The sequence below is a fragment of the Adiantum capillus-veneris genome, chromosome 18 (assembly GCF_014529385.1).
Source record: "Adiantum capillus-veneris isolate H3 chromosome 18, ASM1452938v2, whole genome shotgun sequence".
NCBI lineage: Eukaryota > Viridiplantae > Streptophyta > Polypodiopsida > Polypodiales > Pteridaceae > Adiantum > Adiantum capillus-veneris.
Genome location: NC_140948.1, coordinates 135,076,085 through 135,148,173, shown reverse-complemented (window position 1 = coordinate 135,148,173; position 72,089 = coordinate 135,076,085). Strand labels below are relative to the sequence as shown.

The window sequence follows — 72,089 nt, the reverse complement described above, 5'->3', positions numbered from 1 at the left end:
GCAGCAAGAGAACCAGGTTGTCCTTAACTTCTTGGAATTTGTGCATGATTCCCCAACTCTCTTGTATGCTTTACCAGCAAGAGAGACAGAGTTGCCAAGATTTTTTCCAGCACTTTACCCTCAACATCTAGAACCAGTCAATCGGCTCACGTATTTCAAGATTATTGATGATCTGCAGGATTGGTATGAGCGATCGACTGTGGCATGGAAAACTTGGCAAACACTGTTCAACGACACTCTCCAACTGAATGATCTCCAGGAGCTGAAAGATGAGGTGCAGAGGATCAAACTGTGTATGGGCCAGTGGAAAATTTAGATCAAAGGCGTCACTAAGATCACCAACCAATTGCTGCAACTCACTGTGGAGTCCTCTAAACTGCCTGAAAAGGACATTACGGCTAAACCAGGCCTAGGACTACAGTACAGAGAGATGGCTGAGATTCTTTTTGAAGCTCGGATCAAAACCAATCAGCCTCTTCCAGAAGGATGGATCTATACAACCTTGCATTGTCACAAACTGGCCAGAACTCGGCTCACCAAAGGCAGACACATGCTCTATGATCCCGACACCAAAACTTATCATCCTCTCATGCCTTATGAGATTGAGATGACCACAGAAAGGCGGGATCAGCTTGAGCAAGAGGCCATTTACAGGCTCATTCAGAAGGAGAATGCTGGCACTGGGTCTTCTCAGACGCCATCCAGGCCAAAGGGTAAACGGGAGCGGGTTCAGTGGAAGGATACTGGGTGGTTCCATCTTAGAATTTGGTCAAGGATTTTTCCGTCGGTCTTTGAATCAGACGGTGGATTTTTTCAGCAGTTTTTGCAGCAGACGTTGGATTTTTCCACTCAGGGGTTGGTGTCATTTGGCTGACGGCCCTTGGAATTACAATTATAAGGGCGTCAAGCACTCAATGAGCAAAGTACCAAAAGAATCAGACGGTGGATTTTTTCAGTCCGAATTGGCTGGATGCCCATGGAATTACAACTATAGGGGTGTCAAGCACTCGATGAGCAACATTCCAGAGGAATCAGACGGTGGATTTTTTTTCAGAAATTTTGGAATCTTGCCAAAATTCAAGAAAGGAGGGAAGGATGTAGATGACTGAGACAGTCTCACTGGGTGGGAACCGGCTCCTGTGAGACGAACAGTGGATCAGTCAGTAATTACCACGGCAGTTACCACAGTAATTCCCAAAGTATATAAATAGGACCCATTACATTGTAATCGAGTTGGCATTAGTCGTGGGCATGAATCGGATCATTTGTCGGTTGTACTTCTGCTTAGCTTTTGATTCATAATCCTTAGTTCCCGAGCTGTTCTTGAGCTACGACATCTTCATCTATAATCCTAAATGCAGCAGTCCAGTATACTCCAGTCATACGTACTTTGTATTCATTCTCTCTGAGTCTGAATCTGAATCTGAATCTGAACATCATTCTCAGTACTTCAGTCTGTTTCTCATTCCAATAGATGTATTCCAGTTCAATTTCTATTTCCTTTTCCAGTCTATTGCTTGAACTGACACATCACTATAGCTGTAAACTTCTAACATTGGAATCAGCTATCTAAAGAGATCAGCTCCAATTCCAAAGACCAGTCTATACGAGGTATGGCTAGTATGAATGTTACATGTTGATAGCCTAGTTTGCAGCTTGAGTTGTGCAGGACATAAGATTCTTCTGAAGCGGTAGACCTAGAGCTTATGTGCTTATTGGACAAATCTTTGGAAGGATTCTCAATTACATATGCTAAGGGTACCGAGCAATCTAGTTTCATGTATGAGCTAGTATATCCAGATGTGGCTGATGTTGACCTTATGCAATCGCTCCATGAGGCTTTACTAGATTTTGAGCATGTGCAAAATAGGGAAATTATTCCTGATGGTTCTTGGGATTCAAATGAGGAGGGTTTTGCCAGGGAATTCATGCACACAAATATGCATGACCAAGATTCAAATGCTAGAGGGAGTGAAGTTGCATTACCAATGTTCCTACCCGTGATAGATGATCAATAATCAATTGAGCAGGTTTCACAAGGGATATGGAAATATCTCATGCTACTCAATATGCTGTAGGAAATTGAGTGCTATCTTTTGATCCGAGAGGATATCGTGGTGCTTATAATTTATGCCAGTGTTCCTATATGCCATTTGATTCGGGAGGAGATGGATATGTGCACAATCTTGGGCAATTAATTTATATGCCATATGATGTAGGTGGTGTTCACGATGGTTTACGGGTTAATGGATGCTTATGTTCTACTAATGAGAATTTTTTGTGTTTTGCCTATGATCCTGGAGGAGGGTATCCTCTCATGAAGCCCATATTGGGAGATTGTAGATGGTATGCTCATAGTGGGGTAGTGGTTATGTGTCTACAGCTTTTTTTTTTCACTTTTGGATAACGGTTGACACATACCGCAGGGAGCATGAAGAGAAATATTTTCAAGAGACCATGGTGCCCCCACTTGGCACTCTTCCCAGGGGGTTTGGTGCTGCTCAAAATGCCTTACTGCCATGCCATTACCGAGAGTCCCGCGGCGACATCGATAACCCTCATCATGAATGTGGTGGGAAGAAAAAGGGAAAGGGGAGCTATTTTTAGGGGAATTCTTGCATGAACAAGGGGGTAAAAAGAGATGTGGGTAGGGGGGTTATGGCATGAGGCAAACGGAAAGCTGAGGGGAGTGAACGTGTTGTGACTATCTGTCAAATAGATACTATCATAGATCTTATTCCAAAGGTAGTTTTGTGATCCCAATAGTGCTCCTTGGGTAGCCAAGGGTCCCCCAAGTCATGTAGAGCGAATGCTCAAGCTTTCTTATTAGCATGGTGGAGGAGCCAAAAATCACAAATTTTGAGGCTCTTCATAGTGACAATTTGTAATTGCTTCCTCTTTCCCTCAAGCCCACAACTTTATTTCATACCTTGGTTTTGGATTTGGACCTCATTTCCTTATGGGTTCAATCAATTTTTCTTGGAAGAAAATCTTTCTAAAAAATTATTAATGTGGTATTTAGTGTTTGTTTTTTGTGTATATGACCATATAGAAAGCACCATAGGAGGTAGATAAACTAACCGTTGAAATGTGGTGGCCCTTAGCTGGTGTACAAGATGGTGGAAAGACCAAGCTTCTGCTTCTCAAGGGAAAAAAGTTTTGGATTGTTGAGGAATTGACTACACATCAACTCAAGAATAAAGCAAGCGAGCTCAAGAAGATGCATGAAGCACGCAAGCAAGGTAAATGGGCATTCTACCAAGGTGGCAAAGCCATCATCCAGGAGTTTTGAACTCCCAAACCGGCTCTCCCCTTAGCTGACCCCCCTTTGTTCTTTCCTTTTCTATATGTTATCCTATCCTTGGATGGATGCTCAGTCCTTAACTGATATGTATCGACCATTCTCACTTGGAAGGAACTATTCTAATGTTTTGTTTTGGTCCCATGGGTCATATATGACCTCCGTGGATGATAAATCAATCTCTCTCTCTCTCTCTCTCTCTCTCTCTCTCTCTCTCTCTCTCTCTCTCTCTCTCTCTCTCTCTCTCTCTCTCTCTCTCTCTCACACACACACACACACACACACACACACACACACACACACACACACACACACACGCACTCACACACACAAAGCACATATGAGGGTAGAATTGGAAACTTAATAATCCATCTCCCTCGTAACCCACCTTTGTTAAGATGTGCAAACTGAACATTAAGTCCATTTACCACCCTCAAAACAATGGGATCTTATGTCTAGTTCAAGTGACAATTGAATGGCTATTTTTAACAAATTGTTAAAAATAGCATGTATATGAGGCTCTACTTACTGTGGTGCTTTTTAAACTATTTATACTCATGTTTCACACTCTGGTGAGTCTCTATAGTTTTTGCATATATACTATCAAGAAACTGGTAGAGGGGGTGGGGCAAAGTCCTAGGATACTACCGGCTAAGCGTACCACAAATAGGGTTCTTCTAAAGATAGGTCCATGCCGGGTGGCTGGGACAAGAAGAAGCACGAATGTACAACAATGGTAGAGAGCGTGGGACAAAGCACGCTTAGCTGACACAACAATAGTAGAGAGGGTGGGACAAAGCACGCTTAGCTAGTGTCAGCTAAGCGTGCTAAAAATAGGGTTCGTGCAAAGATAGAGCCATGAGACTTCTATAAAGAGGTGGTTGGGAGGAGAAGAAGCACAAAAGTCCCCTCTGCATTTCAATAGCACCAAAGCTTGATTGATTCTCCATCTTAGAGGTTCACTATAGAGGAAATCCCCCCTGTCGGTGCTGTTTTTAGCACCGCTGCTCTATTCTTGAGGGCATTGGACTATGTGAGTGGCCACTTAAGGTGGAGGGAGGGCATCCTTGACCTCCATAAAATCAAGTGGGACTTGCACTGATTTGGTGCACCGTATCCTATTGGTTGATTTTCATCATAACATGAGTGCCATCAAGCTTTCCATCGATGAGGACGACATCATCTTCTCCTCGCATGCTGTTTGGCGCCTTGCAAAAGCTAAGATTTATGGAGTTTTCACAAGGGATGCTTTAAATTTGGCATCTGGAACCACTAGAACTTATGCTTACCAACGTATGCGGTCCTATGCCAACCAAGTCTCTAGGGGGGCTAGCTATTTTGTGGCATCCATAGATGAATACTAGGAAGGTGTGGGTATATCCTTCGAAACATAAGGACAATGCTTTCTTTGTATTTCAGAAGTTTCTTGCGTTAATCAAGTATCAGTCATGCAAGAAGCTCAAGAGCGTAAAAATTGACAACGAGGAAGAATCTGCCTCCAAGGACTTTGCAAACTTTTGTTCTAGAAGATGAATTTGGTGGTAGTTTACTGCACCTTACACACCTACCCAAAGAAAACAATAGCAAAACTAATGAACCACACAATGCATGATAGGGTCATAACTATGCTTTCTATGGTAAACTTGACTCAAGGCTTTTGGAACAAGGTTGTTTTGACAACGATTCACATTGTAAACAGATCACCTAGTATGCAATTGAATTACCAAATTCTAGAGGAGTTGTGGCTAGGCAAGAAACCACACTATGATCATTTACGTGTCTTTGGTTGCGAGGCGTATGCACATAGGCCAAAAGAGCTTAGAAAGAAGCTTGAACCAAAGTCACACAAATGTATCTGCATTGGTTATGGTGTAGATGGAGAGAGAGGCTATCTTCTGTAGCACCAAAGATCTTGTAAGATCATTAAAAGTTTGGATTTTATATTCAATGAGTCCAAGATGCATAAGAAGCCTATCAAAGAGGTAGAGTACAGGAGAGTCACAATCAAGAATACTAACTCAAGTACAATCAAAACTTAGAAGTCTAGTGAATAGCCTTCTACTAGCAATGCTATAGAGAGAGTAGAGAGAAGTAGTCAAGGATTGAGATGCTCAAGTTTAGCCTCAAATCTACTTGAACCAAGTCTAGATTATCTTATACTGACTAATTGTGGGGAACCGTTTTGTTTCCAAGAAGCCATGCAAATCGATGATAAGCACAAGTAGGGGAGACGATGCAATGCTATTAGTAATGAGACTTGGAAATTGGTCAAAGTGCTTGAAGGAAAGATAACATTACCTCACAAATAGGTTTACAAGTAGAAGATATCCAAAGCCTAAGTACGAGGCTAAACTCGTAGCTAAGGTTTCAAGCAGCAAAAAGGTGTAAATTTTGATGAAATCTTCTCACTTGTGGTCAAGAACACTACTTTGAAAATGGTTATTGGATTAGTAGCTACAGAGGACTTGCAAATGGACTTGAAGATGGCTTTCCTTCACGAAAATCTCAGGGAAGACGTTGGAGAGGGGGAATGGGGAGCACATAAAAAACACACACACACTCTCTCTCTCTCTATAGCTCATGGCATTCACAACACCCTATCCTTTCAAAAACAACTTCAAACAACACACTTTTGGCTAGCAAACTATCGTTTGTACACAAACCAACGTGCATACACTATGACTAAGAGAAAACCCGCATTTGGTTGCACATCATGGACACCACTCATTCACGCTTGCCGAGGTCAATCACCCACACACTTTTCACATATCATTTCAATCCATAGACCGTTGCCACACACAGAACATCTCTTTCACTGTCTCTCTGCACACCAAAAAAAGGCTCGTGGGACACACTACACAAAATCAGAAGAAGTAGAGAAGCGGGATGGGAAAATGATGCTCAAGAAATGGCTATGGAAGATTGATCACACTCCAAAACCACCACACATATTCTCTTTTACAAACCGACGGCACACACACTTGGTGGCTGAGAAAAAATCTCTCTCTCCTTCAAGATCTACATGCACACATCTTTGCCAAAAAAGCCTCCCTGTATCTCCTTGGCTTTGCTTCCTTATGCCAAAAGCCCCTAGAATGGCACAAAAATTCCCCTTATAGGGGGTTTTAACAATTTTTGGAAACTTCCTTTCACAAGACATCTGTCTAGCTTGCCTTAGCATTTTTTGCTACTTTTGTTTTGTAGGGTGGTGCCAATTTTCCTCTCAATTTTCCATTTCTCTCTCTCCATTTTTCTGCAGCAGCATTTCTGAAGTGAACAGGTTCGGGGAAGTTGACTCTCATCTCTTATTTTACATACATTGTCTTATGGCACTCACAAGGGTTCTTCTTCTTAAACAAGGTCCACAACCATTGTAGAAAACGATCCAAAATCTCATAAGTGTGGAGATAGCAACACAACCACTCAACCAACGACATCGGAAACAATGATCATGGCATACTTGGTATCGTTGCAAGAGACCATAAACAAACAAGGTGAACACTTATGAGAACTTGCAATGGAGGATGGCACCCTAAGGGTTCTTGTGGTTGAGAATGAGAATCTCAAGAGGACACTTGAGATGCAAACAACACATTTGATGCAACTTGAAGAGGAAGTCATGGAATGTAAATGCTCTCTTGTAGATTTGAATGCTTTGAAGGAGCGCATCAACAAAGTAGAGAATGTCCATGTATTGAAAGAGGAAAAATTTGACACCATGAGTCGCGATGTATGTGACATGAAAAACGTATGCACAAACAAGTCTTTGGCTGATTTGTGTGATAGCAATGTGGTTTCTAATACCTCCCTCATGCAAGCTATGACTCAAACAAAGAATTTTGAGAATGTGGATCATACAATTCAAGGAAACCATGATTGATAGGTAAGCCATCTTCCATACATACCTTAGGCTCCTTAACTAGTCTTGCTTGGTGAGCCTTGCTATATAACCTCTATAGAATAATCATGCAGCTCATGTCATTTGCGATTGAATCCAACTTATTGAACTTAGGGTCTAGATTCTAGAAGCCACCACTGAAGGACATATATGTTACCTGCGTTTGTAATGTCCGTTTCGATGGCAAAGCGCCCAACAATAATACAGAAGTGAGGGCAGCAGAAGTGTCTATTTCATTTGTTTGTCGATCTCATTTTTATTGCTATATATGTGAGGTATGCTATCGTGCAGAAAGGACATATTTCTAGATTGTGAGCAAACATGTCACATTGCATGCTCCAATCTTTATACAATGCAATAATTTCAAACCATGACCTAGCATACGGACGATAAGCTAGTTTCAAGTTGGTTGTAGCTTGCCTCATAACTTATTGAGAACTTCATTAAGACACTTAGTACGAGAGAAACGAGGACATATATAGTATGTGATCAATTATTTAGACATCTAGTATGGTCTCAATTATTTAGAGCTAAAGTAAAGATGCGCAATGTGAATTCACTACTCTGATACATCATATGTGTTCACTACTTGTGTATTCACTATTGTAATACATCACATGCATTGTCTAGCAACCATATGCAAAGAGTTGTGTGCAACTAACATGTGCAGATGTTGATCGCTATCGAGTGTATACTTCTGCAAACGAGATCCAAATAAACCGAAGCAAGGGAAGTAATGCGGAAAATTCTAAAACAAGAAAGTAGATAAAGCATGAATGAGCCACAATAATAAATGAGGTACTTTATTGACTTGCAATGTTGTACTGCTGCTTTTCGATTGTCCAATCTATAGCCCGATATTTGAGTGAAGCTACAAAAAAGCAATGTGAATAGTTAAACATAACATCTTGCAATGAAAACGTCATAGATTGAAAGTGCAAAGTATACAATGCACGTCATACAGAGGTGCCATACAAAAGTATGGTGGAGAGCTGGTACTGTGGTCTCTCCAAAAAATTATAAGAAATGGAAGCCGTGCCCTGCCCCGTAGCATTTATGTGTTGCACCAAGCAAACGCATGCGCATGGGAAATTGGATGCAGAGTGTCGAGCTAGAGTCGCGCTTGTGCAATTGGAACATGCACTGTTGTGAATATATGTCCTTCCTGCCATACACAAAACATGCAAATGTAACTTTATGTTCTATGTCATGCTCGTTAAAATTCCCCCAATTGCTCGTTTGTTTTCCCTACAGCTTGCTCTTGCTTATTAAGGCTACCCCTTAAAACATTTGGTGCTCTTTTCTCTAGCCACCAGTGCTTCGGCTGCAAACCTTGTTGCTCAATGACCTCCTTTGTTGAAGCACTGCTTCCTCCAAAAGCCAACACTCCCCCATTAATTTCTCTACACTACTCATTAGTGGCTCCATTTCTTTGTAGTTGCACACTCTATTTAGCTTCTCTTGCCTCAACCACCTGCTTGTGCACCCTCTGTGAAATCTTGTTCATTTTCCCTTGGCTACTTGCCTTCTCCTTCTCTTTACGTTGGTTTATGACCTTACACCAGGTGACACCAACTTCCAAAATCTTCTTCACGCCCTCAACCTACAAATCCCCACCCGTTTCTATGCTTGCCAACACTTCTCCTTGTCCTCTCTGATCAACTCCTCTGCCTACACGGCTCGTAGACTTTTTCCCCATCAACTCGTCTCGTCCTCGATCTGTGAGGTGCTCCTGTTTGACTGTGTCAGTACTCGATCTGTGCCTGTTTGAATCTGTCAGCACTGTTCCCTTGAGAAACCACCAACTTTGGTTCTTTTTTGTGTCGAAAGCTAGCACCATCAACAATTAGCACCCTCCTATACTATGTTGTTTCTTGGCCTTCTTATATACCTACTGCTGTTCGAGCGAGATCGCAACGCAAGTTCACATCGCTTTTTTTTTTCTTTCTTTGATTGAGGTCGTAGGCCACTGGATTAAGATTCCGAGTCTATGCTAGGATTAAGCCGAGTGGCTCAATATGGTGGCCTTATTTGAAAGGAGTATCGGAGAGCTTGCATTACTTGTTATATTTTGCAGATCATCAACCTCGAAGGTACTTTGAATGCTTTCCGACTTGATGAGCACTTTCAAAGATCAGAAATTTGGTGTGAACAAGCCATGGCAGAGGTCTATTCTAGTGCTACTAAAACAGAAGATATCAGATTTCAATCGATGATCAGTTGGCATAATCCGGAGTCAAGTCACCAAACCTATTACTTCTGGGAACCTACAAACTGGAACAGCGAACTGCTTGTGGTGCCTGCAAATGCCTCCCAACTGCGCGAACTTCTCTGTCAGCTTGTGAACTTCTCTATCATCCTACGAACTGCACGAACTGCTCTATACTTGCGGCATTTTTTTTAACTTGTTACTTAGCTTTTTACTAGCATGAAAAGCTGCAACGAGAAGTAGCCACGTGGTGGCTTGTGCAACTAGATAGGGGGAAAAGAACCTTTAGCTCACCAAGTAACAAGAGGATCAAGCAAGACACCATCAATCATATTCACATGAGGCATATAAAGAGCATCTCCATCATTTTTCATATCTTCTAAAACCTCAATATTCTCTTTATTAATCAAAGTATGGCCACATAAATCAGTACAAATGCAATCACAAGAGTCATCATGGACAATCTCCTTATTATTAAGCTCCACAACATGCTCGATAGCATCATCATTTATTGGAAAAGACTCAACAATAGCATGCATTTATGAAAGCTCTTCATTCACATCATTCACTTCCATATAAGTATCCTCATTGACTTGCAAATAATTCTCAACTAATTAATATAAAGGAGAGGGATACTCAACATCCACTTTCACATCACACACAAGATCATCTTTCATCGCATATACATTGGACACATCAACAGTGGCATCTCCAACTTGATTCTCATCATGGTTATACTTTAAGACTTCACTAATAGCATCCTTTTCCTTCTCATGAACTTTCACATTGGTAGAAACATCATCTTTTGCATGTGAAACACCATTGAGTGGCATAAATAACAAGGATGGCATATTTTGTACATTCATATTAGTGTTTTTCTCCTCATTTTATGATTTCCACTCTTTCCTAGGAGAACCATCATGATACAATACTGCACTAGAGGCACTCTTTATACCTACATCAATGCATAAAGAAACCTTTGGCTCCACATCACCTTGCAATCGAAGCTGCCTTTGTCATGCTAATGGTAGGACCGGGCAAGGACAAGGATAAGGACAGACATGCAGTCAAGGGGCCCTATGTTTAGTAGGCCAAGGGCCTATATAGGGCATGTCTAGGTGGTGATGAGCATGCTCGAGTCTCCCAGTACTTACACTGATATCCATGCTAAACGAGTTATCACAAAAAAGATGTACCCAAACGAGTACATCTTTTCACTTTCCATGAAAGTAATTGGCTGATGTAACTTATCAACAAAATATAAGTCCTTGACTTGTTCTCAATTTTCATCAGTAAACAACCCACCATAACTAGTGTTCAAGGTTGAGAACTTTACTTAAATGTGAAGGGACTAAACTGAGTCACAAACATGCTTTACCTTGTTGTAAGCAAACTCCAATTAGAGTGATACATGCTTGCTAATTCGATTTATTGATGCTAACATATGTGCTTTGCATATCCTTTAGCACAAGATTACACTTGTAATCTGTCTATCCTCTTTGGATAACTGACAATATAGAAAACACAAAGGAAGAGATCGCAAAAAGCAACGAAGTCAAACCCAAGTTCAAAGACCGACATAGGGATTGGTGACGACCCCATATATATGAACGACGCTGAAGAGGATTCTGATTCAGGTGAAACCATGGAGACCAAAACAGCCACTAAGATAGAAACCAACAAGGAAGATCTTCATGAGCCACAATGGCAGGGATCCAAGAAGAAGATAGGAACTTATCCAAACCCTACAGAGGAGATTGAACGAGTTAAGCAATTAAGGAGTTTGGTAGAAGATACCCAAAGGGATCTAGAACCATCACCTAGGTAGATCCAGATTACAGATACCGTGTTCCCTACACAACAACAACCTCACCAAGTCCATGGACCCTTAGCCATACCTAGTGTCATCCAAGAAGAAAGTGACTTAAAGTCATGGGAAAGTGGGCGTACTCACTTCTTGATGGAAAGAATGTTTACAGAGGGACTACCTGATCCTATAGAAGAAATGGAGATCCCATCTTCCCCATGTCAAGGGACTGAAGCCCAAAAGGTGCCGTTAAACATTGCAAAATTGATGGATTTCATGTCTTCAGAAGTTAGAACCACCATCATGTCAAAACTATATAAAGACCCTGAGCTACTCTCAGCTCTTCGAGCTTTCCTCAATGGAGAACTAAAGTTTGGGCTACCACAATTTTCACAGATGGATGGAGCTGGGGAGATGCCAATAGAGGAGGAACACTTAGATCCACAACCCAACCTAGATGAGAACCTTGTTATAGAAAGACATGTTAACAAGGTGGGACAATACTTTGAGGGTGATGAATCCAATGCGACCATACCAATCACTACTAAGGGATTAACTGTGAAGGGAATCCTTGATGGTGACGTTGGGGTTAGCATTGTGACTAAAAATTGCTAGGAAATTATGGAAAGACCTCACCTTGCGACCACAACCATAGTAGTGAAGATGGCCAATGGGTCTATTGTTAAACCCATTGGGATGCTAGAAGATCTCAAGATCAACGTCTTTGGACATAAAATAAGAATTACCTTCATTGTTATGGATTTCTCGAAGCACACTATGGCATCGGAAATGATCTTAGGACGTCCTTTCATGAGGGAAGTAAAAATGGTGCATGATTGGTTTAAGAACCATGTCTACCTGCAGTTCCAAGATTCTGTCATTCGAGTGGATCTTGTAACTGGTCGAGCACATCCCCTAGGAAACAGTTATAATTGATCATAGATCTGACACCACAGGTCACTCGGCCCCATTGCATTATTGTTACACGTGTAAAGTGGACACTAATGTTGGGGAAGATTCTCCTTATATTGATGTACTACCTGGGATGACTGAGTCGGACAATGTGGATTGGATCCACCTAGCAGTAACCATAGACACTTGGGGAAATAGGGGGACGACGTGGGTAACACCTGAGGGGGATGAAATGCCTCCACTCGTACCCTTGAATATGCTAGAAGCAATGCAGCTTCTGATGACCTAGAAGATGAAGGTTGACTGGCATTGGAACCAGTAGCACCTCACAAGACTATAGCTCACATGATTTGGGGTCAGAATCATCAATTGAAATTGACTCTGAGGACGAAGAATATGAGTTAAATCTTAGTGCAAATGTGGGAACAAACCATTCAGGGCCCAGTGGTACCCCAGATGACAATCTATCTAAGGGAGCAGAAGACACAAGTAGCAATTCCTCTAGTGAATCTTCACTAGAGATCGGCCGTAATAAAAAATTAGACAAGAGGAGTAAGAGATATAAGAGGTGACGGTATCGAGAAAATGTGCATGCTAGAATAAATGAAGACAAATCTACCACAGAATGGCTTAGCTATATAGGGGCATGTGATGCTCATCGGAAGTTGGTAGATAGCTGGGGTGAATACCTTCAAAGCGTTATGTGGTGTGGTCCACAACCCATTGACATCGCACAACTAAAGGCTACAGAGAAGACAAAGTTGAGCCGTACCATAAGGAGACAACAAAATCGAGAGTTATCTCAACAACAAAAGGAATCGGAGGTGAAATCATAGTCCACAGAACAACAGGAACCCACAGACTTACACCCTGCACCTGAACATTTCAAATCCTACACCACAGAGGAATGCAAGGTTGTGTATACAAAGGCTCAAAGAAACCTATCGATGGAAGCAATGGAGTCTATGATGGTCCAGCGATAGTTAAGGAAATAGAGTTAGCAGACCTAGGAGAAGAGTCCAAACCTGTTTTCATTGCCCAAGATCTGACAGAGACTGAGGAGTGTGCACTTAAAGAACTTCTCAAGGAATTCAGGGATATATTTGCATGGACATATCATGATATGAAAGGTGTTCCACCTTCCGTGGTGCAACACACAATCCCCATGAATAGCATGGCTAAACCAGTTCAGCAAAGACCCTACCCAATGAATCCTAAATATGCAAAAATCATTCAAGAAGAGATTGAAAATTTTGTGAAATGTGGATTCATATACCCTATTGAGCACTCAGAATGGGTGTCTCCAATAGTAATTGTGCCAAAAAAGAATGGGAAACTCAGAGTGTGCATGAATCTCAAGAAGGTCAATGCCGCCACTAGGAGGGACCATTACCCCTTGCCATATTCAGAACATGTGCTTGAAAGAGTTGCAGGGAAGGAAGCTTATAGCTTTTTAGATGGGTACTTTGGCTACAATCAAATCACAATTGTGATGGAGGACCAAGCTAAAATAGCCTTTATAACCGAATTTGGAGTGTTCGTATTTCGTGTTATGGCTTTTGGCTTAACCAATGCCCGTGCTACTTTTCAAACATTAATAAACACTGCTTTTAGAGAATATTTAAGAGAGTTTTGCGAAGCTTTCTTAGATGACCTTTGTGTTTATTCCTCTTAGAAAGAACATCTATCATGCTTACAAAAAGTGTTTGAGAAGTGCAGATTGTATCGCATCTCCTTAAACCCTTTCAAATGCCAATTTTGGGTTAAACATGGAGTCATTTTAGGACATATAGTGTCAAAAAATGGGATTTTCACATATGAGAGCGAAATTAAAGCCATTGCTGAATTGCCACCTCCTACAAACTATAAAGGAGTTCAAAGGTTCATGGGCCATGTTGGTTATTACCGACGGTTTATTTTAAACTTTGCTAAGATAGCTCATCCTTTGTACAAGCTTCTAATTGAGTTCCGATGGACCGCGAAGTGTGACTGTTGGAATTAGGGTTGTAGAGAAACACACATAGCTTGGAGAAGATGAAGGAAGCTCAAGGCACACAATAGAGAGTGTGTTACTTAGTGTGCAATGGAAAGATAGATAGCCCTAGAGTGATGGGCGTATATACAATGCACGGGGGGAAAAACCTCCTAAAGAGGGAAAAAATGCCCCGGTGGTCCTAGTGTGTTCACACACATCACTACCACATGTATATGGTAACAAATCCCCCCTGGAGTGATGCGGTGAATGAGAGCTAGCACATGAGTAAAGGAAACTGCCATGCCCTAAGGATAGGATCAGTCCACAAAGGGGAGTAAGCCCAAAGCTTTGCGGAAAGCTTCAAGCTTCTCACGAGACAATGCCTTTGTGAAAAGATCTGCAAGGTTGTCCTGTGTTGGCACATAAGCCAAGCTAATCTCTCCTGCTGAGAGCCTCTCCCTGACATAGTGGTAATGCAACTCAATGTGCTTTGTGCAGCATGAAAAACTAGGTTCCTCGCAACTGCCAATGCGCTCTGCCTGTCAGTGTAGATAGTGTTTGCAGTGTCCTGTCCAACACCCAAATCAGCCATAAGGCGTCTGAGCCATACACACTCAACCGTAGCTGTGAAGACTGCCCTGTACTCAGCCTCAGAACTCGAAGTGGCCACAGTAGGTTGCTTCTTTCTCAACCATGATATACATGAACTGCCAAGCATGAAACAAAAACCACTTGTGGACACTCGCGTGTCAAAACAACCAGCCCAATCTGAGTCTGAAAAAGCATGTAAGTCTAGCGGCAATGATCCCCCCTTGGGATAAAACAAGCCAAGATGTAAAGTGACACTAAGGTAGCGGAAAATCCTCTTGACGACCGGCCAATGCTTAGACCCTGGGCTATGCATAAATCTGTTGACCTGTAAGACTGCAATCTGAATATTTGGCCTCGTGTTGCATACATAAATGAGGCAGCCAACAGCAGTTGGGTAAACAGTGACATCAACAGGATCCCCAGCATCATGTAGACTCAACTTCAAACCTGTTTCCATGGGAGTGGCAATAGGTTTGCAATCCTCAAGTCCAAACTTACATAGCAATGTCTCTATGTAGCTTTTCTGACACAAGGCAATACCACCATCACACTGCTTAAACTGTATACCCAAATAATGATGCAACAGCCCCAAATCTTTCATCTTGAAAGTAGCATTCAAATCAGCCTTAAATTCAGCAATATGTCTCTCATTTGGTCTAGTGATCAGCAAATCATCAACATAAAGAACCACGATGAGAAATACATCACCCTCACGCTTTACATACAATGTGCTTTCTGTTGGACTGTTATGAAAGCCTTGTTTGACCAAATGAGTGTCAGCTTTCTCATACCAAGCACGAGGAGATTGCTTCAACCTATACAAAGCCTTGTTACATTTGCACACTTTGTCCTCTTGTCCTTTTATGAAAAAACCGCGAGGCTGCGTTACATAAACTTCCTCAAATATGTCACCATTCAAGAAAGCAGTAACAATGTCTGATTGATGTACATCCCAACCAAAATGAGCTGCCAATGCACATAGAAAACGCACATTAGTCATACGACAAGTGGGAGCAAAAGCCTCTTCATAATCTATGCCTTTTTGTTGTGCATAACCCTTTGCAACAAGTCCACCTTATGGCAATCGATCTCACCATCCGGCTTGCATTTCAACTTGTAAACCCACTTCGTACCAATGGCCTTTTTTCTAGGAGGCAAATCACATAAAGTCCATGTGTCATTTTCTATAAGTGCATCATATTCTGATTGCATGGCAGCCATCCAATTTTCTGAATATTGTGCTTCATCAAAAGACAGAGGCTCCTCAACATCATGTAATCTAGACACAGCCAAAGCATAACAATCTGATGCATAAGATGCATGGCGAGAGCCTGAACGAGTACGACTAGACAAAGGTGCATCCTATTTACTGTCACGCAAAGTGTGCACCAGCCATTTTGGCATACCTCTAGCCTGCTCATTTTTAGCCCTTTCCTCATCATTTACATCATGTACATCTGCATCAGTAATAGGCTGATCTAAAACATTTTCAAAAACCCCCATAGGCTGTACATTTGCCTCATTGGAACTTACATTCGTATTTCCACAACTGAAAAGAGGCAACAAAGTGTCATAAATGTCCTGTGAGCTTACATTACTGTCTCTAGTACATGACAGCAAGGGCTGAACAGAATCTTCCACAAACACTACATCCCGAGAAACCAAAATACGTTTTGTTTGCGGATGATACAACCTGTAACCTTTGCTTTCAGCACTATAACCAACAAAAATACATTTGACAGCCTTATCATCCAATTTTCTGCGCTGCACTTGTGGCACCAAAGCATATGCCAAACAGCCAAAAACATGCATGTGCTCAATAGAAGGCTTTCTATCATGCCATGCTTCATATGGAGTAATAGACTGCAAAGCTTTCGTAGGACACCTATTAAGTACATAAGTGGCACACATGATGGCCTCAAGCAAAAAAGAATGCGGTAAAGCTTGACTTTTGACCATACATCGTGCCATTTCCGTCAGTGACCTGTTTTTCCTCTCAGCAACACCATTTTGTTGAGGCGTATAATGCACTGTACATTGGTGTTTTATCCCACGACTAGTCAGAAATACATTAAATTCATGAGACATATACTCCCCCCCTCGATCGGAACGGAGGGTGCCCATAGTACATTTCGAGACATTTTCAGCCATAGCCAGAAATTGTTTGAAGCACATAAAAACTTTGGACTTCGCTTTAAGCGGAAATACCCATGCATGCCTGGAGTAATCATCAATGAAAGTCACGAAGTACAGGTAATTGCCCAAGGACGGAGTTTGCATGGCCCCACAAACATCACTATGCACAAGCTGCAACCTGCATGTGGCCCGAACTGAACCATCCTTTGGAAATTTAGAACGCTGCATCTTACACAAAATACAGCCTTCACAAACATGTTTGACAGGTTCTTCAACAGGTTCTCCACACTTTTCATACAAAGTGAGCTTATATAGCCTACGGCACAAAAGGCCAGATGCAACAATTTCATCACCAAAACTGAGATCATGAACTGTACATCTGTCATCCACAAATTTAACTACAAGTCCAAGTCTAGCAAGTGCAGATACAGACAAGAGATTCTTCTTGATCCCAGATACATAAAGTGCATCAACAAGTGTAAAGGAACTGCCATTAGTAGCAGTGAGCACAATCTTTCCAACTCCCTGAACTGGATAAGAGGCGTTGTTGGCACAAGTGACTGAATTCCCATGAGGGACAGACTCGAGAGAGATAAACAATTCACGATGTGAGGTAATGTGCTTTGTAGCACCACTGTCGAAATACCACACATGTGAATCTGCAGCAACTGACAAGCATGCATCATGGACAGCAGGATTGTAAGTGCACTCTGCGCTAAAAGCCCATTCTGCATCAACATCAGCATTACAGTCTCCGTTCACAAAAGACTCAACAATGGCTGCATTTGTAGTGGAACCAGCATTTGCAGTGGAACCACCCTCTTTCTTCTTAGCCTCTTTGGCCTTCAACTTAGGACACGACTTGATCAAGTGATCATTGGCTTTACAATAATGGCAACGCATCTTCTTTTTGCCCTTATCACCAGAATTGCCACACGAAGTGCTGCCAGAAGAAGCATTAGGAACAGAATTTTTGCCACTCACAGCAGAACCGTAAGAAGTGGCTGCATTGCTATTACCACCCTTTCTTTGAGAAGCAATAAAAGCCTGTTCAACTGCACACTTCCTAGTCCTATTTTTTCTAGAAAGTTACTCTTGCAACAGCAATGTGCATAATGCATGAAACTTGACAACTTCAGGATTTCCTTGGGTCATCAGTCTCCAAGTACTAGCGAAAGTCTGGTAGAAATCTGGTAAGGCATCAAGAACAGTCTGCACAAGGGAACTGTCTGAAATAACTTCACCTGCAGAAATAAGCTGCTCATTGATATCCTTGACACTAGCAAGGAAAGTGTCCATATCATCTTCCTCATGCATAATCTTCGACTCCAGTTCTTTATGAAGCAAAGCAATTTTAGCCTCATTGCGGCTTGCATAAAGACCTGCTAGAATATCCCAAGCCTGTTTCGCAGATTTTGCTGAACGGATGTGAGGAACAATGGTGCGCTTCACAGACAATGCAATCAATGCATGAGCCTGCGCATCCTTAACATCCCAACGAGCTTGTTCTGTCGTAGGCAAAACAACTCTAACAGCTGCAATCCTTGCAGCAAGACCTGCAACATCGCCTACATCCTCAGAACCAAGACGTACATCAATGCCTTGCACAATGTTCCAAACACCCTTTGACACAAGAACATTTTGCATCATATAAGACCACATAGGGTAGTTGTTCCCATCCAACCTGTCCTCAGCAGCAAACATCTTGAACACATTTGTGTTGTTGTTGTCAGCCATGGTTAATGCTGCACCTGATGTGAAAACTGCCCGAAAATAGGAGAAACGGAGCGGGAACAACCTGTGCTATATAGCACAAACCATAGAAGACTATAAGTCACCTGTTATGCAAAAAACGACACTGACAGAAATTCTACACAAAATGACAAAATAGCCTGTGCAGTACTGCCTGTAGTGGAAACGGAGGCCGAAATGAGCCCAAATCAAAATTCTGAGTAGACGAAGCCCCTCGAGCTTTACCAAAATTTTGTCGACCTGCGAACGCTCGCCAAAGCTCACTGAAATCAGAGAAAGTGAGCAGGCGTGTGCTGGAGCAGCTGGCGACTAAGCCCGGGAGGACGTGACCTGCTCTGATACCAATTGTTGGAATTAGGGTTGCAGAGAAACACACAGCTTGGAGAAGACGAAGGAAGCTCAAGACACACAATAGAGAGTGTGTTACTTAGTGTGCAATGGAAAGATAGATAGCCCTAGAGTGATGGGCGTATATACAATGCACGGGGGAAAAAACCTCCTAAAGAGGGAAAAAATGTCCCGGCGGTCCTAGTGTGTTCACACACATCACTACCACATGTATATGGTAACAGTGACCATGCTTATGAGTCATTGGAAAAGACCTTGACTAGCACTTCTATTCACGAGTGCCCGATTGGAATGTAATTTTCCATGTGCATATTGATACATCGAACTTTGCTATTGGGTGAGTTCTAGCTCAACCAGGAGAACATAAACTGGACTACCCCATTAGCTTTTCAAATTGTCAATTGAATGATGCCGAGAGAAACTACACCACTACAGAGCGAGAAGGTTTAGGTATGATTTATGCAGTGAAGAAATTTTGCTACTACCTTCTGGCCAACAAGTTTGTTTTCTATGTTGATCATCAAGCCTTCTTGTATCTAGTAAATAAACCTTGTTCCACGGGAAGAATTACACGATGGTTGTTAATTCTCCTTGAGTTTTATTTTACCGTTGTGGTGAGACCTGGTAAAAGACATGTCATGGCGGATCATTTGTCTCGCATACTCAATGGTGAAGCCCCTACTGAGTTGCCCGATACTTCTCTACTCCTAGTCGAAACCATACCTAAATGGAGTGAGAAGATTGTGAACTTTCTAGTTAATGGTTTTCCACCCAAAGAGCTTCATAAGGACATAGCTCGAAAATTGTTAAAAGAATGTGAACCTTACTCTCTCATTGCAGGAACTCTCTACAGGCTAGGGAAGGATGATATTCTTAGACGTTGTGCCCGTGAGGATGAGTATTTATACATACTGCAAGAAGCCCACATGGGTATAGCCAGAGGACATTTCTCAGGTGAACTAACATCTAGAAAGGTGTTGCAATCAGGCAATTGGTGACCTACCTTATTCAAGGATGCATCACTTTTTGCAAAAGGATGTGATGAATGCCAACGTTACAAGATCACACAACGAAAGGATAAGATGTCCTTACATCCTGTTAAAGTGACTCAACCATTTGAAAAATGGGGTTTGGACTTTGTAGGCCCAATTAGTTTGGCAGCGCGTAGCACTCAATCTCGCTATATTATCGTTGCCATTGACTATGTGACAAAGTGGGCAGAAGCCAGGGCAACACGTAAGGCCGATGGGAGGTCAACTGCCAAGCTTCTCTTTGAGAACATTATTACAAGATTTGGTTATCCCTTTGTGGTTGTCCCTTTGAGATTGTGAGTGACAATGGTACTGATTTTATAAATGGAGTAATAAAAGAACTCACTACCAACTTTAGGATAGCTCACCATAAGTCCACACCTTATTATCCACAAGCAAATGGCCAAGCTGAGAGCACCAACAAGACCTTAATCTATATCTTAACCAAAACGGTGGAAACTCATCACACAGATTGGGATTTAAAGCTTACATCAGCTCTATGGGCTTATCGTACTGCATACAAAGTTTCCATTAACTGCACACCGTTTAAGATGGTGTATGGACAAGAAGCGGTTATGCCATGGGAGTTTGTTGTTCCTAGTCTTCGAGTAGCTTCTCAAGAGGTTGGGATGGTAACCCCTTAGTTGAGCGATTATATATCCTTGAAAGGCTAGATGAAGAGAGGCAATTAGCTGTGCAAAATGCACTTGTGGAGAAAGATAGGAGAAAGAAATGGTTTGACCGTCATCTAAAGAACAAAGATATCAATGTTGGTGATAAAGTCCTTATGTATGGAGTGCGTAACGAAAACAAAAAGTTGAAATATGCGGGAAAAGGACCATATAGAGTATGTGAGATCACCCCACAAGGAACCATTCGTGTGGAGACTCTTGATGGAGTTGAAACCATTGGATTCCTCAATGGGAGCAAATTTAAAAGATACTATGATCCTTTAAGCCAAGGGGGGCTATGTGCCATCCATACAAAAAAGACATCCAAGGCACAAACAGAATTGAAGAAGATACAAGCTCAAGCTGAGGCTAAGGAGCAACAACAATGCATAAGACGCCAACAAGAGGCTAACCTTGGAGTTACGCATGCATTCCACGTTGAAATCGGCGAGGATTGGTTGGACTCTGACACACCTCTACGATACCCTATTGATCTAAACAGCACCTATGGAAATGTGCTATATAACGCCTTATTGGACACGAGTGCTAAATATAATCTGCTATCATATGGGGTGTGGTGTCAGTTAGGGAAGCCACCTCTATCTGAGAGTATTATCCAAGTCAAGGGTGTCAACAAGAAAAAAACTGCGGTTTTTGAAATCTGGCACACTTCTATCAGTTATGACAATGGGGTTGTAGCTCAAGACTTTTTGGTCATGCATGTTGGAACTATGGAGAGTAATATAAACCTAGGATGCACATGGATGATAGCGACCAAATGCACTATTGATTCGGGGACAGAGGGTGTCACAACACAGAAACTAACTCTTAGCCCTGCCATTCAAGCCATAGTCCCTGAGATATTGCCTCTTAAGGAAATAAAACCCAAAACATTGCATGTCCAAGAGGTTGAACCATATGTCCCCATAGCCCAACTCTCTAGAGATTCAACTGATGTAGTTGAAATAAATCTTGAGACACACAAGACCCATCCCAATATAACAAAGAAAACATACAAGTGGGTCCCTAAAGCTTCTTTAGCAACCATAGCCAGTGCTAAAAGACAGGAGCCTGGTAAGAGATGTCCCATTCGCCCCAAGAAATGTAAAGAAACATTGCGTTGGATTCCTAAAAAAATATTGGAAGCCCAAAGCTACTATAAAGGAAATGATCAAATCTAGGTGCCAAAACGTAAATTGTGCTCTTACTTGTCACCGGGCCCATGTGAGCTCAATCCTGTGGCTCCAAAACAAATTGAAGATCGCGAAAAGAAAAAAATCACGGAATGCTACACACATGCTCCAAAGCTAGTTTGGGTACCGAAGAAAGGACGATTTGTTCCACTTAGCTCAGGAACAACGAAATCAAATGAAGCTTCTTGCTCTTTGTGTAGTTCCTATACGGAAATAGAAGCTTCGACACAACCTCCACCTACCATTATACATATCCATACAAGCAAGAAAGAGTTTGCACCTCCCGTTGTAAGTTCACCACCTACAACAATGTTGCAAATAAAATCATGGGAGAGTACCTTACCACACTTGCAACTAGATGAAACACATAGGGCTGTTGAAAACTATTGGTTAAAGCCTTCACCCATAACAACTTGGAACAATTGGTTTCAAAAGGTGACGACATCATTCCAAAAGGTATGATCTACCCAAAGAAGGGGGAAGTGTTTGCTAACATCCATCATTCACTTGCTTCCCTCTCAACCTTCCTTCCTGACCTCTCAATCTCCAGTCTTAGGGAATGTATATATAAAGCCTTATACTCACAAAAAACAAAAATAATAAAGAGCAAGAGCAATTAGCAAATGAGTATGCACAATAAAAGTCAAAACATTGACCCAGACCTACACATTCACATCCGGTACACTGAAACATAAACCTATGTCATAAAACACCTTTGATCCTCATCACTCGAGTGATGGAGGGTAGGTAGGATTAGTACAATAGGAGTGTTTCTGTTTTAGAGTTTAGTGATTAGCAAAGTTCTTTTTTCCCACTAATGTGCCTCCTAGAGGTATTCTTTGTGTTTCCTAGTGTGTACAGGAACGTGTTGCTGTTGTTAGGATTTAGACCTTCATGGAATCTTTCTCTCGTTCACACTTCAAATCAAGCGCGACCATCAACACAAATAGGTGTTTCTTGTCCATTAGCATTTTCCCTTATCTTTTTGCATCCATGTTTGTCTGCGTTAATTGTGATTGGTAGCATAATATTCAACACATTTTCTTAGTATCAAACACTAAATTCAATGTAATTTTTTGTCATAATCACTTGTCTAGGTTTAAATATCAAGCAGTCGGACTAAGCTAGTTTGACCAAGCTAGGTGTTAGAGATCTTCTCTTAATACCATTGGGAATGCCTTCCTAATAATCTATGGTTACTTAGGTTCTTAATCCGATTTAGGTAGCATTGTGTGCAATGTACCAGGGATTTCTAGTGGGCTTAGTCCCTATTGACCTTTAGCTTAAGTATTATAAAGAGAGTTTACTAGTGTGATGAACCTTGGTGACCCTCCAAAGTTACAAAATTAAAATGTTGAAAACGAACAAACAAAAAAAGCAAAGTGCCACAATGTAAAATTTAAAGCTGGAAGAAAAATATCAGCTTGATTTGGTACTTCACTCACATGTATCGCCTATGGTACTAGAGCCCTAGAGGTTCCCAATGTGGGCGCTTTTACTTGAAAAGCAGAAAACCCAAGGCATATAAAATAAGCACACACATCAAAATTGAAACAATGTGAAAAGACTTTGGGGGGTCAAAGAAAAGTAAATAAGTCAGACAATGATTTCATGAGAATTCCTTTTATCGTAGCTTAACTACGAGGTCTTCTAGGTATAGCCTCTAGTCAGCCCTCGGACATGAAATACTTGGCTCACGCAATTAAACAACTTAATTGACCAGAGAAAATTGAGAAGCTTGCCCATGGTATTAATTATCAATCTTTAGTGCCTTTCGACCGTTAAATTAGTGACCCCATACTTGTTTAATTTTTTACCTTTACAACTATTTATACATTGCAATTTAATGTTTATTGCTGACAAATGGTTTAAAATTTTGTTACCAATCAATTTGTCTGCCTACAACTGCATATGCTTTTAAAATGTATATGAGAATGCAATTATTGTGTCAATGTTGTTGATTTTGCAGTGACTGAAGAAGGCTAAGGACATTCATCTCAATTGCTCTTCCACCTCGACGAGCGAGCTTCAACTCAATAGCTTCCGAGGACGGAATCTACATCAGGAAGGGGGGCATGTTAACCCTCACGCACATTCCTATCACCTAAGACGGACACCGTATTATTTATTTGGTAGAGTCAGGTATCGGGCTTGTCGGTCCAATAGGAAAAGGGTAAGAGTGATTGCCGATGAGAGGCGCACTCTAACTAGAACATTCAAGGGATTAGTTGGCTAAGCATGGGCGCCCAAGTGTGAATGGGGTGAGCTCATATAAAAGTCAACTAAACCTAAAATTCACTCATTCTCTCATTTGTGCAATTGAAGAGTGCTCTTGCTCCCTCCATCTTCTTCTTCTTCATCTCCTTGTGTGTGTGTGTGTGTGTGTGTGTGTGTGTGTGTGTGTGTGTGTGTGTGTGTGTGTGTGTGTGTAAGTATACATAAATAAAAAAATGTTTTAAGATGTCAATAACTTACCTCGTCCTTGACAAAGTAGCTAGTGTGATAGCGGAAGCGTATACAATGATGGAGTGTCATACATCCATCGTACTACTACGTCGTGCATACATATAAAAAAAGGAATAATAAGTCCTTAGCTTCAATGACAGTCTCAGCCATGTGAGCCCTAGGTATATGTGCCTTGCACGATTACACTGGCATGGATACATCACAGTGCACCGTTGTGCTAAAGATGTGTGTCATTATCGTTGATCTAAAGTCAATCGATAACACCTTTGCACATAAGAGAAGCCTTGCTTCACATGAAATCTGGCAAAGCACTTTGCTTCGTACAACGGCGTCGTATGGAGTCTTCCCAAGCACTTTGCTTTACAACAGAGAGATATTTTTCAAAGTGAAAAGTAAAACATAGAGAAAAACAAACATAACTTGAAATTTACTAACCTTGTTGGCCACTTCTGGCCAGGTTTTTGGTAATTTTCTTGAATCCAGCTCATAGCCATAAGTACTGCTTGAGTGAGCTAGTGTATGTATCATATACACCCTCTTGTGATGTGAAGAACCTGCAGACATCTTGGCAAGTTTCCCTAAGTTTGTATGCTAATAGCATATTCGAAACATTGGAAACCGCTATGCCAAATGCTGAAAGAGAAGCCTTGCTTTACATAAATATTCATGGAATTTTGGTGCTCATAGCTAACAGATACTCTTGCCAATTTACAATGTCATAGCAAAAGAAAGTCGATCTTGTCGAGCATTCATAGATAATTGACCTTGTCGAATTGTACCACATTGGAGAGGGGGATGGGGGAACACACCCGACACAACAACAAAGACCTCTCTATAGCTCAAGGTATCCACAACACCCCTATCCTCTCAGAAAACACACTTTATGCTAGCAAACCTTCGCCTGCTCATTTTCCAATGCTTACACACTCCACAAAACCACCACACAACGCACACCTACTGCCACAGTATGTCTCTACCTTTACACACACACAGGGCCGTTCAATTTCACTCTCTCACACAAAACACCGTTGGTCCCGAGAGGCACACACATCCACACTGCCGGCACCGCAGGGAAACACAAGAGCAAAGAAAGAGAAGAGGGGCACGAAAAATAACAGCAAAACGGGATAAGTGGACTCTATTCCATTTAAAAAATTCCTTTACATGGGCACGAGCGCGAGGATATGGCCTGCTCGACGAACAACACACCATTCAAAACTTTGCTTCACAAAAGAAACAACAAGGATGAACCCTCATTGTTGGTTCCCACTGTACCATAGGCTTCCTCACACTTCTGACCCTACGGGCACACCCACCTGCCGAAAAACCTTAGAAAAAAACTCTCTATTGATCTCTCCAAAAAAAAGCCCACACAAGTCGTCCGAATAAGAGCCCCAAAAAAAAGTGGAAAATGCGTTTTTTATAAACCCTTTTTTAAACTTTTTTTTCAACCTTCTAAATATAGCCAAGCACAAGCAACGGCGACATCACTTGTGCTTCTTTGAGATTTCATTAACATTCTTTCTTTTCCTTCCCCTTTAGCTTTGAAGTTCATCCCTCTTTTTCCCAAGTCGATCCAACCTTTCTTTTGCTTTTACAAATAATAACCAAGGGGTTTTTAAACCCTTGTTCCCCATGTTGTTGGTGCTCTGCTCTGTGCACTAATTCCCGAGCTGCAAAAGGCTACTGAAGGTTGCTGACCCAGAGTCCGAACTTGCCAATCCACACCACACTTGAACTTTGCCGAGGCCACAATCGCGGTTGCAAAAACCAAGAAAATCACCTAGTGCTACCTTGCCGACAACTACTGTCAAACTCCCACCTAGCACAACTCGATCATCGCAACTCCAATTGTTGAGCCATTAACTCTTGTCAACTTCACGTAACATGGGCCACCCTCTAAAACCTGGTCGAAGCTCAAAAACCATCAAATGGCACATCTTTCGATGCTGTCAAGTGGGCACACACTCGATCCTGGCAATAACTTTCCCTCTGGAGCTTCGATTGAAGATTTGAAAAGATCGGCACACCCCATAATTTGAGCTCTTCAATCCTATCCACGTGCACTAGCTCTAAACACCTGTTCCTACCTACCCTCCCCGTCGGGGATCTGCAAAACTTTCCATCTTTTGACCACCATATCTTTCACACCGGGGCTCCGTTTGACGAGCCGTTTGGATGAGCTTCTAGAGCATCTTGAGCACTACATTCCTAAGCATTATCCCTACACTTAACACACTTTGACTCACCATCCTGATTGGCACTCTCTAGGGCCTTCTTGGCCTAAAGAACCGCATCACGCATCCATCTCCGCTGCCACTTGCTTGCCCAGTGCCTTCATACATGCTTTAGCACCTTGTCCTGCACCTGCTAGCACCCTTAACTTGGCATTTTTCACTTCCTAGCATGGACCACCATCATTGCCCACCCCCTAGTTGAACATTTATGTTCAACAACACATATGTTTATTGCACCTAAAAATTGCACACCCAAACAAGCACTTTGTACATCACAAAGCACACACCATATGTACAAAACCTATCTTTTGCCACCCGCATTTGTTGCTCAAACGGGTTGCCCAACCCCCTGCTTTACAACATGGATACCACCTAGGTCAAATACTTGGCATTGGTCACGCCCATGCACCTGCATCAGGCTCACATAATGCCACACCAAGGTATACAACCAACCACACATCCAAACTTTCAATAGCATATCTTCACAGATTTGAGCATCCATCCACAAACTACCCACTTGAAAAAAAACACCACCAAGCACATCAACTAGGGCACCATTGTGCTCGCTATCCAAAGGCATACCTACCCCATCACTCGCATCGAACATACCATGCATACTTGGCCTCCAATCATGTAAAGCAAGATCCTCCTCAAGCAAATCCTGTACTTGCTCAACAGCCCACTGCACAGTTGCTTTTATCAACATACCCTTCAACCACCATTCACAAATCCCTTTAGAAAGCTTGGACACCGCCTTGGAATGTGCATCACTCATCATACAATGCACTTACCATGCTGGGAGCTCCTCCATCTTTGGCTCTGTGCTCGTCTTCTCACCTAAAAATCCCTCAATTCCAGCATCATCAAGCCCCTCGTCTTCAATTGGCCCTTCAAGGTCGAAAAGCACCACCTGTTTATCAGCTACAACCGCCTGCTCTTTAAGTACCTACTCTTCTGTTGCATCATGCTCCACCAAGGAAGAGAGAAACTGGTTCTCTAGCGCATCATCCTCATCTCCTTCCATAGGCATGATTGCTCTATCCCTCCTGGAAAAACTTTGCACCTGTTGCACCACCATGGCATACTCCACTGCCACCTTAACCAACATAGCCATTAACACGGCATTGCACATCACCTTTACTTGCATGGCTTCACCGGTAGGCTTGGGTTCCTTCACTTGGTCTTCATCAAACATAATGGTTTGCATCTCTACTCACATGCAAGAGATCAAACTCATCATACCTCGATTGAGACGACTCGGTCTCCCAACTTGTGTCAGCGTCCAAGGAGCTGCTATCACTTGGCTCAATCTCTTCCTGCATCTCTAGCTCGGGAACCTCCTCTAGCTTCACTGCTTCGACCTCGTCTGTGAACCGTACCATTTGACCTTTTCCACACTTCAATAGGACTTCAACAGCCACACCTCGACTTGACAACACATCCTTTATCCGATCTAGAACCACCTGCACATCTTCCATAACTGGAGCCGCTCTACCTGGCATCCTTGGCATAGGAACCACCCTGTCTCTCTACAACCATAGAACCGTAGGTTCTTCTTGCATAGGCACATCCCTTAGCACTACATGTGGCTCGACTGCCACCACATCAACTCGCTTTGGCACCACAGCGCCTGGTAAACCCTGTCTAGCTTCGTGCTTCTCTCCCACTTGAACGCTTGAAAATCACCCTCCAAGCACTGCTTCAGCCTGTCCAGCTTTTTCTTTTCTTCATTGAGTTGCGCATCCTCGACATATTGCTTTGAAAAGCCGCTTCTAGGGCTTCACAATCGTTCTTTTCTTCACCACACAGGCCATCAAATCATAGCTTCGCTTTACCACGAACCAAGAGCGGGAACATCTATGCCGTGCCTTCTTCTCTCAATAAACCGCTCTTCAGCACAAACAATCCATAATCTTGAAGCCAAGTTTTTCGCATCTTCAACCCCAGTGAAAATGGGAAAACCAGACCACATCTTCTCTAGCAGCACCTTCTCTTCAAAGGCCACACCTTTGGCATCATCAAAATCACCACTTCCACTTTAACTAGGAGCACTAGCACACTCCTCAGTGGGGCCACCAGAAGATGGAGGGGGGGAATGGGGGAACACACCCGGCACAACAACAGAGGCCGATCAAGGTATCCACAACACCCCTATCCTCTCAAAAAACACCTTCAAAAACACACTTTACGCTAGCAGACCTCTGCCTGCTCATTTTCCAATGCTTACACACTCCACAATGTTAGGAAATATGACATAACTAAGTAGATAATTGAGTAGATTACTTAATGGATAGAGATAATTTTTACACAAGAGATTATAGAGTAGAGAGAGAGAGAGAGAGAGAGAGAGTACAGACAATATACGTGGTTCACCCAATGTGGGCTACGTCCACGGGAAAGCAGCCACTCAATGGCTTTAGTACTTCAAAACAAGAAGTAGATTACAAAGGGATTATACCCTTTTGGAGCTCACGCCTTGCTTCACTCTCACCACCTCACATCAACTTCACAATGCACCACAATGCTTCACAATCTATTTTTGTGTGTAGAAGGGGCCTCCTTTTATAGGCCAAAATGGTTGGCCTCTCTCATGGGAGGCAGCCATGTGTAGCCGCCCTTGTGTAGATAAGTCCAAATTGGACCCTCCAATCCACCCATGTGTGGCTACCCTTGAGAAGACAAGTCCTCCTTTGAAATTGGCCACCAGCCACCGGCCATTGACTTTTGACCACTAGCCACCGGCCAACCGACCGGTCACTTTCTGACTACTTTTCGGCCGCCGTCGGACCATAATATTCCAGCAAAAAGGAATAATATTTGCTCAAAATTGGTCGTGAAAATTTTCGTTTCTGACGAGTGATTTTTCTTCACGCACGATGGCTTCTCCTCATAATGGGGGCCTTACAAATGTGCGTTTTTAATGCAAAAAATTACAAGGGGTAAATCAGGCTCCATACTTAACAATCTTCCACTCGAAGACTGATCTCCACACCAAACCTGTGATTGATTTCCATCCTGCCTTCTTATTCTTGAATGTTGATTGAAGATGAGCAAAAGCTCAACTTGTTCTTGTTGACCACCTTTGTAAACATGTCTACAGAATTTTCACTTGTATGTATCTTTTCTAGCTTTAGTTGTCCTTCTTCCAAACGTATGAAGTGATATCTCACCTCAATATTCTTTGTCCTTGAATGAAAGGCTGAGTTATTTGTAAGGTGGATAGAGCTTTGGCTATTACTGTACAAGACACAAATGTCTTGTTTGAATCCAAGCTCTTCTAAGAATCTGTGAATCCACATAATTTCTTTGCTTGCCTCCGTCATTGCTACATACTCTGCTTCCGTGGTAGAAAGTGAGACCATTTTCTACAGCTTTAAAGCCCAGCTTACTGTTGTGCCTCCAATCGTGAATACATAGCCAGTAGTGCTCCTTCAAGTATCTTTGTCACCTACCATATCTGCATCAGCATACCCTTAAAGAAAAATATTAGTTCCTTCAAAATACAAAGCATTTGTTGTTGTCCCTTTCAGATACCTAAGGATACACTTCACAGCTTGCTGGTGCTCTTTACCTTGTTTGTCCATGAACTTACTTACAACTCCCACTACATGTGCAATGTCTGGCATTGTCTAGACCATTGCATACATAAGAGAACCTACCACTGCAGCATATGAACTATATACATATAGGCTATCTCCTCTTGTGTCTTTGGACACATATCCTTGGTGAGTTTCAAGTGACTAGCCAAAGGTGTAGAAATCGTTTTTGCATTTTGCATTGCAAACCTTTCTAGTACCTTCTTGATGTAATCCTCTTGAGATAGCCTTATTGTCTTCTTCGTCCTTTCCCTTGATATCTTCATACCAAGTATCCTCTATGTAGCACCTAAATATTTCATTGAAAAAGATTTAGACAACTCTTTTTTTAGGTCTTTGATGTCCTGCATGTTAGCACTTGCAATCATCACGTCATCAACATACAACATTAGGATGATGAACTTTCCATCTCCCAAATTCTTCGTGTAGACACAATGATCTGAGTTGCACCTTCTGAATCCATGATCAATCATACATCGATTGAACTTCAAGTACCATTGTCTTGATGCTTGCTTTAAACCATACAAGCTCTTCTTTAATCTACAAATCATTTTTTCATTACCTTTTACTTCATACCCCTTTGGTTGAAGCATGTTAATATCCTTCTCTAAGTCACCGTGAGGGAATGCCGTATTTACATCCATTTGCTCAAGATTTAGATAATGAGCAAACATAAGGCTTAAGACAAGCCTAATTGAGTTCATTTTTACAACAGGAGAAAATATTTTATTGAAGTCAATACTTTTCTTTTGAGAAAACCTTTTTACCACAAGCCTAAACTTGTTGCTCCGTCTTGAGCGATCACGACCCTTTTGGTTTTTGAATCTCTCCTTAGGCCTTCCTCTTGTTTCCACTGATAGTGCAACACTTGATGATTCTCCTATGCTTCTCCTTTGCATTTCTTTGCTTAGGAGAACACCCACAACATCAAACTTAAGAGTATTTGTGCCATAAATAGAATTACTTACAGCCATCACAAGGCTGTCCCAACTATCCGATAGAGATGATAGTATAAGTAGAGCTCGCACTTCGTCATCAAAATTGATTTTCACTGATCAAAGTTGACGTATATTGGTGTTAAAGTCATTGAGGTGTTCTGCAACTGAACCATTCTTTTCCATCTTTAGATTGACCACACACTTCATGAGAAACACCTTATTAGATGCCGATGGTTTCTCGTAGAAGTCGTCAAGTGACTTCATCAAGTCCTCTGCGGTCTTCATCTCCAAAACGTTGAAGGCCACCGTGGATGCCAAGCTTAGCCGAATTGTTCCTAATGCCTTCCGATCAAGGACGATCCATGCTTCATCTGTCATTGTTGCGGGCTTCTTTGCAAGACCTCCTAGTGACAAATAAAGGTCCTTCTGGTAGAGATAGTCTCCAATCTGCATCTTCCAATGTTGGTAGTTCTTGCCGTTGAACTTCTCGATCTTGAGCTTCCCTTCCTCCGCCATTACTCCCAATCAATTCAAGGAATCCTTTCCTTGAGATACCTTAGCTACGAGCAAACCTTGCTCTGATACCAGTTGTTAGGAAATATGACGTAGCTAAGTAGATAATTGAGTAGATTACTTAATGGAGAGAGATAATTTTCATACACAAGAGATTATATAGTAGAGAGAGAGAAAGAGTACAAATGATATACATGGTTCACCCAATGTGGGCTACGTCCACGAGAAAGCAGCCACTCAATGGCTTTAGTACTTCAAAACAAGAAGTAGATTACAAAGGGATTAAACCCTTTTGGAGCTCCCGCCTTGCTTCACTCTCACCACCTCACATCAATTTCACAATGCACCACAATGCTTCACAATCCATTTTTGTGTGTAGAAGAGGCCTTCTTTTATAGGCCAAAAGGGCTGCCCTCTCTCATAAGAGGCAGCCATGTGTAGCCGCCCTTGTGTAGACAAGTCCAAATCGGACCCTCCAATCCGCCCATGTGTGGCCGCCCTTGAGAAGACAAGTCCTCCTTTGAAATCAGCCACCGGACATTGAATTTGGCCACCGGCCACCAGCCATTGACTTCCGGCCATCGGCCATCGGCCATTGACTACCGGCTACCGGCCAAGCGACCGATTGTTTTCGGACCACTTTTCGGGCACCGTCCGACCATAATATTTCGGTGAAAAGGAATATTCCGGTGATGGTTTCCGGTGAGTGATTTTTCTTCACACACGTGGCTTCTACTCATAACGGGGGCCTTACAAATGTGCGTTTTTAATGCAAAAAATTACAAAGGGTAAATCAGGCTCCGTACTCAATATACAAAACCACCACACAAAGCACACCTACTGCCACAGTCTGTCTCTACCCTCACACACACACACACACACACACACACACATAGCCGCTCAATCTCACTCTCTCGCACAAAACACCGCCGGTCCGGAGGGGCATACACATCCACACTGCCGGCACCGCGGGGAAATACAAGAGCAGAAGAAAGAGAAGGGGGACAGGGGAAATGACAACAAAACGGGATAAGTGGACTCTATTCTATCAAAAAAGGCCTTTACATGGACACGAGCGCCAGGATATGGTCGGCTCGATGAACAACACACCATTCAAAACTTTGCTTCACAAAAAATACAACAAGCGAACCCTAGTTCTCCGCTGCACCATAGGCTTCCTCACACTTCCGACCTTGTGGGCACACCCATCTGCCGAAAAACCTTCTCCCCAAAGAAAAAAAACTCTCTTTTGATCCCAAAAAAAAGAGTAAAAAATGCGATTTTTATAAACCCTCCACCTTTTTCAAACTTTCCCTTTTTTTTCAACTTTCTAAATATAGTCAATGTCGCTTGTGCTTCTTTGAGCTTTGGCATATACTATTTGGCTCTTTTGCTATTCAATTAATTAATTAAGGGAGAAGATTCCTTCTTGCTGCTCTCCACCAAAAGAAAAGATTTACGCTCGGTGGTTCCCATGCCGCATTCTATTTGCGCCCTGTTCTTGGTGGTCATCGCAGCAACGGACCTCCTTCCCCTGCCATGCGCAATCGCCATGTCTGCACAGACCAGACAACAAAGACCTCCTGTGCAGGCAAATCGAATTGAGCTGACCGCATGCTCTCCATGCCGACCTGCTGATGCCCACCCGCTGTGATGAATTTCTACGCAGCCTATTCCATCGCATTTAAGCTGTTCAGCTGCATCTCGCTTCCCTCGCTTCAGTGCAGCACAGAGAAGTTTGTGCACCTGTGAACATCGCATGCAGAACCTTTGGTTCCAAGACCCTCTTGAGAGAATGGAGCCCTACTCTGCAACTCCTCCAAAAGCACGTGCCACAAAGAGAGAGAGAGAGAGAGAGAGAGAGAGAGAGAGACTTCCATCTATGCACCTGCCTCTCCCCATAGCCGATGCATATGCTCAACATTTCTTGCACTCAATGCGTCGCCTCCAATTTGCTTATTCATCGATTGCAGGCTCGTGGGACCTGTCAAGCATTTCCACTATCAGCGCCCGCAAAAATCATTTTTCCAAAAATACAAAATTCTTCATGATAACACATGTAAGCTATCTTTTTCTCTCTCTGCCCCTCCACGTGCCACCTTCTCCCTCAAAGAGGCTCAAACCTATAAGAGCATCTCTTAAGATTCTTACGAAAAGAAATCAAAAAAAGATTGGGGCGACATACTTTCTTTTACTTCCCGTTTAGCTTTGAAGCTCATCCCTCTTTTTCCCCAAGTCCAGCAAACCTTTCTTTTGCCTTTACAAATAATAACCAAGGGGTTTTTAAACCCTCGTTCCCCACGTTGTCGATACTCTGTGCACTAATTCTCGAGCTGCAAAAAGCTACTCAAGGTTGCTGACCCAGAGTCCGAACTTGCCAACCCACGTCGCACTTGAACTTTGTCGAGGCCGCAAACCGGGGCTGCAAAAGCCAAGAAAATTACCTGGTGCTGCCCTGCCGACAACTGTTATCAAACTCCCACCTAGCACAACTGGAGCATCGCAACTCCGATTGTCAAGCCATTAATTCTTATCAACTCCACGTAACATGGGCCACCCTTTGAAACCTAGTCAAGCTCAAGAACCATCAGATCGCACATCTTTTGATGATGTCAAGTGGGCACACACTCGATCTCGACAAATCTTCCACTGGCAATAACTTTCCCTCTGGAGCTCCGATTGAAGATCCAAAAAGACGGGCACGCCCCATAATTTGAGCTCTTTAAACCTATCCACACGCACTAACTCTGAACACATGTTCTTACCTGCCGTATCTATCGTAGATCTACAAAACCCTCCATCTTTATACCACCATATCTTTCACACAGGGGCTCCGTTTGACTAGCCATCTGTATGAGTTTCTAGAGCATCTCGAGCACTACATTCCCAAGCATTGTCCATTCACTTAACACACTTTCACTTGCCATCATGAGTGGCACTCTCTAGGGCCTTCTTGGCCTAAAAAATCGCATCACACATACATCTCCACTGCCACTTGCCTGCCTAGGGCCTTCATACTTGCTTTAGCACCTTGTCCTACACCTGCTAGCACCCTTAACCTGGCATTTCTCACTTCCCAGCATGGACCAACTTTGGATGCACCAACGTATTGAAAAGAAAAAAAATTCTTGCAAAGTATGTACCTCGTACATGAGTGGTTTGATTAGTGTTATCTTGAGGATTTGTAGACAGAGCCTTGCTCTCGTGATGTCTTAGAAAACTTGTCAAAATCATGCTTGCCAAAAATGGGTGGATCCTCTCGTTGCGTGATTACATCAATGACAAACAACTTGCCTAGGAGCCATGCCCTAGCAAACTTGTTTTATAGTTTCGTGAAATTGTAATGAATGGTTGGCCTTGCCGAACACCTTCGACTTACATTCCGGGCATTGTTTGTACCGGCATGCCATAGGCCTTGCCTGAACACCGTGATATTTTTCCTTAACAAATATCCCTCATGGTGTTGAAGCTTGCTTTTACTAATGATAAAATTTTACAAAATTTAAATGAATAAAAGACATTGAAGCCAATAGATCGACAGCCTTTTGCATGTCGATGGTTCTCGACAACACCTTCCATGCCTTGCATGGCTCTACATAATAAATTTACAATAGCTTGTCACATGTCGTGCATGCTATACCGGGATCCTTGATGAAAAGCACCCGACATGCCTTTCATAGGCCTAGCATGCCCTTCATCTGTGGTGAGTTGTCGATCCTTGTGTTTGTGATCCACACAATCCCAAACGCTTTAGCAAAAGCTGATTTGGAGCTTCTCTTTTCAACGATTGCTTTCAATCATTGAGGTCTTAGACATCCGTGACTTCAATTGACAAGCCTCAGCTCTTGAATCCTGATGATCAGCACTTTAAATGTCAATATCTGTACTGCTGAGGGCTTTATCTTCATACTTATATGGGGACACTTTGTCCTCGTCTTTTGACACCTTGCCTTTGCATGCCTTGCACTCCCTCCATGTCGTTGCATGCATTGCCTCAACCTCACTAGCGTGCCTCCTTCATGACCTTCTTGGCTTACCCCACTGTGGGAAAGGCCCCTAGGGTGGCCTTAGGGAACCCTTAGGGCAACCATTCCGTCAAATTGTCCAAGACCGGTGCCGAATGGGGCACACTGTTCTACTGGTCAACTTTTGCTTCTCATGCGAGCTCATCCGATCTACTCCCAGGTCGCCATGAGCTTCTTCGTCCCTGACGCTTCCCTGCTTGTTGCTGCATGCCTCCATTTTTTTAATTCTCCCCTTTCTTACACTCGTTAACCCCTTCTCATCTACATTGTGCCTTATTTTTCAAATGGGTAGCCACCCCTTGGGCTTTTGGGCGGCCTTGCCCCCTTTTGGTTATATGTTGACCAAGAATTGCCAACCACAACATGTTTCTCCAGTAGCCCTTAATCTCATTATGAGTCCACTTATCCATGCAAAGGTCTTGAAGAAGACCGCAGTCCGAACAAAAAGCTCATCAATAGCTCTATGTGCTTGTGTAAGGGCACCACATTTGACATACATACCGACCAAAACATTGCCAAGTATAGCATTGAGCTTACATATCAATCAAAGCATTGCCAAATTACCACATTAGGAATATATCTCTACCACATTAGTATCGAGCACAAGATTTGGCATACATCTCAACCGAAATATTTTGAAGGCCATCATATTTGGCATGCTTATCAACTGAAGCATTATCAAGCACAACCTTGCTTTACCAACAACTGCATTGCATTTGGCATACAAATCCACTAAGGTATTTCCATGCACGACAGCTTTTGGAATACAAATTTGTCCAAAGCATTTCTAGGCGCCCAATTATCAACCAAACTAGCGTCGCCGAGCAAAAATGTAGTTGCACCCCCATCAATGTTCCCTACACGGGTATCCGAGACTGCAAAGAAAACTTATCCGGCCATAAGTTGTGCATTGAATGCTCAATTTGAGCACTGTAAAGCACATGCTTAAGCCCCTACCCGATTCTATGACTCGGTGTCGTGCCGCTCCGCTCCCATGACAAGAAAATGAGCAAAGGAAAGCCAATCAGGTTTATTTGAAGCTTAGAGGATTATACGGCAGTTATAAGGGCTTGCTAACAAGCCAGTTTTTTAAGCTGAAAGTGTGCCAGATGCGGCTCTAAGGGTCAGAAGATGTCTTGGTAATGCTAAACAGTGAGTATTATTGAAATGGTCATAGCTGGGGTTTTATTAATCCAAGTTGAAGTACTCAAAAAGCTCTACATGCTCGTCAATCGGAGCTACGGGTAAGAAGTTATGACAGTTTTAAGTTGAGTCAGTAGCAGATCTGTACCGGATTGGGCAACTGCAGCTGAGGGGGCAAAAATGAAATGAATGCATCGAGCTGAAGTACTCACTTTGTGGAGCGCATCGGTCTTTTGAGATCAGTGATCGGAGTTCCGGTTACCAAGATATTGGCCGGTAAATATTCACCGAGGGCCAATTCCGTACCAATCCGGTCCGCTCGGCCAACGAGCTGCAGCTGGGATTTTGGAATGCATGGAGCAGTAATTGGTTTGAGTATCACATTCGGAATGTTGATACGGGCATCGAAGTTCAAGAAGATAATGCCGTGTTTGGCAGTGCTTTGCTAGCTATGTATGCCAAATATGGTGCCGTAAATTTTGCAGAGCTTCGTGTCTGGAATGTCGTCTTTTGGAATGCAATAATTGTAGGCGATGCCTTGGTCGGTATGTGTACAAAAATAATGCGGGAACTAAAAATTATCAATAATGTTATCATGCTTGGCATTGCCTTGGCCGAATGTATACAACACCTCATGGCCGGAAAGTGTGTCTGAATGCCGCCAATGAAGGAAGCTTTGGCCAGGGAAGAAATGTTGTGCTTGACAATGCCTTTGCCGATATGTATGCCAAATGTGATTCCCTTACGATGATTATGGCCGCCAATGAAGAAGCATGGCAAAGCCTTGGTCGACATGTGTATCGGACATGAACCCGAAGCTTTGCATGGGCCATTTGTATGCCAAATGTGATGCCCTTTACAAAGGCCGGCCGCCCAAAGGCCTTCTCAATGGTCGCCCATGAAGTCAATGAAGGAGGGTTTTTAAAAAACCTAATGTAAAGCAAAAAAGGGAAAAACTCATGGCGTAACACAGAGGAAGCGACGCATGAAGACGAAGATGGAGTCGCGCAGCGCACTCCGGTGCTCCGACGACGACGCGCCAGAAACGTAAATGGATCAGCTTGCCATGGCGCAAAATTCCGGCACCAGCGGGGCTGGATTTCATGTTGGTCATCCGCCAGGCTACCACGTCATTAGGAGGCCCTTCCCATTAGCGATATCGCTAATGGGATGGCCAAAAATAGGGTTTTTTTTCTCATGCATCTATAAAAAAGGAATGGCTCTTGGGACTCGGGCATCATCTTCTCTTGCCATGAATACTCTATCGGAAGAGGAAGCCAAGGCTCATGGGCTCTCTCTCTTTAAGCGAAGAGGGAAAAAGCTCTCGAACTCTCGGAAGCAAAGGTTAGCCAAGCTCTTAATCTCTTAAGCTATCTATCTCTCTCGGAAGGAAGGCTCTCTAAGCCAAGGCCTCTGGAGCTCATTAGCCATTGTGCTACCAAAGTTCTCGAAATCGTGCTACCAAAGCTCTCGAACTCGTTCTTCCAAAGCTCTTGAACTCGGAAGCAAAGGTGAGCCCATTATTCCTAATCTGCTCCTCATACCTTCAAGCCGAGGCTAATCCTTCTCATACCTTCAAGCCGATGCTAATCTTCCTCATATCATAAGCTCGATGATAAACCTCTCTAATCCCTTTAAGTAATCCTAATCTAAAGCTCTCAAGGCTAAGCTCTTTAATCGGAAGCTTAAGCAATTGAAGCCATCCTGATCTAAAGCTCTCGAGTTTAAGCTCTCTAACCAAAGTTTCTCAAGCTCTCTAAGCCAAGCTTCTCGAACCTCAAGCCACAAGCCATCATAATCCTAATATCGCTATCATGAGCCATCAAAACCTTAACCGGATAATCTTAAGATCTCTAGGCCATAAGCTCTGGATATCATTAAGCCTTGATTAGCCATTCGAACCAAACCAAACTTAAGGCGGATCACGATAAACCCATTCAAATCAGAGATTTAAGCCATAAACCTTAAGCCAAATTAGACGGGCATTGGCAGACGGAAGTCCCTGAGCCTTACTGGGAAGAATCAGAAGGCGATACAAAGCAGGTGATTGATAGTTTCTTGTTAGCACCTGGACTAAGCCAGGTTTTATCTTGTAAGGGGCATTAAGCCTCCATTAGTGATTGATTAATGATGACTACTATGGCTTAACTGGATTTAAGAGTACCGTTTGTTTTGAGCACTGTCTTGTTAATTGTGCCTGCTGCATCTCCTTTCCCCACACCTCTCACAGCCAGGGGCTCAGTGCCTTCCCGGCTCTCCATTCGCACATTTATCCCCCGACATTCTTGGTGAACCCGACGCGAAACGAGCCGGGGTGGGAGGTCAGGATGGAGATTCCAACAGAATTGAAGCAGTTTATTGAAGATTACAACCTGAATATATTTGATAAAAATCTAGCAACAGTAGATCTGCCCAAAATGTTGGGCTTAGTTCAGAGGTGTTTACAAGAAGTAAAAGCTATGAAGGTGAAAAAGCAGCTTGATGATGCAGTGGAGATGGCACTTGATGCTGTGCATGAGCAGTATGGAATTTTTCAAGGTCATGATCCAGATGGACTCGTTGCATGTTATAAAGCGAAGATGAGGAGCCGAGGAATTCCAGAAGAGCGGATGATTTCGACCTTTGAAGAAGTTGTAACCTCCGAGTTTAAAGATACGGTCCAAGAACTGGCAGAGACATACCCCACACACTGGAATTATTTTGCAGAAGGGTTAATTCATGAAAGCTCAGAATTATCGAGTTAACGATGAAGGAGATTAATGATCGAGGCCAGATTATTTTCTATAAAGAAGAAGGGGATCATATGCAGTTCCTTAATTATGATCAATTTTGGGACCATATTTCTGCAAGAAGTCAAGCCAAGGCAAATACAGCTTTGGAAGAAGCAGATTCAACTTCAAAGGACCATATTTTAAGCAACCAAGCAAAGGTACATGATGATTTTTCTGCTGAAACACAAATGTATGAATTTTTTCCGAAGATTTCTCGCATGGAAGTTACTTCGAATAATGATTCTAGTGAAGAGCTAGACTGTACATCAAATTTTTTTCAAGCTACTGACCCTGACATGGGATGCTCTCAACAAGTTTATCAAGAAGATGAGCCACTACATGCTTCTAATGGTTCTATCAGCACTATAGCTGAGCAGGGTAGTAGATTTATTGTAGATGATTGTATAAACAAATCTATTATACATGCAATAGCTAATGAAGTGGGCGAGACTGAGAACCTAACACAGGATGTACCTAATAATGCCAGTGAGCTTATGGTTATTTCTGGTAATATGTTTGTTGAATATATTATCACGAAAGCAGATTCTATAATTGAAGATTTTTTGACCCAATCTGAAGGAGAAGGTTATAGCGGTATAGCTCAGCTTTGTGATGCATGTACCCCTTCAGAGGGGGTGCTTGATGAATCTTTTCCAAGTTATAATGGCTTGTTAAATAGCATGGATGCAGATGAGGAAGCAGAGGGCGATATTGAAGATTGCCTACATCATGTTGATTGTGAGCAGGATATTGACATGGATTGTACATCTATGCCTATTTACGGGCTGCACGAGGAGCTAACTCCTATAGCTTTTAAGAATGTAGAGACTTCCAAGGATGATATTCCCAAGTGAAGGGGATCGGGGAGCACCACAGACGGAGAGTGAGAGAGAGAGAGAAGGAGACAGACACGATGTGGGTGGGGAGACTCCAAGAGTGAGCAGCCCCCTATACACTTATGCTATGTATAAGGTATACAAGTCAGTGGGCGCCCAGACTCTGGGCGGCCGGACAAGGCACAGACGCCTATACCCCAACAACCTCCCACTTAAAGGCGACTGTGCCTTTAAGCAAGAGAACCTAGTCTAAAGACTACAAAAGCCGAGAGAAAACCGCTCTCAACCGATGCCCACTGGCTGGCTGTGATCGTGTGCATCCGGCTGTCCTGCTCCCGTGTAAGTCCATACACCACCAGACGTACCGCACACGTACTGCAAGTATGTACGCAATACCTGCATATCTCCCTCGTGCACTATGCCATCATCAGTCAACAAACGACTGACAACCCCAACTGCAAATGCTCCCACTGCAGCTGCGATATCCGGTCTCAAGATCAGCATCTCATACATGAGACCACCGAATGCCGATGCAATGCTAGCGGGCCCTGCTAGCTCTACGGAGCATGCATCAACATATATGTCCCTGGCAATAGGCATCTCTGACTGACAAGGCGTGTCAGCCACATGCATCTCCTGACTGTCCGCAAAAGACGCATCAACCTGTCGTGCAACCTCAGAGCAAACCAGCTGCTCTAGGTGTCTGCTGGAAGACATATCCTGCACAACTATATCCCCATGCTCACTGTCGAGCATAGAAAGGAATGACTGCATAATCGCTGACATCTCAGCCTCCTCTGCAATCATCCACTGCAAACATGAACACTCAATCTGTTGTGACTCACTAGAGCTCTCATGCTCTAACTCCGTATGCATAGACTCTTGCACAACGTCCTCCTGTCGTGACTCACTAGAGCAAGACCGCTCTACCTGTCTATCCTGCATAGAAGTATCTAGCACAACTGAGTCTCTGCTTTGCTCAGTCACTAGCAAAGTATGCATGTCTGACTCTGTCACCTCTCTGTGTGACTGCTCAAGTCGTGCCCCAACTGTGTGCACAACGAGCTCACTACTCTGCACTCCATGCAAAGTACCCTGCAACCCATGAGCAAAAGAGACTCGCCTGCTCTCTCGCTCTCTACCTGGCTGCATGATCACAGAGACAACACCGTCTCTCTCGTGATCCACATGCAATGGGTAACCTGTACCACTCCTGGCACCTCTCGCAATCACTAGCGAACCCAAATGCAACGCAAAAGATCGCTCAAGCAGCGATACCCGACATCCACTATCCCGTAACTGTCTGACTGAGATCAAATCTCGTCTCAGATCTGGCACATAACGCACATGACGCAGGGTAAATCTCATACCACTGGGCAAGGACAAACATACGTCTCCTGTACCCTCAATGTCATACATAGCACCATCAGCCATGTGCACACAACCAAGTCTCCCACTAGAAAATGTGCTAAACCACTCACGATGCGACGTGACATGGAAAGTAGCATCTGAATCTAGTAACCAATGTGAAGACAATGTGCAATCCGATATGCAATCCGTAGACATAAGATCGTCTGAAGACAAGCTAGATGTAAATGTGACATCGCCATCACAAGCATACTCAGTAACCACCGTACTGATCTCACTAGCATCTGTCATGCCCAAATCTGCATCACGCATCTGTCGCCTCCGTTGTCTCAAACGCCTGAAACATCGACACCTAATGTGCCCTCTATGTCCACAATGCCAACATGTCAAGTCTCTATGCCGTCGAGACTTGCGTGTGGGACCAATCTCTCCCATGGACATAGAAGTGGGACTAGACTCCCCTGTAGACATGGATGTCGCGTACATAGCATGTAAACTCTGCCATAAAGCATGAGTTGTAGTCTCCCTCGAGACCTGCTAGTAAACAGACTCAACCAGATGCAAACAAATCGTAGACATTGCTAACTCATCAAGATCCTGCCAATCATCATCACGCATAGACTTGGGCTTTGCCGATAAACCATGCAAGGGTTTATCCTGCCCCAAATCCGCCAATGCAACAAGCATATGTTCCTTCCAAGCAACAAAATCTACACCATCAAACTGTGTCAGACCATAACGCTGGAAGTCAAATGAAAAATCAGCCATAATGCTCGCAAAAGAGCAACCAACAATGAGTAGCAAATGTCAACCAAATCAGCCCTAAACTGGCTCGAATCGCATCAACAAAAGTCTGCAAATATGGCTGTAAGATATGGCTACAAATCAGCCCCAAAACAGCCCCAAAATTCAGCTCTTAAACAACTGCATAAACAAGTCACAAACGTGTCCCAGATCAGCCTACAACTGAGTCATACATGGACACCTGCAAAGAGGAAACAATGGCTGAAAATTCAGCGCCCAAATAAGCCCTCAAACCTGCCTGTAAACTTGTAAACCTGTAGCTGAAACCTGCTGAAAAACCTCAAGCCATTAGTGCTTGAATCCGGCTACCTAGCTCGTAGCCACACAAGCATACATCACAATACTCACTCCTGTGAGTGTGCCAAGATAATTGTACGCCTGTCAAACCCGTGAGCTAATCACCAAGCCCACACTGTGCGGTATCGATGCATACACACGCACCAATCTCCCACCTGCAGAGAACACCGCACGCAAATGTTGAGTGCAACCCGCAATCTCTACCTAGATCGCATAAATGATGCGCATAAAACTCATGGGAAAATTTCGCCAGAGTTTCGTCAGTAAAACGGCCACAAAACCAGTAACCAAACTGACTGCACGCTCAAAACCATGAGCAACCAAAGCGCATCAAACCGTACTCCAAATGCATGCACCAATCTCCACACTTTGCATACATCATTGCAAACACCTGCAAATCTAGTACACAAATATCTGCTCTACCTGTGACTGCCAAAAAACATGCTCGAGGCATACATTGCCGAGCTCAAAATGCAATCACATTAGTCTCCCTGAGCATCAAACCACATAAGGCATACATCGTATCCTCCCACCTGTGAGGAAACTTGCAGCAAATATCACTCTCACATCTGAGAGCAAACCATGTGTGGAATCCTCGACACATAATAAACAACTGCTGCTGCTGCAGAAAATTCAGCGTTCAGAATTTTAAAATTCTGATATGACGAGCGCGTCCGGAGCATGCCAAAACCCCAAGGTAGACTCCTGGATCATATGTATCCGAGTCCGGGTGTGAAAGCTATGCCAAAAACAGTGTTTTTGGGACCCGAAAGTGCACAAATAAACTTGTTGCTGTACCTGTTGTAATTCAAAGCATAATTTCAGCAAATAGACATCACCATCGCGTTCGGAGCGTGCCAAAACCCTGACCTAGACTCCTGGATCATGTAGATCTGGCTCTGTATGACGGAGCTACGAAAAAAACTGCATTTTAGAGCCTGAAAATGGCAAAAACGAGCTGCACACAGTCTTGAACCTGCTCTGCTCCACTCTGCGTGATGCAATGTCCTCTCAATGCAAGCTCCAACACAAGAGCTCTGCCACAACAGCATCCAAGCACTCGAATGTCAAGCTCTCCTCCGTCGAGCACTTCTCTAACGAGCTCCACTGAGCTCAAAAGCTCCTCTCACCAAGGAAGCCGCAACCGCCTCCTCGACCAAGCTTGACCACACCAAGCTCTTAAGCTCCAAAGACAATGCTCCTCAAGCTAAAATCGCTCTCCATGAAACTCCGCGATCGAACTCCACCGTCGAGAGCAAGCGAGCTATCGCCTCGAAGCTCTCAAAGCCGTCGTGCTCTCCGCGGTCACCATAGCTCTGATACCAATTGAAGGGGATCGGGGAGCACCACAGACGGAGAGTGAGAGAGAGAGAGAAGGAGACAGACACGATGTGGGTGGGGAGACTCCAAGAGTGAGCAGCCCCCTATACACTTATGCTATGTATAAGGTATACAAGTCAGTGGGCGCCCAGACTCTGGGCGGCCGGGCAAGGCACAGACGCCTATACCCCAACACCAAGGATGTTATGGATGAAGATTTTCAGGACAAAGCTATTATCATTATCAACCTCAAGAGCCAGGTAAAAATCTCTCTGATGATACAAGTCCAGAAAGTCCTTAGATTTTTCGTAATGGCTATGAAGCTAGAGGGGGTGATGATGCTAAATCATCACTGATAATGCATAAAGTGCTCAGGATTTTTCATTTCTTTCGGGAATGTGCCAAATGTGGCTGGATTTGGATATTATTCCTAATTCTTATGTCAATGATTTCCTGGCTACCAGTTAAAGGGAGTCAGAATTCTTTGATTCTTGCTGGTAACGACCTTAAGTTACCAAAAGTTTATGAGATGTGGCTATTGCACTATGCTTCAGGTGAAGCTCTAGTATATTGTGGAGGCCATCAATGCTATGTGATTTTAATGGTATTTGACCCAGGTGATTCGAAAGATCTTCAAAAGCAGGTTCACTATGGATGGGTATTTTTGGGTCTACATGGTGGCTTCTTTCTGCTAGATCCTGGCATAGCATATTTGGAGCAGAAGTGCTTCAAGTTATTTGATTCATAATGTGTGTGCTTATGTGGATATTATGCTGCTCCACTATTGGGGCAAATTCTTATTATTCCATTTGATCCTAGGAGCTATTGAAGAGCGACTTGCAGATTCAAGGATTTCATTTATTTTCCTCTAGCAGGTTACTTGGCAGTAGATTTATTTTTGGATGTATGTTAAGACAGATGTGTTTTCGATTATATGATCAATAAGCTTACATGGCTAGCTTCCAGTTGACATCTTGGACAATTGTTATAGTGTCTTCACATCTTTTGAGATGGTTTTGCTACCAGAACTTGAAGTAAAGGACTTGACGACCATTCCGTGTGCAGACAGAGTAAGGCATACTTGAGCTTGACAGGGTTCCTTAAAGAGAGCTGATGGTCAAGCCATGTGCATAAGTAACTGGAGCACTTGAGTTTGGCGGGTTCACTGAACAGATTTTTTAATTGCAAGCTTGGAGATACGACCACTACGGTTCAAGGGTTGTGATGGGACAGCTACCAGATAATTCAGCTAGACTATTGATGTTATGATTTACACCTTATTTTTGTTTTACATAGCTTTATCAACTACGTGAGCTTGTTGACAAGTAGCTTAAGGTATCTGTAGAAGATGCAGCTCGAAGACCGGTTGGCACAGACTGGAGGCTGTGCAGGTTCAGAGGGGGTGAATGTCGTGCCGCTCCGCTCCATGACAAGAAAATGAGCAAAGGAAAGCCAATCTGGTTTATTTGAAGCTTACAGGATTAATCGACAATTATAAGGGCTTGCTAACAAGCCGGATTTTTAAGCTCAAAGTGTGCCAGATGCGGCTCTAAGGGTCAGAAGATGTCTTGGTAATGCTAAACAGTGAGTATTATTGAAGTGGTCATTGCTGGGGGTTTATTAATCCAAGCTGAAGTACTCAAAAAGCTCTACATGCCTGTCTTTACGGCTCGTCAATCGGAGCTACGGGTAAGAAGTTATGACAGTTTTAAGTTGAGTCAGTAGCAGATCTGTACCGGATTGGGCAACTGCAGCTGAGGGGGCAAAAATGAAATGAATGCGTCGAGCTGAAGTACTCACTTTGTGGAGCCCATCGGTCTTTTCAGATCAGTGATCAGAGTTCCGGTTACCAAGATATTGGCCGGTAAATATTCACCGAGGGCCAATTCCGTACCAATCCGGTCCGCTCGGCCAACGGGCTGCAGCTGGGATTTTGGAATGCATGGAGCAGTAATTGGTTTGAGTATCACATTCGGAATTTTGATACGGGCATCGAAGTTCAAGAAGATAATGCCGTGTTTGGCAGTGCTTTGCTAGCTATGTATGCCAAATATGGTGCCGTAAATTTTGCAGAGCTTCGTGTCTGGAATGTCGTCTTTTGGAATGCAATAATTGTAGGCGATGCCTTGGTCGGTATGTGTACATAAATAATGCGAGAACTAAAAATTATCAATAATGTTATCATGCTTGGCATTGCCTTGGCCGAATGTATACAACACCTCATGGCCGGAAAGTGTGTCTGAATGCCGCCAATGAAGGAAGCTTTGGCCGGGGAAGAAATGTTGTGCTTGACAATGCCTTTGCCGATATGTATGCCAAATGTGATTCCCTTACGATGATTATGGCCGCCAATGAAGAAGCCTGGCAAAGCCTTGGCCGACATGTGTATCGGACATGAACCCGAAGCTTTGCATGGGCCATTTGTATGCCAAATGTGATGCCCTTTACAAAGGCCGGCGGCCCAAAGGCCTTCTCAATGGCCGCCCATGAAGTCAATGAAGGAGGGTTTTTTAAAAAACCTAATGTAAAGCAAAAAAGGGAAAAACCCATGGCGTAACACAGAGGAAGCGGCGCATGAAGACGAAGATGGAGTCGCACAGCGCACTCCGGTGCTCCGACGGCGACGCGCCAGAAACGTAAATGGATCAGCTTGCCATGGCGCAAAGTTTCGGCACCAGAGGGGCTGTATTTCGTGCTGGTCATCCACCTGGCTGCCACGTCATTAGGAGGCCCTTCCCATTAGCGATATTCGCTAATGGGATGGCCAAAAATAAGGTTTTTTTTCTCATGCATCTATAAAAAAGGAACGGCTCTTGGGACTCGGGCATCATCTTCTCTTGCCATGAATACTCTATCGGAAGAGGAAGCCAAGGCTCATGGGCTCTCTCTGCTTAAGCGAAGAGGGAAAAAGCTCTCGAACTCTCAGAAGCAAAGGTTAGCCAAGCTCTTAATCTCGTAAGCTATCTATCTCTCTCGGAAGGAAGGCTCTCTAAGCCAAGGCCTCTGGAGCTCATTAGCCATTGTGCTACCAAAGTTCTCGAAATCGTGCTACCAAAGCTCTCGAACTCGTTCTTCCAAAGCTCTTGAACTCGGAAGCAAAGGTGAGCCCATTATTCCTAATCTGCTCCTCATACCTTCAAGCCGAGGCTAATCCTCCTCATACCTTCAAGCCGATGCTAATCTTCCTCATATCATAAGCTCGATGCTAAACCTCTCTAATCCCTTTAAGTAATCCTAATCTAAAGCTCTCAAGGCTAAGCTCTTTAATCGGAAGCTTAAGCAATTGAAGCCATCCTGATCTAAAGCTCTCGAGTTTAAGCTCTCTAATCAAAGTTTCTCAAGCTCTCTAAGCCAAGCTTCTCGAACCTCAAGGCACAAGCCATCATAATCCTAATATCTCTATCATGAGCCATCAAAACCTTAACCGGATAATCTTAAGATCTCTAGGCCATAAGCTCTGGATATCATTAAGCCTTGATTAGCCATTCGAACCAAACCAAACTTAAGGCGGATCACGTTAAACCCATTCAAATCAGAGATTTAATCCATAAACCTTAAGCCAAATCAGACGGGCATTGGCAGACGGAAGTTCCTGAGCCTTACTGGGAAGAATCAGAAGGCGATACAAAGCAGGTGATTGATAGTTTCTTGTTAGCACCTGGACTAAGCCAGGTTTTATCTTGTAAGGGGCATTAAGCCTCCATTAGTGAGTGATTAATGATGACTACTGTGGCTTAACTGGAATTAAGAGTACCGTTTGTTTTGAGCAATGTCTTGTTAATTGTGCCTGCTGCATCTCTTTTCCCCACACCTCTCACAGCCAGGGGCCCGGTGCCTTCCCGACTCACCATTCACACATTTATCCCCCGACATCAGAACCCTATGAAGTTGAAGCAGCTCACTCGAGCACATATCTCAAGTTCGGTCTAAAGATAGCAGATCTAGCCCCTCAAATTGCCCATAATTTCTCCATCCGGATTTCAATCAGTGAGCCGCAAAGAGAGGCTTGTAGATCATTTTGAGTACTATGTTCTTGGCCCATAAACTCCCATTTTGAAAAATTTGAGAATCTCCACTTACAACACCAAAAACACAGTTACATTAGCCAGTTACTGTGCCATGTTCATTGCTTAATTCAACCAGATTCAATCTGCATCTTTCATTCCTATTTCCCATCCTGGAAGTGGAGCGACATGACACTGAGAACATCTAAATTTTTAATCTCGAACACTCAGTTTTCCCCACACTTAACCCACACCTTTTATTTCCTCTCACAAAGGACCCAACTTTGTTCAAGTCCAACACACAGTGTTAGATACTATTCAATGCACAAAAGACTTTTAAAACCTCTTGCATAGTTTTCCTACCCTGTTTCATATCAATCACAATAAATCTCCTTGTCACTCATTCTATTTTCACAGGCAATGCATTTCCTATCAAGACCCCTATGCCAAGAAGATCCCCAGCTGAAATGGAGCACATCAATCAAGCCGTAGATGATATGCTTCAACAAGGTGTGATTATTCCATCACATAGCAATTGGGCATCCGAGCCTCATGTCGTTAAAAAAGATGATGGTTCACACTACTTCTGTATTGATTTTAGGTCTCTCAACAAGGTAACCCAACATGAAGACTATCTACTTCCACGACTAGATGACCTCTTGGATCAATTAGGCCAATCATGCTACTTCACATCTTTGGATCTTGCATCTGGCTATTGGCAAATTCTTCTCAATCCTAGAGATGCCAATAAGATAAGCCTTTTGTACTCCTAAGGACCTGTACCAATTCACTCAAATGACTTTTGATTTGTTGGATTTTTGAAGCACATTTCAGAGGACATCTAATTCTAGATTTCATGACCTGATACAACAAAAGGTTATTGTCGGACGACATTCTAGTCCACACTAAAACCTAATCCAAGCATCTAGTGGTACTTCAAGAGGTCTTCAATTGAGTTCAGAAGTGTAATCTCTAATTTTAATTTTGCAAATGTAAATGGGGTGGGACCAAGCTCAAATTTCTAGGATATGTGATCTCATTCAAAGGGATACGGATATGTGATCTCATTCAAAGGGATACAGGTAGACCCAACCAAATTCATTGCAATCTCCTCCTCACCAAAGTCAAAACCCTTCAAAGCTTTTTAAGGATGGCCACTTTCTCCCTTAGGTTTGTTCCCACCTTGCTCAGATCACACAGCCTCTTTGGGCTCTATTTAAGAAAGGAGCTCACTTCAAGTGGAATCCCCTTTGCCAGGAGGAATCACACCTTCCGAGTGAACACAAAGTCGAGTAAGTTTTTACAAAGAAAGAGTGCAAGAAAAGAGAATTTGCTTGGATTCAAGAAATAGAGATTAATTTAATGGATCCATTCATCTGTCAACCAAAGAGAGAGTTAAAAAGTAGTCCTCTCAAACCATGTGGTGATCACATAGTATCAATATCAAAATAAGAGACAATTACACAAGCTTAAAAGACTTCTGTAAGATTGTATAAATGCATTGGCATGACACACACAGCAACAAGAACATAGGAAGTCTAACCAAATGCATATCAAAAACCTTGTTGTATGCACGAGGTAAATGACTTTCTCAAAATAGATACTAGCTAAGTATTGAGTTCTATGGTTGTGTGGATGCTTTTGCACTTCCTAGGGCTTGGAAAAACTCGACCTTGGTGAGAGTAGCTTGATATGTTAACTCATGTACCAGAAGATCCATACCTAACACCCGCAAAAAAAAGTACATATGCTTATAGGGCACGTATGTGAGCCTCTTGCTCTCATATCGCTAGAAATCTTCACATGTGTAAGTCACACCCTATCGCTGACATGGCTGATTCAGTCCACCCCCATCAAATACACGCCGGGTTCACCAAAAAGTGTCGGAGAGCGCGGTTCACCAAGGTCGACCGAGAAAGCGTCAAGCTTCTAATTGTAGATGGATAGTCAATGTAGACTCAAACCAAGTTAAATGAATGCAATTAGAGGTGAGTTTGGGGTTGATAAGAGCATATACTAAAGATTAGGGATTAATGGCGAGAGCTAACTGAAGATTAGAACAAAATTTACGACTAATAGCATTAGAATTTAACCAAACGACACAAATTTTGATGCCCGCAAACAACGGATGCTTTCGAATTAATAATCCAATAACCCTGTTACAAGATTGGGGATTAATTGCGAGAGCTAACTAAGGATTAGAACAAAATTTACAGCTAATAGCAGTAGAATTTAAGCAGACGACACAGATTATGATGCCACAAACAATAGATGCTTTCAATTTGATGATCCAATAACCCTGTTACAACTCGATCGCATACTTCATCGTTTGGTAAGCACCTCGACCTCACCTCTTTAATAAAAAATCCCCAATCGTTGGAAGCAATCTGCAATTGTCAGGCACAATTTCCACCCTATATGGTTCTCTTGCTCATAATTCCCCTAGATTTTGATAAAGAACTCCGTGGCTCAGAATCTCAACTAAGCTCCCCTTGATTTTCACGGCTATGTCCACCTCTGAAAGCTTATTTAAAGGTTCTCCTAATTCCCGCTTTGTGTCATGCAGTTCCAATTATTGACGATGGTTAAAGCCGGAGCGAATATAAGTTAGCAAGTCCACCGCTCTCGAGAGCTCCATTCCTTCTGATTCTTTCCTTCTAGCTCGGCTTGTGGAGAGAGAGAGAGAGAGAGAGAGAGAGAGAGCGCCATGCCTCGTTTTTCCCTTTGCATGTCAATACCCACTTCTAGCTCCAATTGGAAGGAGAGAGAGCTTCTCTACCACGTTCACTCCCCTCACCTTGCCGTTTTCTTCATGCCATAACCCCCCTCCCCACGTTAGTGTTTTCCCCCCCCTTATTCATGCAAGGATTCCCCTCAAAAAACTGCCGGCGTTATTGATGTCGCATGAGTAAGGCATCTCCAACAGCACCAAATCCGTTTGGAATCGTGCCGAATGGGTGCTTACAATCTTTCCCTTAATGCTCGTGCTCTTCTGAACCTTTCCCCGCTTGTCATCAACCCCACAGACCCTATGCTCTATTCACTGCTGGCATGCTCCTCGCCATCACTTTTTTTCTCCCTAATTCATCTCCCTAATTCACATTGAATAGGTTTTCTTTAAAACCCATCGGGAAGCCTTGTATGGTGTTCTGACATACAAATGCCATGATATTTGGAGGGCATTGAGAGTATTCAGAAGCATAACTTTGTCTTTGAACCATTCTCAACGGGCACAAGTTTTCCAAGACAATCATGAGCATTTACGCATCTTCTAAAGTACGACCAAAAGCACTACATCATCCACATATAACAAAATCATGATCACCACATTCCGCAATCATAAACTCTTCAACGTCTTCTTGTTGTATGAACTCAAGTACCATGTACTTGTGAACATTTCTGCATTCGGCTCATCACCTCCTCATAAATCCAAGAAATTGCGTACATATATTCATTTGGCACTTGGAATCCCTCCACACATCTCCAAAGATTCTCCCAGGGAACCATATCAAAAGCATTTGTGAAGTCCACAAAGTAACAATACAATCCAAAGACCACAAAGCTGGTGTTTCTTATTCCTATGGTGTCCCATTGAAGTGAGGAAATAGCTCCTTACCCGTTGTATTCAGTAGAGGACCTCCTTAATGCATTTGGTTTGTTTCACTCTCATGGTGCATCTATGTGGCAGCTTCCCATTGGTGACCGTACACGTTTCCTCCCCACCCCGCTCTCTCTCTCTCTCTCTCTCTCTCAAAGCCCACACACACAAGCCTCATTATCCCCAACTCACATTGAAGAATTATACAAAGCAACCAGCAAAGTGCACTGCCTTGCAAAATTCTATCAAGGGGCCCACCATGACTAGAGTGAGACATCTGGAGGCGCGTGTAGAGTAGTCATTATTTGACACCAGATTCAAACATCCAAAAAAAAGTTTGACATCATACAACAATTAAAAATCAGCAGAGAAAAACCTGCACTGACCCAAGTAGAAACTACGCTGCTGTCCACATAAAATGTTTCCCGAGCCCTGAGACACTCCTCTCGTGCCCACCTTCAAAACCCTTCAGGACCTTGAGAATTTAGTCAATGCTCCAAGCCAGAAAATGATACAAACCCACCAAACACTTGCTAGAATAACTATTCTCTCAAAACAGATAAATGATATTACAGCAACCTTTTCATGTCACCATGATCAAAATTTGTTGCTGCTGTCAATGCTAATGATAGCAGGGACATTCATTCTTGTTTCGAAGTAGAGATCAATGTTCACATGTCAATAAGCTGAGGCTTCGGGACCATATAAATGTCCAAAATTACAAAGAAGACAACTGGTGTCCCTTTCTAAAATACATGAACATGTACAGACTTCAATGTTTCATACCCTTCTTGCTCTATGCAAAATAGCTCAGACAAACCACATAAATCTATCTAGAAATAGCTCTTTTCAAGATGTCTGCTTTTCAAACCCACAAGCAACACAACTACTGACGACAGAGGTGCAAGAACAGCAAAAGCTTGGCATCGCCCACCAGAAAAGAAGCAATCCCTGCTCGTAGAATCATCACACCTCACTTAATCGGGGGGGGGGGGGGGGGGGGGGGGGGGAACTTGTACTATAATAAGTCTAATCATAAAACAGAAACTTCCACTCAAAACATTGATGCTCAGTATGACACGAATGCAACAAACACTAACTCAGTACAGGATTAGAAGATATTTCACAGCAAAAATCAAGTCTGCTTTCGCTTTTTTGATGGCTGAGAAATCTTGCCATATGCAATGAGGCGGGACTCAGAGAGAGAAAGACCCTTCTTTCTCCTCTTCCTTTTGCGCTTAGACCCCTCTGCTTCTGAAACTCCTTGTTCAAGCTCCTCTGGCTGTGCTTTAGAACTGGACTTACCATCCACACTGACCTTTTGAGCAGACTTGTGCTGCTTCAACGCCTTCTTTTTCCTTGTCTTTTGGCTTACCTGGAAGCGCCACTTTGGCTTCCACTCTTGTGTTACATATGGAGCTATTTTCTTTAGCGAGACGAATTGATTCAGGTCTTTGTCATCTGCTGCAAGAATCTCAGCTGCACTCAGACCATACATACTTGGCTTGATCTGGCGGTACTTGAACCTAGTTGGCAAGTCTCCAATCATGTCCTCATAGTCTAGTTTGTAGTATTCCTCTAATTGCTTGTCAAAAGCGAGTTTCTCCCGTAAGGAGATTTTTGCCTTTTTCTTTCTCTTGGACATGCCTCGTGACTGAAGAGCTTCATCATTATCTTCTACATCTGCATCGTCTCCATCAGCAACTTCCGCATTTTCCTCGGACTCTTCCATCTCATCATCATGCTCCTCATCATTTGACTTGAGCTCCTTAACTTTTTTGCGAGCTGCCGTAAATCCCACTGTCGCATTACCAGCATCTACTTCCTCATCCCAACCCTTCGGTAGACCAAGCATTTCATCCTCTTCCTCAAAATTGGGCTTCTTAAGATCATCCATATCATACCCTTGAAACTTCTCATCCACATCCTTGGCCCCATAATACTCAGCACCAAATGCCTCCCTCATTTTCCTGTCATATTCCTCTGGATCAAATTCTTCTTCAAGATCATCTTCTTCTAGAAAGATTTCATCAGTCTCCTTCACACCCGCAACTGTTTGGATCTTCTTCAGTCTCTCTAGAATCTCTTTCTTTTTTATATTCTTCAGCCGCTTTAGCTCTTCACGCCTTTCAAAAGCAGCTTCTGAAAGTCTCTCCTTCTTCTTTTCTCTCTTTTCCCTCCGTGAATCATCTTTCCTTCTTACAGAATCTTCGACAACCCGAGAGTGACCCATTACCTGTGAGCCCGCACCCTCTTCAAAGCGAAAATTGTACTCTGCCTCAAACCTCTCCTGGATTTCCAGCTCCTCCCTGTCTTCAATCACTTCACCAACTACCTCTTCATATGAGGGAATCCTGTCCTCATCTTCGTCTACCCAACCTTTCTTCAAGAGAAACTCTTTCAAAAATTTATCATTCTCATCCAAATTATCATCTTTTCCAAAGTATTCCTCCAACCTCTGTGCAATATCCTTATCGTAAGAAGCCAGCTCTGCCTCACCTTCAGGGACTTGCTGTGGCTCCCTTTTACGAAGCTTGAGAAAAGCATCCCCCTCATCATCATTATTATCAAGCTTGGCACTGCTCAGAAACTCACTTTTCAATGCTTCCTGCTCATCAGCATATGTAACGACTCGATTTTTCTTGCCCCTAAGTCGATCTTCATCAAGATCAGAGCCATCTTCCAGTAGCTGCTTGGCAAGCGCATCCTTGAGGTAGACAGGCTTATGGGGCTTCGACCCATTCGAGGAAAGAGAGGGACGTACCTTATCTGCATCCTCAGGCACATTTGTATCCTCCCCCTCATCTTCATAAAAAAAAATAGCGTTTGCAGAGTATATGGAAGGGTCTTTGCGCTTGATTTTGGAAAGGGTCTCGAAAATGCGAGCATCTGTGTCAGGGGGGACGAAGCCATCATCAGAGGACTCGTCATCTTCATCATCATCAGAAGAATCCACAAAACCGCGCTTCTTCAACTCTTGCAGCCGGTGAAGAGCTTCGCGCCGCATGTTATGGGCAAATCGGTCCGCATATCCCTGATTAATGTTCAAGCGGGGGACTTTCTTTTCTTTCTCGCCATCTGAATCCTCGTCGTCCAGAGGTAGCGCCTTGCTCACCATTGCTCCTCCGAGCTCATAACCTAAAGCTTACCACCTGGGGGTTTTCATTCTTTTTCTTTCTAATATACGCAGACCCTCCGAGACGCAATACAGGGTTTTCATTTCCATATTGAATATTGATAAACAACCTAAGAACCATACCATGAATAAATCTCCTCCATGTTAGGATGTCTGCATTGTGACTCTCTACATGTCCTAATCCTTAGGCTGGGTTCACATCAGGCGGTGGAAGTCATGAGCAAAAGCTGCGAGCCAATCAAAAGCTCTCTCTCTCTCCATGTCTTGTTCACATAAGGTGGCGGAAGGTGATGACAGGGCAGCCACATCAAGGAAGAGAAAACCTTTTTCTCTTCCACCCTCCCTTGTTCCTCTTTCGAACCCCCACCCGACCCCCTCGTGAGCACTTCCTCCAACCAATGGTGCATTGCCATGCAAGCAAAGGGAACTTGTGCAGCTACCGCCTTGTGTGAATACTAGGGAGGTGGAAGAGATGAAGCTACTTGTCTTTCGCCTGGAAGTGAGAGAACCTTGCTTTTCTTCCACCACCGCACTGTGAACATAGTCTTAGAAGTGAAATCTAAAAGCATCTAGTGCTCACAGTAAACGTGTTTTTGAAAACTTGGAAATGTTTTTACACTAAAATTTTTGGAGTTTTGGAGGCTTTCTCATCTTCAAGTTTGAAAGTTTGAGGTAAGTTTTAACAATTCTATGTGGGATTACATTTTTTTTCGAGCACTAAAACCATCTCATTGTAATAAGAGCATCTTATAATCAAGTTATAGATTTTAGTCCTCTATCTAGTATTTCTTTTTATGACTTTATGTAATAACTCAGGGGACTAGCTTAGGAGATCCACCTCTCTACCACCCTATATATAGACGTGTGGTTCATAGCCCTAGTCTAAATGGATCCCCAGTCTGCATTCTAAGCCGTCCAGGCCCTTGGCCTAGGTCTGTGACCCCTTGGGTTGCCCTTGGCCTTACATTACTCCCCCCTTAGAGAAGTGTTTTCGTCCTCGGAAACAATTCCCCCAGGGACTGCAGTTCGGTACTTGGGCTGTCAGGTTGGTTTGGACTTGTCTCCCAAGCAACAGATTGCTCCCCTTCTCCTGTCTATCAGGAGAAAGTTGTTACATTGGAGCTCAACACGACTTTCTTTGGCTGGTAGAGTAGTAGTGGCAAACCAGGTGTTGTTGGCGACTATGTGGTATATCACTTCTTGCTGGATCTTCTCGAATTCTTGTATCAGCCAGGTAGAGAGGCTGATCAGGAACTTCCTTTGGTCAGGACGTGACACTCAGATAGCCCGAGCCAAAGTGGCTTGGCAGGTCATCACTCTTCCTTGTTCACAGGGAGGGCTTGGGATCATTCACCCAGCACAGCAGAGCATAGCCCTTCTTGGGAAGTTCATCGTCAGAGGGCATCTTCCAGGTGAGGAGCCCTGGAAGGAGTTCTTGCTACAACGGCTTCGTGCTAGGGTGCCTCAGGCAGGAGGCCCCTTGCAACCTTCGACCAGATGGATCTTCACAGAGATGCGCAAAGTTGGTTTGAGCAGGAGACTGAAGGACCGTTTCGCTGTGAGTCTGCTTTGATCTTGGGAGCTCTTGCGGCGAGGCCTAAAGCAGAGAGAGCCTACTTACACGGAAGAGCGCCTACGGCAGCCCCTTGTCTGGAACCCCATGGTTAGCACTCAGAGAGGCCACTTGGTTGGTAGTCAGCCTCATGTTTTGTCATAATAATCAATATCTAATTCTCCTAAATGATTTTCTCATGTTAAACTGATCATTCAATATGGGGAAGTGCCAGGGGAGAAAAAGCTAGAATATTGGTTAAGCTAGCAGACCGGCCACAGTAGGGATCCAAAGGAGGGAAAATAGGGATCCAAGGGGGGGGCATCTGCAAAAGAGCCATGTGCAACAATGGGCTAAAAAGACCCTAAGGTTCAGCCCATTAAGACTTCCAAAATGCTAAGGTTCCAAAATTCAAAGGTTGTGTCCAAAGGTCAACCATAGGGGGAATTGGATGCTTTGTGTGTGTCCCAAAAGTCTTTACACATCCCTACATAGAAGGGGGCGAGCCTAGCTTGTAGGGGATGAGAGAGAAAGACACACACACACACAAGCTCCCTTTACACAAAGGGAAAGGGGGACACATGTCAGCTCCCTAGGCCAGATGCCCACAAGGTGTACCCAGTTCCTATTGGATGGCCTTGGAGGTGGACCAATGAGAATTAGGCTAGAGTAAATCTAGTTTAATTAATTTAAAAACACTTAATAAAAGGACCAATGAGAATTAAGTCTCCTAGATGACTATTGGACAATCTCCCAAGGGGTCCAATGAGCATTCAGCAGCCCAATGGCTTGCCTGATTCCTATTGGCCAAGAGGCAAAGGGGTCCAATGAGAGTTTAGTTTAATTATTAAATTAACTAAAGCTCTCACAAAAGGGGAAAGGGGGACACATGTCAGAAGGCTATCACTTATGCTGCTTAATTGTGATAGGCTAGCCCTAGGGAGGTCCAATGAGAGGATAGGAAGAGCAAATAGCAAGAGGGGTCGCCCAGGAGAGAGAGGGGGCTGATTTTTGCAAGGCATTATCACACACACACTCACACACAGTCTATGTGTGAAGAAAAGAAGACTATCTCTTCCCAAGCTTTAATGGAGAGCTCATCATCTACTCCAAGCTTGTGAGATAGAAGCCTACATCAACACACTCTTGGCATGTGGATGCAAATCCAACCAAGAGCCAAGCTTCAATGCATGCTCATCTCCTCTACCAAGCTAATTACTAAGCTAAGCTATGCTAATATGAGTGATTATGTGAGGAGATGTACATCTTTCTCATAAGATACTCCTTCTTCCTCTCAATCTACTCTCATACCCTGCTAGCTCTCACCATCTTCGAAGGTGTGTGAGGTCTTGGGTCTGAGACCGGGGATAATTGATGTTGTGTTTGCTAAGTGTTTTGCTTAGTGCATGAAGCTTTCATCTTCATTACACTAGCTAGTCTTGAAGGAGCACAAAGAATTGTATTGTACAATGTCTCTCTGTTACCATATACATATGGTAGTGATGTGTGTGAACACACTAGGACCGCCGGGGCATTTTTTCCCTCTTTAGGAGGTTTTTTTCCCCGTACATTGTATACACGCCCATCACTCTAGGGCTATCTATCTTTCCATTTCACACTAAGTAACACACTCTCTATTGTGTGCCTTGAGCTTCCTTCGTCTTCTCCAAGCTGTGTGTGTTTCTCTGCAACCCTAATTCCAACAATTGGTATCAGAGCAGGTCACGTCCTCCCGGGCGTAGTCGCCAGTTGCTCCAGCACACGCCTGCTCACTTTCTCCGATTTCAGTGAGTTTTGGCGAGCGTTCGTAGGTCGACAAATATTTTGGGACTGCTCGAAGAGCTTGGTCTGCTCAGAATTTTGATTTGGGCTCATTTCGGCCTCCGTTTCCACTATAGGCAGTACTGCACAGGCTATTTCCTCATTTTGTGCAGAATTTCTGTCAGTGCCGTTTTCTGCATAACAGGTGCCTTATAGTCTTCTACGGTTTGTGCTATATAGCACAGGTTGTTCCCGCTCCGTTTCTCCTATTTTCGGGCAGTTTTCACATCAGGTGCAGCATTTATCATGGCTGACAACAACAACACAGATGTGTTCAAGATGTTTTCTGCTGAGGACAGGTTGGATGGGGACAACTACCCTATGTGGGCTTATATGATGCAACATGTTCTTGTGTCAAAAGGTGTCTAGAACATTGTGCAGGGCATTGATGTACGTCCTGGTTCTGAGGATGTTGCAGGTCTTGCTGCAAGGATTTCAGTTGTTAGAGTTGTTTTGCCTACGGCAGAACAAGCTCGTTGGGATGTTAAGGATGCGCAGGCTCATGCATTGATTGCGTTGTCTGTGAAGCGCACCATTGTTCCTCACATCCGTTCAGCAAAATCTGCAAAACATGCTTGGGATATTCTAGCAGGTCTTTATGCAAGCCGCAATGAGGCTAAAATTGCTTTGCTGCGTAAAGAGCTGGAGTCGAAGATTATGCATGAGGAAGATGATATGGACACTTTCCTTGCTAGTGTCAAGGATATCAATGAGCAGCTTATTTCTGCAGGTGAAGTCATTTCAGACAGTTCACTTTGTGCAGACTGTTCTTGATGCCTCACCAGATTCCTACCAGACTTTTGCTAGTACTTGGAGACTGATGACCCAAAGAAATCTTGAAGTTATCAACTTTGATGCATTATGCACATTGTTGTTGCAAGAGTCACTTTCTAGAAAAAACAGGACTAGGCAGCGTGCAGTTGAACAGGCTTTTATTGCTTCTCAAAGAAAGGGTGGTAACAACAATGCAGCCACTTCGTATGGTTTTGCTGCGAGTGGCAAAAATTATGTTCCTAATGCTTCTGCTGGCAGCAATTCGTTTGGAAATTCTGGTGATAAGGGCAAAAAGAAGATGCGTTGCCATTATTGTAAAGCCAATGATCTCTTGATCAAGTCGTGTCCTAAGTTGAAGGCCAAAGAGGCTAAGAAGAAAGAGGGTGGTTCCACTGCAAATGCTGGTTCCACTACAAATGCAGCCATTGTTCAGTCTTCTGTGAAAGGAGACTGTGTTGCTGATGTTGATGCAGAATGGGCTTTTAGCGCAGAGTGCACTTACAATCCTGTTGTCCATGATGCATGCTTGTCAGTTGATGCAGATTCACATGTGTGGTATTTCGACAGTGGTGCTACAAAGCACATTACCTCACATCGTGAATTGTTTACCTCTCTCGAGTCTGTCCCTCATGGGAATTCAGTCACTTGTGCCAACAACGCCTCTTATCCAATTCAGGGAGTTGGAAAGATTGTGCTCACTGCTGCTAATGGCAGTTCCTTCACACTTGTTGATGCACTTTATGTACCTGGGATCAAGAAGATTCTCTTATCTATATCCGCACTTGCTAGACTTGGACTTGTAGTCAAATTTGTGGATGACAGATGTATAGTTCATGATCTCAGTTTTGGTGATGAAATTGCTACATCTGGGCTTCTGTGCCGTGGGTTGTATAAGCTCACCTTGTATGACAAGTGTGGACAAAATTTTGCAAATGCTGTTGTAGATTCAAGGGCTATTTCAGATGCAAAACTTTGGCATGCACGTTTTGGTCATCTGAATTTTGCCAGTTTGCTGCGTTTGCATAAATCTGATATGGTTGCTTCTTTGCCGCCTCTTGAAGCACCTGTCAAACATGTTTGTGAAGGCTGTATTTTGGGTAAGATGCAGCGTTCTAAATTTCCAAAGGATGGTTCATTCCGGGCCACATGCAGGTTGCAGCTTGTGCATAGTGATGTTTGTGGGCCCATGCAAACTCCGTCCTTGGGCAATTACCTGTACTTCGTGACTTTCATTGATGATTACTCCAGGCATGCATGGGTATTTCTGCTTAAAGCGAAGTCCGAAGTCTTTGTGTGCTTCAAACAATTTCTGGCTATGGCTGAAAATGTCTCGAAATGCACTATGGGCACCCTCCGTTCAGATAGAGGGGGGGAGTATATGTCTCATGAATTTAATGCATTTCTGGCTAGTCGTGGGATAAAACACCAATGTACAATGCCTTATACACCTCAGCAAAATGGTGTTGCTGAGAGGAAAAACAGGTCACTGACGAAAATGGCACGATGTATGGTCAAAAGTCAAGCTTTACCGCATTCTTTTTGGCTTGAGGCCATCATGTGTGCCACTTATGTACTTAACAAGTGTCCTACGAAAGCTTTGCAATCTATTACTCCATATGAAGCATGGCATGATAGAAAGCCTTCTATTGAGCACATGCGTGTTTTTGGCTGTATGGCATTTGCTTTGGTGCCACAAGTGCAGCGCAGAAAATTGGATGATAAGGCTGTCAAATGTATTTTTATTGGTTATAGTGCTGAAAGCAAAGGTTATAGGTTGTATCATTCGCAAACAAAACGTATTCTGGTTTCTCAGGATGTAGTGTTTGTGGAAGATTCTGTTCAGCCCTTGCTGTCATGTACTAGAGACAGTAATGTAAGCTCACAGGACATTTATGACACTTTGTTGCCTCTTTTCAATTGTGGAAATACGAATGTAAGTTCCAATGAGGCAAATGTATAGCCTATGGGGGTTTCTAAAAATGTTTTAGATCAGCCTATTATTGATGCAGATGTACATGATGTACTTGATGAGGAAAGGGCTGAAAATGAGCAGGCTAGAGGTATGCCAAAATGGCTGGTGCACACTTTGCGTGACAGTAAATTGGATGCACCTTTGTCTAGTCGTACTTGTTCAGGCTCTTGCCATGCATCTTATGCATCAGATTGTTATGCTTTGGCTGTGTCTAGCTTACATGATGTTGAGGAGCCTCTGTCTTTTGATGAAGCACAATATTCAGAAAATTGGATGGCTGCCATGCAATCAGAATATGATGCACTTATAGAAAATGACACATGGACTTTATGTGATTTGCCTCCTGGCAAAAAGGACATTGGTACGAAGTGGGTTTACAAGTTGAAATGCAAGCCGGATGGTGAGATCGATTGCCATAAGGTCGACTTGTTGCAAAGGGTTATGCACAACAAAAAGGCATAGATTATGAAGAGGCTTTTGCTTCCACTTGTCGTATGACTACTGTGCGTTTTCTATGTGCATTGGCAGCTCATTTTGGTTGGGATGTACATCAATCAGACATTGTTACTGCTTTCTTGAATGGTGACATATTTGAGGAAGTTTATGTAACGCAGCCTCGCGGTTTTGTCATAAAAGGACAAGAGACAAAGTGTGCAAATGTAACAAGGCTTTGTATGGGTTGAAGCAATCTCCTCGTGCTTGGTATGAGAAAGCTGACACTCATTTGGTCAAACAAGGCTTTCGTAACAGTCCAACAAAAAGCACATTGTATGTAAAGCATGAGGGTGATGTATTTCTCATCGTGGTTCTTTATGTTGATGATTTGCTGATCACTGGACCAAATGAGAGACATATTGCTGAATTTAAGGCTGATTTGAATGCTACTTTCAAGATGAAAGATTTGGGGCTGTTGCATCATTATTTGGGTATACAGTTTAAGCAGTGTGATGGTGGTATTACCTTGTGTCAAAAAAGTTACATAGAGACATTGCTATGTAAGTTTGGACTTGAGGATTGCAAACCTATTGCCACTCCCATGGAAACAGGTTTGAAGTTGAGTCTACATGATGCTGGCGATCCTGCTGATGTCACTCTTTACCAAACTGCTGTTGGTTGCCTCATTTATGTATGCAACACGAGGCTAGATATTCAGTTTGCAGTCTCACAGGTCAGCAGATTTATGCATAGCCCAGGGTCTAAGCATTGGCAGGCTGTCAAGAGGATTTTCCGCTACCTTAGTGGCAATTTACATCTTGGCTTGTTTTATCCCAAGGGGGGATCATTGCCGCCAAACTTACATGCTTTTTCGGACTCAGATTGGGCTGGTTGTTTGGACACTCGAGTGTCCACAAGTGGTTTTTGTTTCATGCTTGGCAGTTCATGTATATCATGGTTGAGCAAGAAGCAACCTACTGTGGCCACTTTGAGTTGTGAGGCTGAGTACAGGGTAGTCTTCACAGCTACGGTTGAGTGTGTATGGCTCAGACGCCTTATGGCTTATTTGGGTGTTGGACAGGACACTGCCAACACTATCTACACTGACAGTCAGAGCGCATTGGCAGTTGCGAGGAACCCAATTTTTCATGATCGCACAAAGCACATTGAGGTGCATTACCACTATGTCAGGGAGAGGCTCTCAGCAGGAGAGATTAGCTTGTCTTATGTGCCAACACAGGACAACCTTGCAGATCTTTTCACAAAGGCATTGTCTCGTGAGAAGCTTGAAGCTTTCCGCAAAGCTTTGGGCTTACTCCCCTTTGTGGACTGATCCTATCCTCAGGGCATGGAACTTCCCTTTACTCATGTGCCAGCTCTCGTTCACCGCGTCACTCCAGGGGGGATTTGTTACCATATACATGTGGTAGTGATGTGTGTGAACACACTAGGACCGTCGGGGCATTTTTTCCCTCTTTAGGAGGTTTTTTCCCCCGTACATTGTATATACGCCCATCACTCTAGGGCTATCTATCTTTCCATTGCACACTAAGTAACACACTCTCTATTGTGTGCCTTGAGCTTCCTTCGTCTTCTCCAAGCTGTGTGTGTTTCTTTGCAACCCTAATTCCAACAATCTCTTCATGGGAGAAACCATAATACAAAGCCTTTTGGAGGGGGGACCGGCTCCATGCAAATCCGGTTCTCAACTGTTGTCAATAGCTTAATTTCTCTCTCTTTTGAAATTATTGTTCATGCTATCTAACTAGGTGTTATGATTTTTGTTGCTCTCTCCACCCAAGCACTCTTGTAATTCTCATTAGGAATCTATTCTAATGAAATGCCCACTATGTTCATGCTAATTTCCGCTACACACAAGTTTTTAGGCCATTAAATGCTACACCCTTAAAAATCGGTGCTTTTGTATTTTTCAACAAATCTTTCACCTCTTTCTGGGTGATAGAGTGCCAAGAACCTAGATTGGGACGCGATCCATGATTGGCGCCTTGCTCTTGCATATATGTGTCAATAGAACCCTTGGAATGCTGTTGCATATATTGCACTACTAAATCTGATAATTTAGTAACATTTTCATTCAAATGTGCAAAATTATTCTCCATTACAGACACACATGTTTGCAATGCACAAAACTCTTGTATATCAAGCAGCTCATAGCTATCATCCAAACCTTGTGTTGCGAGGGTACCCTCCATGAGCGTATCTGACCGCGGGGCAACATGAGGTGGATTTGGCATAGAGTGCTCAAAAACAAATGCATGATTCATGTTAACATCTGAATCCATGGAGGTGTGTGTTGTGCTAGCAAGAGAATAGAAGATACCTTATCTTCAATGTGGTCGGATGAGAATAATTTAAAACTACCTCGATTGGTCATGCCAAGTAGAGACCACCAGTCAATGACATTGAGGTTGAACAACAAGTTGTAATGCTATGCCAAGGGTAGGACTAGGAGGGCATGTACCTATGCAAAGTGTTGGACACACTTGCAGTATAAGGGTGTATATATAGCTAAGAGCCAAAGGGCCAGAGGCCTATAAATAGGACGGTTGGGTGGTTATTCGCAAGTTTGTCTTACATTGATATTAGAGCTCAGGAAACGGGGAGCTATGGAGGAGGGGGAAAGCCTTGCATGAAGCTTACATGAGGCATGCAAGCTCCTTGCAGCCAAAGAAAATCTCTCTCTCTCTCTCTCTCTCTCTCTCTCTCTCTCTCTCTCTCTCTCTCTCTCTCTCTCTCTCTCTCTCTCTATCGGTAGGAAGCATTGTGTCCTCTCTCTCTTGATCTCTCTTTCCTAATTCTTTGTAGGGATAGTGAAGTTAGGATTTTTTTTCCTAAATCTTTCTACGTCGATATGGTAAAAGGAAGGGCTACAAGCCATCTATTTTGGAATGTCTAAGAGCCATCTGCTTGTAATCCATCAGGGATTGCTTTGATGATGGAACAGATTTACCCAGTTGAGTTTCCATCGTCTTTAATGAATAGGCAAGAGTATTGCCATTAATGATTGTATGGGTATCGCTTTCGCACCACGTACTTTTAGTGCCAAGATGAAGCTGATTTTTTTATTATCTTAAATTTGTACATGCTTATCTATACCACGGTGTATGGATGAGATAAGTGTTTTAGACAACACGAATGTCCACAAGAACCCAAGGGTATAAACTTGTACATCTAGTCATAATAATTGATATCTAATTCTCCTAAATGATTTTCTCATGTTAAATTGATCATTTAATATGGGGAACTGCCAGGGGAGAAAAAGCTAGAATATTGGTTAAGCTAGCAGACCGGCCACAAGAGGGATCCAAAGGAGGGAAAATAGGGATCCAAAGGGGGGGCCATATGCAAAAGAGCAATGTGCAACAATGGGCTTAAAAGACCCTAAGGTTCAACCCATTAAGACTTCCAAAATGCTAAGGTTCCAGAATGCTAAGGCTCCAAAATTCAAAGGTTGTGTCCAAAGGTCAAACATTAGGGAAATTGGATGCTTTGTGTGTGTCCGAAAAAGTCTTCACGCATCCCTACATAGGAGGGGGCGAGCCCTAGAAGTAGGAGATGAGAGAGAAACTCACACACACACACACACACACACACACACACACACACACACACACACACACACACACACACACACAAGCTCCCTTTACACAAAGGGAATGAGGGACACATGTCGGCTCCCTAGCCCAGATGCCCACAAGGTGTACTCAAATCCTATTGGATGGCCATGGAGGTGGACCAATGAGAATTAGGCTAAAGTAAATTTAGTTTAATTAATTAAAAAAAACTTAATAAAATAACCAATAAGAATTAAGCTCTCTAGAAGACTATTGGACAGTCTCCCAAGGGGTGCAATGAGCATTCAATAGCCCAATGGCTTGCCTGATTCCTATTGGCTAGGAGGCAAAGGGGTCCAATGGGAGTTTAGTTGCATTTATTAATTACCTAAAGCTCTCACAAAAGGGGAAAGGGGGACATATGTCATAAGGCTATCACTTATGCTGCTTAAATTTCATTGGCTAAGCCTCGGGAGGTCCAATAGGGTGTGAGCATGAGCAAATAGCAAGAGGGGTTGACCAAGAGAGAGAGAAAGAGAGAGAGGGTTGATTTTTCAAAGGCATTATTTCACACACACACACACACACACACACACACACACACACACACACAAGTCTATGTGTGGAGTAAGAAGACTCTCTCTCTCTTCTCAAGCTTTAATGGAAAGCTTATCACCTACTCCAAGCTTGTGAGAAGGGAGGCCTACACCAATAACTCTTGGCTTTGTGATGCAAATTCAACCAAGAGCCAAGCTTCAATGCATGCTCATCTCCTCTACCATGCTAATTACTAAGCTAAGCTATGCTAATGAGTGATTATGTGAGGCGATGTACATATTTCTCGTAAGACTACTCCTTCTTCCTCTCAATCTACTCTCATACCCCGCTAGCTCTCACCATCTTCGAAGGTGTGTGAGGTCTTGGGTCTGAGACCGTGAGGGAATTGATGTTGTGCTTGATAAGTGTTTTGCTTAGTGCTTGAAGTTGCCATCTTCATTGCACTAGCTAGTATTGAAGGAACACAAAGAATTGTATTGTAAGATTGCATGTTGATAAATCTTGGTTAAAAACTCCATTAAAAATGTATATGAGAACTCAAATTTTAACCATAAATAGCATATCTAGAGATGCATACATGAGGAATAGTGCATATTAGAGAGTTGGACTACAAGACTAGGAGGGTAGGCATTGTTGGACTACGAAAGTTTAGGAGATTAACTAAAATACGAACGCATAATCATAAATTAGTTAAAATGGGCTTGAAAGTCGCAAATATATGGCAAATTAGTGTACATCTAGGTTAGTTATGGTACCGTTGGTTTAATTGAACGTTATTTAGAAGACTTGGAAGGCGACGTTCATTTGGTGTGTCCGCCGGGAACCAGCTGGCTATTAAAGCTACGGGACACCGTGGTGCATATATTTTGCATGCTGGTACCCAGGGTTTGGCCAATCAAGAAGAGGCAATGTCTGTGTAGTAACGTTGAAAGGAGCGAGTCTTAGATTGACTTTTGATTATCTCAATATTATATATACTTTTCATGCTTGTAACCTTGGATGAAATGACTTTAGCTAAAGTTGACATAGTGTGAGTAAAGCTCAAGATGCATCTTAGGTGATTTAGAGAATATTACTTAGGCTGATTCAGTTTGGTCTAAAGGGACTAAATCAATGGAGCAAGAGAATAGTGAAGGTTATAATGTGGGTAGTGTGATTAGAGATTGTTTGGCCAAAATATCCATATTAGACATTGAAAAGAAACAAGCTTTGCTTGAAGCTAAACATAACAAGGACCTAGTCAGGTTAATTGATGATTGTTATAGTTATGATGTTATAACATTAAAAGAGGAAATAGGAGAGATGTGTCAGATGATTAACCACGAACGTAAATCTCATTTTGAACAGATAGCATCCTTGAGAAATGATGTTAAAGTAATGAGAGGGGAACTTGAAAAGTATAGAAAAGTAGCATTAGGTGGTGAAGTGACAAGTAGCCATAGGGGAGATGAGAGTATAGTTGCATTAAGAGAAATGGATAGTAATAATTATTGTGTCAACCAAATTGAAAAACTCAATACTTCATGTTCATTAGAAACTACCAAAGAGCAAACTAAGGGAGGGAATGAGTTGAAAATTCTCAAACCCAAATATCAACCCAAGTGTAAGCATTGTGGTATAGCAGGCCATATTGCTAGATCATGTGAAAAGAAGAAATTATCCCGAACAGATACCGGTGCAAGATAGGAGATAATGTGCGCAGTGGATAGGGAATTTTACATGTAGGACAGTACATATTTCCAGTGGGAAAGTAAGTGTCTGTAGCATGTTATATGTTTGGAATCCATAGCACAATAGAAGAAAGAGCATAGGGTTTCACATACATGTAGGGAGCTGTAGCTTTTTGGTAAAAGTAGGTTTCTGAACCTTATATAGATGCCTCTAACTAGGGCATTGAATACAAGTAGGATTCTGAATCTTTTACTGGGAGTAGGCAACTGGACCATGTGTGGATATCTGTAGTCCATAGCATGTAGCACCTTTTGGCTTAGCCAATGCACCTGCACTATTCCGTCATATGTAGCAAGAGGCTTTAAAAACAAAAAAACAAAAAAAACAACAAACATAACCACAAAAATACAAACAAATAAAAAATGTCACAAAATCCAAAAAGAATCAATTCTTTTATGTTTGATTTTCTGTTTTATTCAAAACAAAACACTAAAAAGAAAACAACAAAAGAACAAAAACACCAAAAACCCATAAAACTTAGGAGTAGGTTACTACATTTCAGTAGTGTGTGTGTAGTTCTAATCCTTTCGCAGAAAGCAAAGTTGGAGTGTGTGATCAAAAGAGAAGATTGGAGTAGAAGCTGTGAAGTAAAGAAATGTCGAACTGAATCTGGGATTGTGGTTCAAAGTAAAGCAGCAGTTCAAGAAAGACTTAACAGGTGTTTAATTTCCAGTTGTTATTTCGAATTGTTGACATTTTCTCAATTTAATGCCTGTAAGTCAGTGAAGAATTAATAAGTGTGTGGCATAGTTTTATTAAACTGGTTAGATTAGTAATCTATATGGTTTTATTAGAAATCTTTATCTAGGATTATTAATCAAGAATTTTGACCGAACTGGTTAGTGGCTAACAGGGAGTAGTAAAGGTTATTAATTAATATAGTCACTATAGCTAATCTAGTGTTGGATGGTTCATTTATTTCCTTAATGGTAAAAACAAATCTTTGAAGTGTCGTAGATCTTTGTGGTTGGGAGAGACCTTTAAAATCTCGATTATGGTGGTATGTTAGATACTACACATGTGATGAGCTTGGGGAGGGAAAAATTATATGTTATATGTTGTGTACCCATCGCCGTATAAGCTTGGTAGGTGGGTGGAACAACTCTGTCTCTAGTGTCAGAGCCACGACCCGTATCTAAGTTTTATACGGGTTGGTAAGTGAATGTGAAAGGATATTCCTACTCAACGTAGCAGTGAGTGTGGAATGCATGAAAAAAAAAAGAAAAAACATAAATTTTAAGTCCGACGTGACTTGCAAAAACAAAAGAATGAATGCATGGAAAACTAAAAATCAATAAAAAAATGGGAATTAGAAAAGCAAAAAGGGAAAATAAAAATTCAGGCTAAGACTTGTACATTGCTGGAAATATCAGTATACTTTCTATAATATAGGGGTTAACAGGTTTGACCTCTATAGAGCTTTATCAACATGAAAGGGAGTTGTTCTTATCATTAATGGTGATAAATTATTGTCTGGATTAGGATAGTTTATAGTTATTCTATTAATTAGTCTCTTTTATTATTTACTGCTTAGTTGCCTATTGGGGAAGTTAGAGTTTTTGATTGGTAAATCTTTATAAAAGCAGTTAGTAAGAGTATATAGATTCACTAGTGTTAGTTGGTTTATTCTACTATGTTTACTGCTTATTAATTTATCACTGACTTTGTTATTAATTGACTCAAATGTTGAGAGGTGTATGATGTTGTAATGTGTAAAATGAGAATGGACAGACTACTGGTGTTAGTGTAATGTATTTCAGGCTTTATGCTCACGAGGACGTTCGCAGTTAAGGAGGGGAGCCAGTTATTTTTCAAAGTGTAGCTGCCAAGCTGGAGAGTTGCAGCAGTTCAAGAAGTTCATACGTGTGTAGAAGACATTCTTGTTCGTCGAGGATGACTTTATAATTCAATGAGGGAGGAATGTAGACACCAGAATATTTTTACATTTTGTACCAAAACTGGGGTAACTTGGGATTTGCATGGGCATGTTAGGTGCATTAGCATGTTAATGATTGCCATAATGGATGCATTAGTGCTAACGTTTGTTAGTTTTTATGACTGCTTGCTGATAAGTTTTTACCTAAAGTAGTTAATCATTTGATGACTGGAGTCAGATTTAGGGAACTTGCTGATAGCTATCTTAACGACTCTAAATTCAAGCTATGACCATTAGGTATCTCAGTTTGTGCTGAATAGGAAATTATCAATTCTAAATGAGTCCCTAGCCTAAGTTTAGCCGACTAAATGATCAGATACTAGCTAGACTTTGAGCTTGGTCCGAAAGAAACTCCAAAAAGTTTCATAGATGTTAGTGACCGCAGTGGGGTTGTGAGCTCAAGATTAAGCGGAAATGATCTTTAAGGTTTCTTATAGCTATCTTTACGACCTTAAAATTCTTTCTTTTGATGACTACCTTGATAGACAGGAGAGTAAGAAAATGAAGGAGGGTTATTATTTGCCGAGTTCAAATAAACAAGTGAGATAGGTTTTGAGTTTAAGACTAGTCGAAATAGATTTGTGAGGTCTTTGGGATCGTCCTATGACGTAGCCAAATGGGTAAGAAGTCTTTGAGTTCAGTTCTTATCACATGGATCTTTAACAATGGAGAGAACCTTTTAGAGCGGGAACGAGGTCTTAAAAGACCATTGAAAAAATAAAATAGATTTTTACAATACTGTTTGGCAATTCTGAACTGCCATGAGAGCGTGAGAGCGTGAGAGCCGCGAGAAGGTGGAGGACCTGACAGGGCACTGAGGAGAACGCGAGTGAAGAGGAGGAGGGAGCCCAAGTGGGCAACCCTCTGTGTGTACACTCCTTCGGGAGACGAAGGCAACGCTGCAGGAGAGCCCGAGAGGAAGCCGGGTGGGGGTGCTGTAGAGGGCACTGCAGCCGGGTCATCGGAGAGAAGAGGCCGAGTGCAGGAGCCACGAGCCAGCAGGAGTCGCAAGAGAGTTTGGGGACCGCCAAGAGGGGCTGAGTCGAGAGGGGCCGAGTGCAGTAGTTTAGGAAATAGCGAGGGGTTGCGAGCAACATGGGAAGCGAGGATAGTTAGAGGGAGATCCAGAAGGGTGAGACCTAAGAGAGTTCGAGAGGGAGTTAATATGTAGAGGTTGCAAGCAATAGCAAGTAGGAGAGTCGCGAGTCTGTAGCGCGATGTGTGTGTGTGTGTATACTTGCATGTAGGGGAAGTACAGAGAGAGAGAACCATGCTAAATCACAGAGAGAGAATGAGAGAGAGAAGATATGTCGCAGGGTAGATTGGTAGAGAAAGCAAGAAGCATGAGAGGTCGTCACCAGCCGGGGAGAGAATTCGAGATCTGCAGCCCTAAAGGGGGGTTGATTTGGTGCTACCGAGAGAACGAGATATGGTTGCACCTTGACTGAAGGGTAGGAAGAGAGTAGTCGATGGAGTGAGGAAGGAGGCCACCAAGCAGAGACACCTGTGTGTAGTGAGGGAGAGAGAATGAATTTGATGTAGCGCTAAGTTAGACAGAGAGAGAGAATAGACTGCCAATATGTTGAAGAGGAGAAAGAAATATATAGAGAGAATACTATGCATATCATTACCTGAGAGGTATTTGAGAGACAAAAAGAGCGAAATATTGATTTCCGAATGAGCAAAGAAGAAGAGACGAAGCCGAACGGGATTCTAGGCACGAAAGTGTTCAGAAGAAATCGAAGAGAACAGTGGTTAGTCGAGTTCATTCAATGAAATAAACATTAAAAATTAGTTTTTTTTTAATACTTACAGACAGTAAAAAAAAGTTAAAATCTTTAAAAAGATATTAGATAGAATCATTAAAAACTTAAAAACAATATTATTTTCATACATTAGTTCCAATTGAGAATAAATTTGATCATTTGAAGATGTATCTGCATTAAAAGCATGTTTGAAAATGAAATGTTGCATATTGTTGCATGATTAGTGGCATTTGGAAAATGAAATTAGATCACTGGCAGTTTTTGGCAATTTCAATGGAAATTTACATTTTACGAGATTAATCTGGTGTTTTTGATTGAAAAGTTTGCAAATCTATTCAGTGATTCTAGATACAATGTTCATTAACCTGAAATCCAAGGAGTGATTGATTTATTTTATGAGTCTAGAATGTGTGAGTTTTGAACTCTAGTGGTCAAGTAAATGTCTAAATGATTGCGTGTTGATAAATCTTGGTTAAAAACTCCATTAAAAATGTATATGAGAACTCAAATTTTAACCATAAATAGCATATCTAGAGATGCATACATGAGAAATAGTGCATATTAGAGAGTTGGACTACAAGACTAGGAGGGTAGGCATTGTTGGACTACGAAATTTTAGGAGACTAACTAAAATACGAACGCATAATCATAAATCAGTTAAAATGGGTTTGAAAGTCGTAAATATATGGCAAATTAGTGCACGTCTAGGTTAGTTAGGGGACCGTTGGTTTAATTGAACGTTATTTAGAAGACTTGGAAGGCGACGTTCAGGGACCGGCTCCATGCAAATCCGGTCCTCAAATGTTGTCAAATGCTTAATTTATCTCTCTTTTGAAGTATTGTTCATGCTATCTAACTAGGTGTTATATTTTTTGTTGCTCTCTCCACCCAAGCACTCTTGTTATTCTCATTAGGAATCTATTCTAATGAAATGTTGACTATGTTCATTCTATTTTCCGCTACACACAAGTGACTAGACCATTAAGTGTTACATTGGTATCAGAGCACAAGGGTTCTCTTTTCTTGCTCAAGATGGGAGGACCTCAAGCTAGCTATAAATGGTTGGTATTACTAATTGCATGTGAGTAAGTAG

At 42.7% G+C, this 72,089-nt stretch overlaps 2 protein-coding genes across 2 annotated transcripts; both read right to left on the bottom strand.

Moving 5' to 3' along the window:
- Nucleotides 1-32,975: 32,975 nt before the first annotated feature.
- Nucleotides 32,976-33,498, bottom strand: LOC147436472 (uncharacterized). Its single transcript, XM_086488225.1, has 2 exons — nucleotides 33,463-33,498; nucleotides 32,976-33,320 (listed from the first exon to the last, which is right to left on the bottom strand). The coding sequence occupies exons 1-2, from the start codon at nucleotides 33,496-33,498 to the stop codon at nucleotides 32,976-32,978; spliced, it is 381 nt and encodes a 126-aa protein (XP_086344351.1).
- A 19,280-nt stretch (nucleotides 33,499-52,778) lies between these two features.
- On the bottom strand, nucleotides 52,779-54,963 carry LOC147436471 (KRR1 family protein). The gene has a single exon (XM_086489348.1). It carries the CDS (start codon nucleotides 54,856-54,858, stop codon nucleotides 52,876-52,878), a length of 1,983 nt encoding a protein of 660 aa, XP_086345474.1. The 5' UTR covers nucleotides 54,859-54,963; the 3' UTR covers nucleotides 52,779-52,875.
- Between the last annotated feature and the right edge of the window lie 17,126 nt (nucleotides 54,964-72,089).

Bases quoted from the DNA above. Each gene is read 5' to 3' on its own strand.
- LOC147436472 (XM_086488225.1), bottom strand. From the start codon at position 33,498: ATGTTGAGCATATGCATCGGCTATGGGGAGAGGCAG. The intron at 33,321-33,462 runs GTGCATAGATGG...CGATGTTCACAG, and splicing joins TCGGCTATGGGGAGAGGCAG to GTGCACAAACTTCTCTGTGC.
- LOC147436471 (XM_086489348.1), bottom strand. From the start codon at position 54,858: ATGGTGAGCAAGGCGCTACCTCTGGACGACGAGGATTCAGATGGCGAG.